We start from the raw sequence: 72089 nt of genomic DNA, 5'->3' as shown, positions 1-72089 counted from the left end.
ATATCTAATCCAGTACAGTGCCAACTGAAAGTAAAATACTGAATAGCTAATCTGTTTTGCTGAAACTAGGTTATCTGAACCTAGGACTAGGTTATCTGAACCTAGAGGCGACTATGGGAGCCCACCATTGGATATCTAATCCATATTAGCTGAAATAACTATTTTACTGGTTTAAATGCTTCTAATGCATTTATCTAAGCTGTTAAAATGCCTAAGTTGCATTTTAGCTGATCTAATCATTTTATCGAACACTTGGTGTGCCTAAACCCTCCTCTCCATTAGGGAATCGCTTCTAGGCACCCAACAGCGTCTATGATCCCCAACTGAAGGAGAACAGACGTATTCGGCCCATCTAAAAGCGCTAAACTAATCCCTAATTGGCGAAGAGAGCTAAATACACCCTAGGTATCGATAAAAATCTGCATACATCCTAACTAGAGCATAAAAATTCAAGCGGAAACTATTATACTGCAGGTGAGGGGTTTCTTACCTCAATCGTAAGGTTTTCTTACGATTCTATTCGCTAGGGGTTTCCGGAAAACTGTCCGCTCGACGAACCGCTTACGTGTTGGAGTCGTCGCCGGAAGATGATCCTATGGACCCTTGCCTTGGTGTGCCGTGCGTGAGGTAAAGGAAAAGAAGGGAGAGGCGGCGGTGAGGTTTTGGAAGAGAAAGTCGCGTGAGGTGAAGAGGTGCCGAACCAAAATAAACCAAACCCCACTTAAGTTTATTATTTATATTAAGTGGTTTAATGAACCCAACTCTAATATAAATATATTTGGTTCTCCTTCCTTTCAGCACGGCCCTGCTGGGTTCAACTGGTTACTAACCTTATCCCTTACACCATAGGTCTCGGGTTCGATTCCGGCCTAAGCTAGTTTGCGACCTATTTGTTTTTGCTACTTCCGCTACTCGGAAAATTCCGGAAAAATATCTAATAATTCCAGAAAAATCATAGAATAATTCTAAAATAAATTTGGGAATTTTTCGGGCTTTACAATCCCCATACCTTATAAAAGTTCGCCCCGAACTTAAAACAAGGTACCCTCATGCCGGCCTCTCCCAAGTCATTGTGATTTTGCCGTGACTTTAACTAATGGTACTTCCTTGTTCCGTAATTTCTTTACCGCGGTCTATTATCCGAATAGGCCGATCATAGCGAGATCATCACGACTGCACCAACCGGGGCTCAATCACCGGGTGGCGTCTGGAATATGCTTCTTACATGGAAACATGAAATACGCGACATCTCCGAGGTAGCTCTAGCTCATATGCTACCTTGCCCACTCTCTTCGTGATAAGGTATGGTCCCACATATCCGGGAGCTAGTTTGCCCTTCTTTCCAAACGCATGACTCCTTCATGGGAGCTACTCGAGGCTTGTCCCTGAAAACTCTAGGGTCATCAAGATAGCTCTTCCGACGGCTTGGTCTCTATCCTCCGCGAATCTGTCATGTGGTATCTACTACTAGATCTGCCTCAAGCTCTAGCTCCTGCTCACCACTCTCATACCAGCAGTTGGTGATCCGCACCTCCGCCCAGAGTGCCTCATAAGGTGCCATGCCGATAGTGGCTCGATAACTGCAAATTCCGCTAGACTCGGATATTTGCACCAACTTCCCATGAAATCTAGGGCACAAGCTCGGAGCATATCTTGAGTACATTCACTCGCTCCGTCGACCATCCGTCTGAGGATGGAAGGTCACAATTTTAGGTGCATAGTGATCGCACACACTTCCGTATGTGATGTAAATCGCCTCGTCGTCTCGATATAATGGTTCGTGGGACTCCATGCACCGACTATCTCCTTGAGATACAACCGAGCTAGTTGCTCCATGGAATAGGATATTCGGATAGCTAAGAAGTCCGATTTAGTCAACTGTCGACTATTACCCGATGGCGTCAAAACCATTCGTGGTTCGTAGTCCCACTATGAAATCCATGGAGATATCCTCCCACTTCCATTCGAATCAGATAGGGCCTCCTGTCGGCGATACGCCTTGACAAGGGATGCTAACTGGCGATGTCTCGCTCATCCGGCCACCAAAACGCTTTCTTGGTCTTGATACATTTGGTGGAGCACGGATGCATCGGGAGTCCGTGAGCCTCATCTAAAATCGCCTCCGTAGCTCCTCCCGATCTGGAACACATAGTCTGTCACCAAAATACAACACCCCACCGTTTGACACTCTGAATCTCCACTTTCGATTACGCTAGCCCTTGCTTGATTTTCTGAATTTCGTGGTCCTGATCCTGACTGAATATCACCAAGCAAGGTAGACTCTAAGGTCATAGTAGAGAGTCCCACGATGAGCTCGAGACCAAATCCACGATCTCCTTCTCGTAGGGCGGCGACAAGGCAAGAGACAATAAGGTAGCATCGATTTCGCTAAAGCATCTCGCTACCTTATTGGCCTTCCCGGATGGTAGAGGATGTCTATATCGTAGTCCTTGACCGCCATCTGCATATTCAGATATCATCCTTCGAGTGAAAAGTACTTGACTGATGATATACACTGCACCGAGCTCCATATAAGTAATGTCTCCAAATTTTGAGAGAGAAGACGACTCCGCAAGCTCAAGGTCATGAGTAGGGTAATTCTTCTCATAATCCTTGAGTTGTCTGGAGGCATAGGCAATCACCTTGCCGTTTTGCATCAATATTGCTCCTAGTCCCAACTTAGAGGCATCACTATAGATGTCAAAGTTCTTTGTGTCTAGAGCCAAAATAGAGCACCGGTCACTCCTTTTGCTCATCACAGTCCACCGGAATTTCCTCCGTAAGAGCCGGGGGAGGCTACCGGAGAAATCCTCTACAAACTTCCCTGTAATATCCTGCTAATCCCGTAAAGCTCCCGATTTCACCGGGCGTTCTACCGCGCCATTTATCGCTTCTATCTTGATCCACCATAATACCATCCTTTGAGATGATGTGCCCTAGAAAGGCTATCCAGCCAAAATTCACATTTCGTGAATTTGGCGTACAATTGTCAGGATGATCTGCGTGTTCTTCCTGAGTGCTCGAATAGATAAGAATGTCATCGATGAACACGATGACAAACTTGTCTAAGTATTCTGAATACTCTATTCATGAGGTCCATGAATGTAGCTACGCCAAAGGCATGACTACGAACTCATAATGTCCGTATCTAGTCCTGAAGGTCGTTTTAGGTATATCACCTTCCTTGACTTTAACCTGATATCCTGATCCGAGGTCGATTTTAGAGAACACCGTGGCTCCCTTTAGTGGTCAAATAGGTCATCTATCCCGGGAAGAGGGTACTGTTTTTAATTGTGACTGGTTCAAAGCACGGTAGTCTATGCATAAGCGCATGCTTCCATCCTTCTTCTTCACGAACAACGAGGTGCTCCCATGGTGAGTGACTAGGGATGAAACCCTTGTCAAGAAGCTCCTGTAATTGCTCCTGAAGTTCCTTTGCTTTGGAGATTGGATTTGTCCTGGAATGAGCTCTATCTCAAATTCAATCTCCACGTCGGTGCTAAGCCCGGTAGCTCTTCAAGGGTAGTCAAACGACTCGGACCTCTAGCTGGTCCGCCCCGACCGTGTCGACCACGCTAAGAATCCTGCATCCCGAATCCAAGAACCAACATATGAGAGAAACCTCTTGGCCTTTCTCCTTGGTTCCCGACGACGGCTTCGGGTTGAACGTGATTGCTTTCGATAGAGGCACCGATTTGACCAAAAATCCATTTCAAGATAACGTCATAGTCATCATTTCTAGCACTATCGATCACCAAAAGCTCCATCGCTATAATGACCGGTATCGCCAGCCAGGCCTATAATGTCTCCCGAGGGTAGCGTCGAAACCCACTATTAAGTACTGAGGTGTTGCTAGTTTCAAATGCCCCGATACATAAGAGTGGGTTGCCCCGATCGAATAAGACAGCATTATGAAAAATACCGATCCGACAACTGTCGAGGCATTTGCTACGTCCTTCAGTCGGGGAGAAAATCCATTCGTGGTAGCGGGGGCTTCTAATGCCTGACTCCGTTGGACCATCTAAGACAGATACATCCGTGTACCGGTTGAGCTCCATATCAGGCCGAGGAAGATCTGTTGTTGAACCGATGTGCCCCCGCGCACATTCACATAACCATTCACAACCTCACCCTGGCGAAAACTCACGGATGATGTTTCACAAGTAGCACACTTGATGTCCGAATGTTCCATTCTCCGCTTCTCCTTCTGCCTACTGCTGTTTCTCTTGAGCTATGAGCTTGTTGTTTCTCCGTGAGCCCTAGAGCCGTTATCACAAACCTCTCCTGTGGTGATGCGTATAGTGCTTGGATCGAGCACTACTCACCGCCTCCTTGATGGCTTGTGGCTATGAACCACCACGGCGGTTTGACACATGCATCTGTCAGTGCGATCTTGACGTCAAGCATCTTGCTCCTTCTCGAGTCGCGACTACTACGGCGACAGACGCGCCAACTGTTGAACTTCTTCACGGCCTCCCGAACGTTAGGGTTTCGAACGCGAAACTCGTGAACTCTCGTAGTGTCGGTTCGTGACTTGCATGTGAAAGAATTCTCAAGAATTCTTTCTCAAAGTCCCATGTCATCCGGGTTTATCGCCACGGTTTAATCCGCCCCACCACATCCGGGCCTCTCGTTAAGTAAGGAGGCACACTTCACCTTTTCGTTCTCGCCAATCTAGAAGCTCCATCGTGCTCTCCAGTGTTTTAAACCATGCCCGAGCATCCCATGGTTCGTTGCTGCCGGAGGCTTAATTCTCTGCCACCGGATAAGGTAAGCTTCTCTTACCTGCGCACCGCCGAGTTGGTACTACCTGATTACCGGAGTCGTGAGGTTCGATCGAGTGACTGGGAGTAGTCTGTTAGCCTTTAAGGAGGCTATCTCTGTCATCAAAGGCCCACACAATAGGTCGCCAGTGCGGGAGGCAGCAGGCGCACATCTCAGACGTCCTCCATTTTCTAAATAGCAAAGAACATATATATATAACTAGGCTATCATGTTATAGTTAATTACTGTAAACATGAATTAATTAACTACCAACATGCGAGCAAACATGAAAGCACATACAACTGATATGGAAGCTGAAAACAAAACTGAGTGAGAGATGTTCTTACTTGGAAGCTGCAGGTACAATGCTGATGTGTGTGTAGGAAGTATGGAACACTGCTCTGATACCACTCTGTAACGACCCACCTTCTACTACTAGGCTGTAAGGCGGATTGCTACAATTAATGCTAAACTATACTGTGCGGAAAGCTGGGCTAATTAAAATTTTACTCTACTATGACTAATGCAGCTGATAAGAAAGGTCTAAAGACCTTCTTCACTGGTGTACACATGCTGAAAAGGGAACTGGTCATCCCAACGGAGCTAGGGACTAGAAACTAAGCTCCCAACTAGCTGCTGACCGGTCCACGGATCGATCAGACTTGCTACGATTCTGTGCCTCGCTGGATCGGTCTGCAGACCGATACAGTAGTGTACTGTATTCGTCTGGATCGGTCGGCTGACCGATCCAGTGGCACTGCTCAGGCACTGATCGGTCTGGAGACCGATCAGTGTCTGATTTCGGCCGGGAACTTTGATTTCAGCACTCTGGTGTGCCAAAATACAATCCCACAACTACCTATTGCATAATAAACTATTCTCATAACAGGTAGTGACAATTCTAAACTGGTTCATGGCATTTCACTCACTAGAACACATTTTAACAACTTAACGTGCATGAAAACGACTATATCAAACTAATAAACTGAAAGTGCTGAAAGTAAATGCTAAAGAGTTCTAATGCATAAATAAAGCTCGTTAGATCCCTAGGATCTTTCATTCCAGTTCCGCACACACACACCATCTCCGCATTGCCCTCCAGCCCCCACTGCTAGTCCACTTTTCCTTTACCTTTATCTGCAGTATAAGAAAAGTAGTATCTGTAAGCTAACAAGCTTAGTAAGAAACCATCTACCTCACAAAAACATGCAACGATGCAATCATGGATTTAAATCATGCTATTTGAAAACATGCACTGAAAAGCTAAACCATGGCATCCTGAAATCTAATGGCATAACATATAAGCATGGCATATACACTGGAATCATGGCATAGCAAGTAATAACACTAAGCTAATCATAAGTTAAGCTAACTGGAACTAAAGCTGTAACTGAAACAAACTCCACTAGCATATCTGATTTTGAGTTTGAAACTAATACATAATAAGTGAAAATAATAAACATGTTTGTAGGGCCCGGCCATCCCTAACTAGACCCGGGTTTGCAAGTCCCGAATTTAGTAGGGTTAACTAGGTTATCTAAACCTAGGGACGACTGTGGGAGCCCAACCCAATGGATATCTAATAAAATACTGAATAGCTAATCTGTTTTGCTGAAACTAGGTTATCTGAACCTAGGACTAGGTTATCTGAACCTAGAGGCGACTATGGGAGCCCACCCATTGGATATCTAATCCATATTAGCTGAAATAACTATTTTACTGGTTTAAATGCTTCTAATGCATTTATCTAAGCTGTTAAAATGCCTAAGTTGCATTTTAGCTGATCTAATCATTTTATCGAACACTTGGTGTGCCTAAACCCTCCTCTCCATTAGGGAATCGCTTCTAGGCACCCAACAGCGTCTATGATCCCCAACTGAAGGAGAACAGACGTATTCGGCCCATCTAAAAGCGCTAAACTAATCCCTAATTGGCGAAGAGAGCTAAATACACCCTAGGTATCGATAAAAATCTGCATACATCCTAACTAGAGCATAAAAATTCAAGCGGAAACTATTATACTGCAGGTGAGGGGTTTCTTACCTTCTAATCGTAAGGTTCGCTCGACGAACCGCTTACGTCTTCGCGTTCCTCTCGCGGAGAAGAGCCCCTTTCGTGTTGGAGTCGTCGCCGGAAGATGATCCTATGGACCCTTGCCTTGGTGTGCCGTGCGTGAGGTAAAGGAAAAGAAGGGAGAGGCGGCGGTGAGGTTTTGGAAGAGAAAGTCGCGTGAGGTGAAGAGGTGCCGAACCAAAATAAACCAAACCCCACTTAAGTTTATTATTTATATTAAGTGGTTTAATGAACCCAACTCTAATATAAATATATTTGGTTCTCCTTCCTTTCAGCACGGCCCTGCTGGGTTCACTGGTTAGGTCTCGGGTTCGATTCCCGCCTAAGCTAGTTTGCGACCTATTTGTTTTTGCTACTTCCGCTACTCGGAAAATTCCGGAAAAATATCTAATAATTCCAGAAAAATCATAGAATAATTCTAAAATAAATTTGGGAATTTTTCGGGCTTTACAACATATTTATATTTATATAATAATAATAATAATAAAATATAAATCCATACTATTTTATCAAAAATAAAATTACTTAAAATTAAATGAACAATCAAACTTAATTTATACCATATAATTCAATTTAATTATATTTTAAATTTTAATTATTACCTTCACAAATATAATAATAAATAAATATTAAATTTTATTTGGTTTAATTAATTTAAATAGCATAATATATTAGATAATATCTATAAATAAGTTTTTTCTGAATAAAAACACAATCAAATAGAAACACAATCAACATCGCGATGGTCGGTGTTGGATCTGTCCATGAATTGTTTGATTTTAATGTGATTAAAGTAAGGGTGACTAGAGCATAGCTCAAGTGGTCAAAAATGATTCGCTCATCCTTAATATCTCTCTTAATTTTTTTTTATGTCAACACAGAAGAGGTAAATCATAGGTAACTACTAACCATTAGTGTAGATGACCAAGACACGAAGACATGCTCGGACGTGTCAAATTTCGACCCTAAAATCTTATATAGTAATACTTCATATCTCAACCATTAAATTATTCTGAGAGGACGATTAGAGCATGGCTCAAGGTGATAATAGATGACTATGCTCGCTAGCGGAGGCAGGGGTGCGAGGGGGTGCGGAAGCACCCCCTTGCTTCTAGAGAAAAAAAAATTAATTATGATTAAAAAATAAAATGTATAATTATAATTTTTTAAAACTATTGGACCTTTTTCACAAAAGTGCTATTAAAAACACCTTTCCTCCTTTCCTTTCTCAGTTTTGATCCTTTTCCTGCTGCCACAACTTTCGTTTTCTTTTTCAACTGCCGAACCTTTTTTTTTTAAGCCAATCCTTTCTTCTTTAAATCAAAAACCTTAATCACACTAAGAGATCTCATTGTTTCCTCCTCTCCGGTCTCCTCAAATCGTTGCCCTCATCTTTGTCACCTCTTCACTTCATCGACGCCTCACGCCAATGACGCCACTACTGTTCACGGTTCGCCTGTTCCGTCGATGCCGCTGCCAGCCTGCCACTATCGACGCCGCTGCCATTGTGCTCCGCCGGTGATTCTCCACAACAAGTAAAATCTTTTCAATTTTAGGTGAATCTTGTTCCTTATTTCATCTAATTTCTAATTTCATGATTTATACTTGGTAGTACATTAATTGTTATGTTGATTGCATAAATTAATAATTTTGAGAAATTGACATAGGTTATGGAGAAATTTTTAAAACGAAGTATTGAGTCTTCTAAGAATTCTATGGAAGAAAATAGTAAGAAAAAATATTCTCGTGTTGAATTCAACTCAGATGATGTTGTTAGTGACCCAGGGCTACGCAACCCAATTAATGAATTTGATGTTTCTATTAGAGATCAGATTCAAAGAGAATATTTGATTAGAGGACCTTGTCAATAAATGGTCATAGTTATCCCCAAAGACAATTTGGTAAAGAGCATAGAAGTTTCCAAGTTGCTTGGTTTAAAAATTTTTCATGGTTAGAGTACAACATATCAAAAGATGCAGCTTTTTGTTTTTGGTGTTATCTCTTTAAAAATTCTCATAGAGGATGTCGAGTTGGAGATGAGGCGTTTACTAATTCTGGGATGACTAATTGGAGAAAAGCAATGGAAGTATTTAATACGCATGTTGGTGGTGTAGCTAGTGCTCACAATGATGAAAGAACACAACTTGAGGCTTTTAAAAATCAACGACAAAGTGTGTCACATTTTCTACAAGCACAGGGGCGTGAATGGAGGTTGCATATCGCACTCGATTAATGGCAACTTTAGATGTTACACGCTTTCTTTTAAAACAAGGTTTTCCTTTCCGTGGATGATGTATGCCCAATGGATGAAGATAGGAGAGATCAGTTATTACTTCCGGAAGGCCCAATTACAAGACTACGGACAAAGCGTTTCAAGGAAGCACTAAATGGGCTAATCAAAAAACATTGGGAGGACTATGAGCAAGGAGAAACCAAGATAATCACAATTGCTAGTCGTGCATGGCCTAATCCACGTAATCGGGCATAACCATCCATGACTGACCGCGCTTAACGGAAGAACGCTAATAAGCATGCAAAGCATGGGAATTCGTTCATACATGAAGACTTAAGTATTTTAGATTGTTTAATGAAGCAATGCAACTTGGGACTCTAATTGTGCATGCATTTATTTTGCTTTGGGTTTCTAGATAGCTTGCATGAGGCATGCAACATTGGGACTCTAATTGTGCATGTACTTATCTTGTATTTTTCCTTGTTCACTCCCATTATATAAGGGAGGGACATTTTAGTATGAAGGAACTTAGTTTTTTTTTGTGAGATTGTGTGCTCTCTTAGTTCTTGAAAGAACTTGCTGAACTTATCGAGTCTACTCTCGTGGCGTTCAACCCATCGAAACTTATCACCCCTAGGTGTGGCGTTTCTTTCCTTTGTAGGCTTAGTTCGTGCCAATTCTTGGTTACAGGTCAAGGCTCACACTCTTGTCGTTTAGTTCTTGAGGTTCTATCCACCTTTGATTCGAGTTCCATCACATTTATTGGTGGGGTTCGTATCATCTGGTATCAGAGCTTCGGTTCAAAGGCAAGTGCAAATCTATCTTTACTTGTTGTTCAACCAAAAGCAAAAAAAAATCGTGGAAAAAAAAGAAAAAAAAAAGAGCGCAACGAAAAGACAAAAAAAAAGAAGAAGAAGAAGAAAGCGCAAAAAAAAAACTGCTTGTGTGAATCAAAGTAAATTGTCTTCAACAATTCTTTTCTTGTTTTCCTTATTCTCAAACTTCTACTCTTTCATTTTCTCTTAAAATTTTGCCATCATAAGGGAGGGACATCTTTGTATGAAGGAACTTAGTTTTTTTGGTGAGATTGTGTGCTCTCTTAGTTCTTGAAAGAACTTGCTGAACTTATCGAGTCTACTCTCATGGCGTTCAACCCATCGAAACTTATCACCCCTAGGTGTGGCGTTTCTTTCCTTCGTAGGCTTGGTTCGTGCCAATTCTTGGTTACGGGTCAAGGCTCACACTCTTGTCGTTTAGTTCTTGGGGTTCTATCCACATTTGTTTCGGGTTTCATCACATTTATTGGTGGGGTTCGTATCAGTGGACATGACGAGTCATTGAATTCCTCAAATAAAGGTAACTTTCTTGAATTGATTGAGTGGTATACCCAAAGAAATGATGAGGTTGCCAAGACCATGAATGAAAATGCCCCTGGAAATAATCAAATGAAGTCTCCAACAGTTCAAAAGGATTTAACACGGGCTTGTGCTGCTGAAGTCACAAATGTTATTCATAATGATATAAAAGACAATATATTTTCTCTTATGGTTGATGAGTGTCGAGATATTTCAGTCAAAGAACAAATGGGAGTTGTTTTAAGATACGTGAACAAACATGGATGCGTTATTGAAAGATTTCTTGCTATTGTACATGTGTCTAACACTTCTGCTATTTCTTTGAAGAAGATTATTGATGAATTGTTTGCAAAACATAAGTTGTCATTATCAAGATTGAGGGGTCAAGGATACGATGAAGCTTCAAATATGCGAGGTGAGTCTAATGGATTGAAGGCTCTTATATTGAAGGAAAATTCATCTGCACGGTATGTCCATTGTTTTGCTCACCAACTTCAACTAGTTGTTGTTGCAGTTGCTAAAAGCAATCGAATTATGAGTGATTTCTTCCAATATGTTACTATGATTGTGAATATTACTGGTGCTTCATGCAAAAGAAAAGATAAGTTTAGACAACTTGAACATGATAGACTTATAGAATGTTTGGAGAAAGGAGATATTGTTAGTGGGAAAGGAAAAAATCAGGAAATCAGTTTAAAACAACCAGGGGATACTCGTTGGGGTTCACATTACATGACTATTATTTGTTTGATGTCTACATGGACTTCTGTTTTACAAGTGCTTGAAAATGTGTATGATGATGGTACTAATGATGATAATAGTGATATCCCCACCAGTTTGATTGATAAGATGGAGAGTTATGAATTTGTGTTTGTGATGCATTTGATGAAATCTTTATTGGGAATCATAAATGAATTGTCACTTGCCTTACAACAAAAGGATCAAAACATTGTACTAGCTGTCAGTTTGATCAAGACAATGAAAGTTCGATCATAAAAATTGAGAGAGGAAGGATGGGAGAATTTTTTGGGCGTCGTCAACAAATTTTGTAATAACCATATGATCCCAGTACCGAATATGGAAGAAAATATGAGAATTCATGGTCGCAACAGACGTAATGGACAAATGATTACTAATTTTCATCACTATCGTGTTGAAATTTTTTGTCAGGTATTATTTTTAAATATTTTTTTGAATTTTAATTTTCTAATAATGTTTTTTATTCATTTTTTTATTGTTACAATATTAGGTTCTTGATATGATGGTTCAAGAGATGAGTAATCGGTTTTCAGAATCAAGTAAGAAGGTACTTACTTGCATTGCTTGCTTAAATCTAAAGGACTCTTTTTCTCAATTTGATATTGGTAAGCTACTCCACCTTGCTAAACTTTATCCGGAGGACTTTTCATTGATTGATCGTGCAATACTTGAGGACCAAATTGAGACTTACATTCAAAATGTACGAGGTGATTTTTCTATGATTGAATATTTGGGAAGTCTTGCTAAAAAGATGGTTGAAACGGGTAAGAATACAATTTTTCCATTGGTATATCGTTTGATCGAGTTAGCATTAGTTTTACCAATTGCAACTACTTCTGTTGAAAGAGTTTTTTCTACGATGAAAATTATCAAGACTGATTTGCGTAATAGGATGGGGGATGAGTGGATGAATGACAGTTTGGTAAAATACATCGAGAAGGATATTTTTGCCACAATTGAAAATGAACAAATTTTACAATATTTTCAACAGATGAACACTCGTAGGATCCAGTTGTCTCCTCTTGTTTGTATGTCTAGATCTGATGCTGGTAGCTCAACTATTAAAAAATAATTACTTTATTGGTATGCACATATTTTTATATCTGTATTTAGTACTGTTATCTTTTAACATATTTATTTGATAGCAAGAAATTTTTTTTAGTCTTTTCTTTGAACACCATTCTAAATTTTTGTCTGGATCCACCACTGACTACGCTTGTCCTAGCATCCCTGCTAATCCCATCTTGAGAGGACAATTAGAGCATAGCTCAAGTGGCAAGAGACTATTTGCTCACCCCCAGCGTCTCCGTCAACCCATCCCTAAGTGAACACGGAGGAGATAGACGATTTGCTCACCTCTAGCATCCCTGTCAACCTATCTCTAGGCCAATAACCTATCTTTAGGCCAATACGAAGAAGATCAACTAATTTTTTTATGACGATGTTCAGATCTATCCATGATTTTTCTTTTACACAGATTATCTTGTGCTTGTAATGTTCCTTTATCCCAAGGAAATATTTTCAAGTATACCAAAAACAATTGATAACTATCAAATTTTACTATGGATCATTCAAAATTAGAGAATATGATTAATAAAAAAGTTAGAGTTCTTAATCTGGACGAACCAATATCTATCATCATACGAAAAACAATATATATATATATATATATATATATATATATATATATTAAAGGACTATTATTCTACGAGTTGTAGGAATAATTTTTTTTTTTAATTCATGCTCTTATCAAGGAGGTCGAAGAAAGAGTGAGCTAGTACTACTTAATTGTAAAATGTGATAGGAAGAATACGTGTAAATGGTATAAAATAAATATTTTCTGTCGAGTAATTAAGTAATATGATTTATTGTTGAGTGTCACTCCTACACTCAAGAATCCCATTAATAATGAAATCCCCTTATAAAAAATTAATTTAGAAAAGTATAATTTCTAACATTGTCGATCAAGATATTTATAGAAAATTCTCTGCTCGTAGTGTTGTCAATCCTAAGATGTGAGATTAAAAAAAAAAAATCACTAATAAGAAAAATTCTCAATAATACGTCGTTGCTAAGTTCAAACTCTAAATTTCTAATTAATTAATGAAAAAAATTCTCAATAATATATCGCAGTTTAGTCTCAAACTCTAGATCCTTGATTAATTAATGAATTTTTTTTAATAATATATAGTAGTTGAGTCTCAAACTTTAGATATCTAATTGATTGATTGATTGATTGATTGATTGATGTATCTATTAAAATTAATAATAAATCTTGAAGTTTCTTTCGAAGTATAAAGAAAAAAGGCATCAATGTAATTTAATTTTTAGTTTCATTCTATTAATTAATAGTTAGTTAATAGAGGTCTTTGTATTCTTTAGGGATGACAATGGGTCGGATTCGGGTCGGATTTTATATCCTCCGTCCTCATACTCATCGGGTATAAGATCTCCGATGGGTATACCCATACCCATTAAATGATCGGATATCTTCTATAGTTATAATTTTTCTTCTTTCTATCCAACTATTATCATTCAACAAAAATATATTAAAATTAACAACCTATTAAAAAATATATATATAATTAAAAAAATAGATTAAACATCTATATAGTCTTCTCCTAATATCAACAAAATAGTAAGTTGATTTTAGAAAAAGAAAATTTTCTTTAATATATGTATATATATTATTTAATCGGGTATTCGGGTCGGGTATTGATAGTCCTTCCATACCCTTCTCCATTCGAGTCGGATGTCAAATTTCCCATCAGATTCGGATGAAATTATCATCCCTAGTATACTTACTAGAATAGAAAGATAAATAAATCAATAAATTAATTAAGAAATGAATTGCACGTATGCTATAATAGAATTTCATATAAAATCAGTGAACGCAATTAGTGTAATGTGTAAATAAGAAGCGGGATCCACGTATGAATTAATTAAGAATTGGACCAGAGGACAACTTACCAAAATGCAAAGCCACATTCATTACACAAAAGTTTATTAGTAGATTTGAATAGACACAACCTATTTGATAGGATTCATATAAATCAATCAATTAGTATAGTGATTCATCCTTTAAATTGTACGTTACGAATCAGAGGATCTACTCTATATTCATTAACGTGGACAGTTCATTAATTAATATTCGATGACAACATTAAAATTTATTTTTCAAATATTAAAAATAATGAGCCTCAATTTTACTAGGATTTAAGGCATATGACCTATTATAACCTATGCCTTCAGTCGGTCTTGTATTTCCGTGACTACCCATTTATTTAAATTACTCAAGTCGACTAGAATAACATCTAGTTGATTATAATCATTTTCAATAAATTAACTATATATTAATAACAATCACCGAGTCTTATTCCACTAGGTGGGTCAACTATATATATACTTTTACATCAGGACTCTATGTTTAACTATATTATCATTTATACTTAAATAAATTTTATCTTATTTTATTGTTGCTAACCAAATCTTTTTTTATCTTCTTTTTCCTCGTTTGATATGCGTGTTTGTCATAGTTTCACATTACTTAACTGAAACATTTATTGGTCGTCTAAGTACATGCTCGTATTATCTTAAACGCGTCTCTCAGAGTTTTCCTTTAATAGATGCAATTCTGACTTTCTCTCAAATACTTTCATTTCTTATTCTGTCCATTCTCCTATGTTCACACATCCACCTTAACATCCTCATCTCTGTAAATCTCATCTTCTGCTTACGTGCTCGAGTCATAGCCCAACATTCAGCTCTATATAACATAGTAGGTTTAACTGCGATTTTGTAGATTTTTTTTTAAGTTTTAGAGGTACTTTATGGTCACATAAAACACCCGACATTCTCCTCCATTTCAACCATCGTAGTTGTATTCTGTGCAAGACATCTCTCTTAATCCCTCCATCATTTTAAAAAATGATCATAAATATCTAAAGCTCTCGGTTCCTGGCAACTTATCTTCTTCTATCTTAACAATTGTCTCATTATATCTAATATTATTAAACTTAAATTCTATATATTCTATCTTTATTTTACTAAGCCTAAAATATTTTCCTTCTAGTGTTTTCTACCAAGATTCTAGTTTAGTATCACATGTTTTATCTACCAAAATAATATCATTTGGAAATAACATGTACCATAGTACTGTGTTTTGAATATGTGCAGTGAGTTCGTCCATAATTAGTGTAAAAATATAGGGACTTTGATTTGATCTTTGATGTAATCCTATTTCTATTGTAAATGCTTCAATTACTCCGCTTGAAGTCTTTACTCTAGTCGTTATATCCCTGTACATATCCTTAATTAGTTCAATATATGTTATGCTAACACTTCTCTTTTATAGAATTCTCCATATAATTTCTCTTGGACTTTATCATAAACTTTTTCTAAATCAATGAATATTATATGTAATTTTTTTTCTCCTGATATTTTTTAATTAATTATCTAAGAAGATGTATAGTTTCTATTGTCGGCCTTCAGGAATGAATCCAAATTGATTTTTGGTCACTACGGTCTCCTTCCTTATTTTTTTTTCTATAGCTTTTTCCCAAAGTTTTATAGTTTAATGCCCCTATAGTTTTCACAATTTTGTGTGTCTTCCTTGTTCTTATATAAGTGAACTAGAGTACTTATTCTCGATTTGATCAGGTATTTTTTTTCATTTTCAATATCATGTTAAATAATTTTGTAAGCTATTTAATATCTTGTTTCCCTAGGCACTTCCATTCCTTTATCGAAATATCATCTGGTCTAATGACTTTTCCATTATACATCCCATTTAAAACTTGTTCTACTTCTGAAATTTGAATTTGATGATAAAAATTTAAATATCTCTACTCATTTGACCTACTTAAATCACTTAAGTTAAGTTGGTCACCCAAACCTTCATTAAAAAGTTAATGAAAATACCTCTTCTATCACTTTTTTATTTCTCCATTGTTTAATAGCACCCTATAACATTCATTTTTAATACATTTTATTTGGATACAATTTCTTATCTTTCTTTTTCTCACTTTAGCTATTATATAAATGTCTCTTTCCCCTTATTTTGCATCCAATTTTTGATATAATCATTCAAAAGTTTCATTCTTTGTTTCATTCACTGCTTTTTTAGCTTTTTTTTCTTGGCTATTGTATATTTTTTAGGTTTTAGTCATTTTTACAAATATATAATTTCTAATAAGCTATTCGTTTTTTCCTTCACTTTCTCTTGTACTTTTTCATTCCACTACTAAGATTTCTTATTTAGTAGTGCATGTTTCTTTGACTCACCGAGTACACTTTTAACTACTATTTTTAACTTTGATATCGTCTTATCCTATATTGTATTAGAATCATCATATATTTTACTTAATACTTGTACTCCTATCTTCTCTTAAATATATTTTGTTTCTCATCCTTTAACTTTTATCACTTATAAGAGTCGTATATATTTTCTTTCTCTTATACTTTTTCATTCCACTACTAAGATTTCTTACTTAGTTGTGCATGTCTCTTTGACTCACCGAGTACACTTTTAACTACTATTTTCAACTTTGATATCGTCTTATCTCATATTGTATTAGAATCATCATATATTTTAGTTAATACTTGTACTCCTATCTTCTTCTTAAATATATTTTGTTTCCCATCCTTTAACTTCTACCACTTAATTATAAGAGTCGTATAACTTTTACCACCATCTGGTACACATGAACTTGAATCTTACGGAACAGTCAATCAACATCGAGAGTAGTGCCTTAAAAACGACACTTGTTTCTAGCTTCCCACACATAATATATTACGCTAGAGATACCTAAATGTCGGGCCTTCATCTTGCGGTTTCCACCCTTATAATGCTTCCCAAATATCTACTGTAACTCATCAAAAGATTGGAAATTATGATGGATTTCTAGCCATTGTTTTACCTTGTTCTAAAGGGCATAAGCAACTGGACATACAAAGAATAAATAATGGTTTGATTCTTCTTATTGCCGACATAAGATACACTCCTTATTTGGCTCATACACCATTCTATTCGTGGTTCTCAACTTACCATGGGCAAGCATCCATAGTATGAATCGATGCATTGACATGATTTCCAACCTCCACACCATTGAATTCCATGGAATTTTCGGCCCCCTTGGCATGAAAAATTTGTAAGGATTTGTAACTCCCTTTCCCCCTCCAACAAACCAATCCATCATTCTCATATTTGCTCCCCTAACTCCATTTGATGCCACCAATATCTTTCTACATATCTCCAAGAGCCTCTTAATCAAAGGTGAGTCCGAATCCTTCTTTTGCCATGCCCAAAAATCTGCACCCTTTATATAATGTTGATGCATTCACAAAAGCATTAGGGAAACCTAAAACCAACGAGACCGGCTATAAGAAAATCCCAATCAACCATATCAAAGGTCTTCTTCAAGTCTAACTTGATCATACATCTAGGTGAGATTCTTTTGCGAGCATACTTCTAAAGCAATTCTTGAGTTAAATATATATTATCACCAATAGAACACCCTTGAATGAATGCCACTTGAGTCGGATCTAATAAGAAATCCAAAACATGTGATAGCCGGCTAGCAAGTATTTTTGATATAACTTTGTAGAAGACATTACAACAAGATATCGGGCTATAGTCCGAAACACCAATAGTATGATCTCTTTTTGGCACTAATGAGATCAAGGAATGATTCCATTACTTGAGTAGCTTGCCATGTTGAAAAAGTTCCACACACTATTACAATAAAATTAGTACCAACAATATCCCATGAAAAAGTAAAAAATTTCAAACCATATCCATCCGATCCTAGAGCTTTTATATCTCATGTAGGACGACTTTAATTTCTTTGACGTCAACCAACTTACATAAATTCTCCCATTGTTAACTTCCACCCCTCAAGAGTACTGTTGTCCCATGCATTGCACACCTCTTTCTGGCCAAGTAAACTATGAAAATAATCAACAAATTCCTCTACTACTTCACCTATGCTTGTGGTTTGTTCCCCACTCCTTTTCTTGAGCGTAATAATTGCATTTCTTTTGTTATTTCTTTTCACCACATCATGGAAAAATTTTGTCCATTTATCCGCGCTTCTCAAGATAATGTTCTTTGCTCTTTGTTGATAAAAATGTCTTTCTGCTTGTATTAGTAGAATAGCTTTCTTCCTTATGTGACTATACTCCAAGGGGGTTCGACCACCATCAAGAATGCCTATTTGTATCTCCTATAGCTCTACTTTTGCCTTCTTTGCTTTCTCTGAAATGTGTCTAAAGTGCTTCTTATTTAGCTCCCTCAAACATTTCTTCAATCGGAATAACTTCATCCTTAAGATAAATTGCACATTACGTATTACCGGGGTTGCCCATGATACAACCTTCAAGTAGTCTCCATGCAATGCCCACATGTTGATGAATTTGAATGGTCTATTTGGAGGCCGGTCCTTGGCTAGTGTGTGAACAATGGTGCATGAATGATTCGAGAGACATCTCGGTGCCATAAACTCCATATACACATCAAAATCTACCATCAACCAAAAGGAGTTAACCAAAGTTCTATCTAGCTTGCAAGATACATTACCATTAGACCATGTAAATCGGTATCCAATGGACCAGAGATCCACCAAACCACAAGCTTGTATAAAAATCTGCAAGTAACTCATTTCATGATTTGTGACCAGAGACCCCCCTTGCTTTTCATCATTAGATAATAAAGAATTAAAGTCGCCCATGATCATCCATGCATCAGTGATAGTATCTCCCAAATCAATGAGCGCCTCCTATAATGGTCTTCTTGTAACAATTGAGTGAAGCCTGTATACAAAAGTCACTAAGAAACCCCTGCTAGAAATATGACATCGGACATGAAAAGGCATATACTGATCGATGGCCATAATAATATCCATATCAATCTCCTGCAAGTCCCAAAGAAGTAGTCTGTGACCATGGTTAGAAAAGCCAAAACTATGTGCATGCCCATACTTGAAAACCTTCTTTACAATATTGGATCTAGAGAATTCTCATTAAGCTTTGTCTCCATTAATGCCAAAACTTGGATATCTTTTTGTTGAAGGAGGTGTTGCACTCCATGTTTTAGGGCCATGTGAAAGCCCCTAATATTCCAAGCGACAACCTTCATTGACCACCTCGGCGGGCTGCTCGCGCCCGAAGTTGTCACCCACTCCTTGGCACCATTGTGTCACCACTTGTAGTCCCACTTACACTCGGAGACGTGGCTGATGGTTATGATGTTGTTGACGCCTTAGATGTGGTATTGATTGTTTCACTTGGTGCCATGGTGCTTTGTTCAGTCGAAGAGGATGAAGAAGACGAACTTCCCAAGCTGCAATGTGCAGAAAGTGCATCATACGGTGTTGCCCCTCCTCTATAGTCCGTGTTGCTTCCACACCAACAAATTGAACTCCAGCTTGGTCAACATCTTGGACTCCATATTGGTCAACATTTTTGTCTCCAACGGGATCAATTATGTCTTCAACATCTTGGTCAACATCTTGGTTTGCAACGTGATCAACTACGTCTTCAACATCTTGGTCTCCAACGTGATCACCAACGTCTTCAACATTTTGGACTCCAACATTGTGGTCAACATCATCTTGGAGTCTAACTTGATCAACAACACCTTGGACTCTAGCGCCTTGAACTTCAACAGGCAATAGGAGGTTCAATAGACATCGGAGTATGATTTGCCATAACGATCTCCAAGTTGCTACGCTCAACCGATGCTTCCAAATTCTGTCTTTGCTGAACTAGCCGCCATTTCTGCCTCGAACGAGTTCTATTGCGACCTTGGCCTCCATTGTCGGTGCTCATTAGCACCATTTTGCACATTATCTCCTGATCGATTTGCTTGCTGCCCCGCTGGGGCATCACTTCAACGACAAGTGTCCGAACGATGGCCCAATCTTTTACACACTTCATAGAAATCCGTTAAGCTTTCATAGATGATACGGAGGTCAACTTGAACTTCAATAAGCAAAGTGATGGGGACTGTTGGTTGCTACTTGGAATATCGTATCGGTTCTCCTGTATAAAAATTTTGTACAAGTCTTGAACTATTCCTAACAATCTATTGTGTTCTTTAGAAATTAAATTTGGAATCGCAAACGGAACTTAACATTATTGATTCCAAATTCAACTTATCTGTTCTTAGTGGTCTATACTTGGATCGCAAACGATACTTAACATTATTGATCCAAATCAACCCATGTTACAAATTCAATTAAATATTAATTTCAGAGATCAGCTTCCAGGTTAAACATGGCGAGGTACTAGGCCTTCTTGGGTATGAGAGCATCCATCACTTCCTAGACAAAGCCTTTCAACGAAATTCAATATTTAATCTCCTTATAGTAACCCTAGGTTTAACCAAAAAGAACAATCGAATTACAAGTTTGAAAAACAAAAGAAACACAAAATCAAAAACATAAATTCGATTACCTAGATTCATTAGCCTCTTGTGTTTGATATTTCAAGATCTAAATAAAAGGATGAACTAGTTATGATGCAGAAACTAATAACTAGCTAGTTATACCTTTTATAGCTTATTGACCTCACAATCTTCTGTCGTATTCCTCTTCTTATCTCAGACGTCATGTGGGCGACGATCTACCGAGACGAGAATCCACCCAAGCTTCCTTCTTCTCCAAGCAAGTTTCGGCCACCACAAGAACTCCAAGAGAAGATGAGGTTCGACCACCACCACCAAGCTCCAAGGGATGCTAGAAACAAAGTCTCCTTTCTCTCCTTTTTCTCCAAGCAAGATCCGACCACCACAAGAACTCTAAGAGAAGATGAGGTTCGGCCACAAGAAGAAAAAGAGAGGGGAAGGAAGAGGGTCGACCACACTAAGGAAGAAAAGAGAGAGGAATAGATGATAGGTTATTATTATTGTCAGGTGAGGCACCTCTACCCTCTCTTTTATATTCCTTGGTTTTGGCAAATAAGGATAGTTTTAATAAAAACTTCCTTATTTTCCTTTCCATTGAAAAGGAAAATTAAAAATCCTTTTCTCTATTTGGTCGGCCACCTCAACATCCTCCAAGCAAGGAAAGTTTTAAACAAAAATTAAAACTTCCTAATTTGTTTCCATAAATTTTTAAAATAAAAATTTCTCTTAAAAATTCCCTTTATAGGTCATAAAAGGAAACTTTTATAAATTAAAATATCTCTATTAAAACATGTGGATGATTTACAAAAAGTAAAGTTTTCTCTAAAATTAAAATCTTCCTTTCAATCTACAAATAAGGAAAGATATTAAATCTTTTCTTAATCTTTTGTAGAAACTATAAAAGGAAAGATTTAAATTTTAAAACTCTCTTTTAAAATCATGAGGATGGTTACAAAAAAGGAAAGTTTTATCAAAAATTAAAATCTTCCTTTTAACTACAAATAAGGAAAGATATCAAACTTTTCTCTTAATTTTTTGTAGAAAACTATAAAAGGAAAGATTTAAATTTTAAACTTTCTTTTAAAACCATGGCTTCCACATAAGAAAGATTTTAAAAAATAAAATCCTTTTAATTTATTTTGGTCGGCCACCTAAGCTTGGGTTCAAGATAGGGCCGACCACCAACTCACCTTGGTTTGGCCGACCCTAGCTTGGGCTCCAAGTTAGGCTTGCCCAGCCACCTTAAGGTGGGTAAGAAGGTGGGTATGGGTGGGTATAAGACTTTATAAATAAGAGGCTACGATAGAGACCGAGAGGAGGAATTGGTTTTGGTCTCCCGATGAACTTGAGCTTCCCGTGTTCACCTCGAACACCTAACTCGAGTTCATCAATAATAACTCATACCACTAAAGCGTTATTATTAAACTATCGCATCAATCTCATATTACTATATGTGCTCCTTCTTATCATGAGTGTGTTAATCTTCCTATGTTTAAGATATAGAATATCCACTAATTAAATGAGTTACTGACAACTCACTTAATTAATATCTAGCTCCAAGAGTAGTACCACCCAACTTTATCGTCATGGCGGACTAAGTCCACCTGTAGAGTTTACATGACAATCCTTATGAGCTCCTCTTGGGGACATTATCAACCTAGATTACTAGGACACAGTTTCATTCTATAATCAACAACACACCATATAAATAATATCATTTCCCAACTTATCAGGCTTATTGATTTATCAAACTAAATCACACCCTTTGATAAATTAAAGAAATGAATATTAAATATATATGCTTGTTATTATATCATGATTAAGAACACACACTTTCATAATAACAAAGGTCTTGTTCTTTTATGCAGTCAGTATAAAAAGAACTTACCTTAAATGGTCCTGCTTAATACACTCAGAGTGTACTAGTGTAATTTTATAGTCAAGATAAACTAATACCAAATTACACTATGACTATTCCAATGGTTTGTTCCTATCTATCTTAGTCGTGAGCTACTGTTTATAATTTATAAGGAATTGATAACATGATCTTTTGTGTGTGACACCACACACCATGTTATCTACAACATAAATTAATTGAACAACTACACTTAGCATATAAATATAGACATTTGACCAATGTGATTCTTATTTCTAAATAAATGTTTATACAAAAAACTAGCCTTTTAGTATACATTCCAACACCTCATACACCCTCTCTCCAAAGATCAGAATTTCCACCAAGAGTCTAGCATACTCCAAACGGTCCGTTGTACGTGTCAAGTTATCGGTGTACAACAGTTTTCCAACCTCCGATCCAATCATGATTAGCACCTTTTGCATCCAACAATCCAGTGGTAGCTCATGGATTTGAATCTAAGTAGGAACAAAACGACAGTCTTCATTAAAGAGAAAACACCTTGCTATGATCTTCAAAAAAATAGGAATACCAAAGATAAAATATGGTCCTCCCTACATAACCTTTTCATGATGTGTCAAAGCGATAGAGCACCCACCCATTCATGTGCAAGAAATATGTGTGATTAATCTTCCAGCGAGCACCAATAATTCTTACGCCATCTATCCCAAGGTGTTGGCCCATGAAACAATCAAGCAGATAGAACCCCATCGCATCCTCAACGCTATCTATGTCATTGTAGTCAAAAGTAAGTCTTTTCTCCCTTAGCTTCATATCTAATTAAGCTTCCTTTGATTGAATTGAATCATTATGAACAATAGCTCCAACAACAGAAACTTTGACCAAGTGTTTAGCGTACTCTAACCTCTCCCTTGTTGGTGTCAAGCTATCGATGTACAACGAATTCCCAACCTCTGAGCCAATCGCACTCCTTGAGCCTGTCCTAGGGGAGGAAACTCAGGCATCCCATGTGGCAAGTTAGCCACATCAACTGCATGATCCACCTCAACTTGATGTTCCATATTAATGTGATCTTGTTGAGCCACTTGTTCCACCGCACCTACCATATAGGACCCATGATGTGCCATGTCATCAGCCACGACATCTGCTACACCAACCACCTAAGAGGGCACGCCAACATCCAGAGCCACGTCATCACCTCTTTCTATACCCCACTCTACGGTGAAGCCAACTGTCAAGTTAACGGTCGAAATTTCCATGTTGGCAAACCTTGATTCTTCAAATGAGACCTTTGCATGATTTTTGCTCAAGGGAGAATATTTGAAGTCTTTTTTCCTTTTACCCATGGACAAGTGTCCACGTGCAATCTCAATCACAAGTCAAAGATTGCAACCAAGCCTTCCAAATGTCCAAATATGCAACAAATCACAAACCCTTCCAATTATTCACCACAGTTCACTGTTTAAAAATGGAAGAGCAACATGCATACAACCACCAAATGGGAATCAACGTCCAAGCAACCAAGTGGTCTACACTAAGTGCAAGATCAATTTCAAAATGCCACCTAAGACTTCTAAATCAAAAGAACTCCAATTAATCCACATCGAGACTAAATCAGAATGACACCAAAGATTTCCAATTAAGGAGAAATCCAATTAAAGCCAATATTCGTTGAAATTATTGTCCATTAATGTTGAATAATTAGCCCAAGAGATTCCTTCTTTGGAACATGCCGGTCAGAAAATGCACAGATTTTGAAAACACCGGCAAAATTTTGGCGATGTGTGAAGCAATATGAATTTGACCAATCACAGCCTTCCTTCGGGCACCAAGACAGAGGAGGGGAAAGGGGAGAGGAAGAAAACCAAAAGAAAACCAAAGTAGAAGAGGAGGGGATAGGAACAGGTTTATCGAGAAGATGGACGATAACATCGGTGAGAAGGCAACCCTATATCGAAGAAGAACCCTTCGATATAGTAGTAGGATATCCTCTTCGCACCCTCCAACTCCACCCGAGAACCTCCAGAGAGATGTCATCCACCACAAGTGGACGACCGCCACCAAGAGAAGACTAAATCGAGGAGTCCTTCTAAAGTCGTCAGAGAAAGAGCCTAGATATCACTCACCTTACCGTGTGGAAGATGATCAGAAATCCTAGAGATAAATTAGAGTTTCTCTCTCTAGGAAATGGACACCCATGACTGATTGACTATTGAGATTGTTCCAACATCAATTCAATTCTTATGTTAAATGGCTCAAACTTCAAATCATGGCAAGAGAATTTGCTTATAGTTCTTGAAGTCATGGATCTCGATCTTGCGATAGGGTTGGCGATTGATAAGAGTACCTCTGATGATAAGAGGGAGTTTGAAAAGTGGGAGAGGTCGAATAACATGTGTCTCATGATTATGAAGAAAGCCATTCCAGAATCATTTAGGGGCATAATGTCTAGTGACATTACTACAACAAAAGATTTCCTTAAAGATATTGAAAAGAGGTTTGCCAAGAATGAAAAGTTTGAAATTGGTACACTCTAATGAGGTATAGGGGTAAAGGCAATATATGAGGGTACATTATGGAAATGTCTCATCTTGATTCTAAATTGAAAGCACTTAAGCTTGAACTCTCTGAGGACATGGTAGTGCATCTGATTTTGATATCTCTTCCACCACGGTTTAATCAATTTAAAGTGAGCTATAACTGTCAAAAAGAGACTTGGTCTTTGAATGAGCTCATCTCGCACTATGTTTAGGAAGAGGAAAGGTTGAAGCAAGAGAAGACAGAAAGTGCTCATTTGGCCTCTACCTCAAAGACGAAGAATAAAGGAAAGAAAAGAAAGGATAAGGAGGCTGCAGATACACAACCTTGAAAGAAATAGCAGAAGGATCCTAGTGATTCTCAAAGTTCAGTCTGTTTCTTTTGTGGTGGTGAAGGGCATATGAAGAAGCAATGCAGTAATTATCACTCATGGCAAGCTAGGAAAAATATGCTTCTAAATATGGTTTATTCTGAGGTTAATTTGACTTCATTGCCAAGACACATGTGATGGATAGATTTTGGTGCAATAACTCACATCAATGTGTCTATGCAGGGTTGCTTGGATTGCCAAAAACCAAATGATGTTGAAAGATTCATCTACGTTGGTGATGGCAACAAAGTTCAAGTTGAAGCAATTGGAAAATTTAGATTATTGTTAAAGACTGGAATTTATTTGAATCTTGTTGAAATATTAATTGTACTATCTTTTAGGTGGAATTTGATTTCTATTTCTGCTTTGGACAAATTTGGTTTTTCTTATTCATTTGCAAATGGAATATTCAGTTAGTTTCATGATTCAAATTTGGTTGGTTTTGGTTCTTTATCAGGACATGATAATCTATATTCTTTGGATATTATTGCTTCATTTAATGAATCCCCTGCGTACTAATATAGGTACTAAAATAAAATTAACTTGTGAGAATTCAATTGTGTTATGGCATAAAAGATTGGGGCATATCTCCGAAAGGAGAATACAATGACTTGTGTCAGGTGAAATTTTTGAGCCTTTAGATTTCACAATTTTAATATTTGTGTTAATTGTATAAAAAGAAAACAACCCAACAAAAGGAGATTTAAAGCTAATAGGACTTCAGACGTCTTAGAACTGATTCATACTGATATTTATAGCTCATTCCCTTCGGCTTCTTGGAATGGCCAAGAGTATTTTATAACATTCATAGATGATTTGCAAGATATGACTTCATTTATCTTATTCATGAAAATGCATAGTCATTGGATGTGTTCAAAAATTAGAAAGTTGAAGTTGAAAATCAACTTGGCTTAAAGATTAAAACTGTTAGATCTGACCGTGGTGGTAAATGCTATGGTAGATTTGAAGGTTTAGGTGAATAACATCCAAGATCTTTTGCTAGATTCCTAGAGGAATACGGTATCGTTCCACATTACACTATGTTGGGTTCACCTACTATGAATGGTGTTGCTGAAAGACGAAACATAATGCTTAAAAACATGGTGAGAAATATGATTAGTTATTCTACCTTACTAGAATCACTCTGGGGAGAAGCATTAAAGATTGCAGCATATACCCTTAATAGGGTCTCGACTAAAGCAACTACCAAAACCCCTTATGAACTTTGGATAGGAAAAAAACCTAGTCTTAAACATTTGCACATTTGGGGATGTTTAGCTAAGGCAAGGCCTTACAAGTCTAATGAAAAAAAATTGGACTCAAGGACGGTTAGTTGTTATTTTATCGGGTACTCTAAAGATCTAGGAGGTACAAGTTTTATGATCCCACAACTAAGTCGATTGTTAAGTTGGAAAATGCCTAGTTTTTTGAGGATGCTGAGTTTGCAGGGGGAGATAAAGTTAGAGATATTGTCTTTGTAGAGGAATATGCAAATACTCCCATAGGTGTTTTGGGCATTGATCAAGATTTCATTCCGGACATTGACCAAGACTCAATACGACAAGACAATGACAATGTAGGATATCCTCCTATTCAAGACAATATTCCAGATGAACAAACTCAAGCACCTCTAGAACCTATGCCATTAAGAAGATCCACTAGAGAGAGAAGAAATGCAGTGCCAGATGATTACATTGTATTTCTTCAAGAACATGAGGTAGACACCGGAATAATGGAGGATGATCCTATCAACTTCCATCAAGCCATGGAAAGTTCTAACTCTCAAAAGTGGATTGATGCCATGAATGAGGAGATATAGTCTATGAAGGACAATGATTTTTGGGATCTTGTCTCATTGCCTAAAGGTGCGAAGCCCATTGGTTGCAAATGGATATTTAAAACCAAGAGACATTTGAAAGACAATATGGAAAGATATAAGATTCATCTTGTTGCAGAAGGCTTTACAATGGAAAAAGACATTGATTATAAAGAGACTTTCTCTCCAGTTTCTTCGAAAGATTCTTTTAGGATTATAATGGCATTAATGGCACATTTTGACCTTGAGTTACATCAGATGGATATTAAGGCAATATTTCTCAATGGTGACATTGATGAAATGATTTATATGGTGCAACTAGAAAATTGTGTCTGGAGACCTAAATAATATGGTTTGCAAACTCAAGAAATCCATCCATGGACTCCAATAGGCATCTCGACAATGGTATTTTAAGTTTCGTCAAGTGATCATCTAGTCTAGTTTTGAGATGAATTTGGTTGATGATTGTGTATACCATAAGTTTATTGGGAGCAAGCATATTTTTCTAGTTTTATATGTTGTTGATATCCTACTCGCTAGCGACGATATAAATCTGTTGCATAAACCAAGAGATTCTAACTAAGAATTTAGAGTTGAAAGATCTGGGTGATACATCTTTTGTACTAGGTATCCAGATACATTGGATCACTCTTGATGTATCTTGGACTATCACAGAAAGGCTATATCGAGAATGTTCTCATGCGATATGGGATGCAAGATTGTAAACCAGGTGATACCCCTTGGGCTAAAGGAGACAAATTTAGTCTCAATCAGTGTCCTAAGAATGATTTTGAGGAAAAAGAAATGCAAAAGATTCCCTATGCATCTGCAGTGGGAAGTCTGATGTATGCTCCGGTCTGTACATGTCTGGATATTGCATACGTGACAGGGATGTTGGGTAAATATCTAAGTAATCCAGGATTAGAGTATTGGAAAGCAGTCAAAAGAGTTTTAAGGTACTTACAGAGAACAAAAGATTACATGCTCATGTATTGGAGGTTGGATCAACTTGAGATCATTGGATATATTAACTTTGATTTTGTTGATGTCAAGATAGTATGAAATCTACTTCTGGCTATATCTATCTCTTTGCTGGAGGTGACATTTCTTGGAAGAGTGCTAAACAGTCTCTTATAGCCTCTTCTACAATGACAACAGAGTTTATAGCATGTTACGAGGTATCCAATCACAGGATATGGCTATGGAATTTTGTCACGGAACTGTGCATTATTGATGGTATTGAAAGACCACTAAAGTTACATTGTGGCAATAAGTCAGTGGTTTTATATTCCAATAACAACAGGAGCTCGATGAAGTCCAAGCATATTGACATCAAATTTTGGTTATTAAAGAAAGAATTTAGAGTGGGCAGTTGTCTATTGAGCACATTGGTACAGACTCCATGGTTGTGGATCCGCTTACAAAGGGACTATCACTCAAAATGTTTCATGAGCACACTGCTCATATGGGTGTTGTGTCAATTGAGGACATTTAGTTTTAGTGGGAGTTTGTTATTTTAGTGCTTTATCTATTGTAGATATTTTCAGTTATGTTATTTTTTGTAGAAATAAAATTTTAGTTTATTCACACTCTTAAGCGGGACCAATTGGAAATAAACATGTTATGATTACATTGTATGAAATTTCCATGCCACACATCCATATCATAATCCATGACATTCAGTTGTTTTGACATATGTGACCATTGATGGGATGAGTTACCATAAGTGTAACGAAGGCTGCTTTGATGCTATGTTGATATGATTGATGGACCAAATTGGTTATAGATACATTCAGGAATGATGGCATTTTTTAGTTTGATCTCATAAAGGTTATTTTCAAAAAATATAATTATGAGATTATACATATAGCTCAAGTGGGAGATTGTTAGATCAATTAAAGTTATATGGGGTTACATGTGAATAATTATGTATTGTGGGTTGTCTATTAAGTTAAGTCCAAATTAAAGTGATCAACTAAAGTATTCAGTTATTGGGTTTTAATGTATCTGGTAGGATGTGGACCTTTGATGTGTTGAGACTAAAGTATAATTTTTGTTTTTGTGATGGGCTAAAATAGAAATGTTGGAGATAATTAACAGAATTATCTATATATATTGTGGTTATGGTCCCTGGATCTCGTGTTTTACATTCCAGTATCTCTAAATCCCATTATTAGAATAGAACCAGAGAGAAAAATAAAAGGGCTCTCAAGGGAAGAATGCATAGATCTGGAAGATCAACCAACCATTCTCTAAGGATTAAAGATTATGGCTTCAGGTACACTTCCGCTATAGTTTATAGTTTTATTCTTGATGATTTGACATGATGATTCTGGGTTTATTTTATATGATTATGTTCAAACAAATATTAGATATGAGACCTTGAATTCCCATTCCTTTGGTGTATTTATTAGACCTTTGATGTAGAAAACTTGCTGATGAAGTTTTTTGCACTATTTGATTGATATATAGAACAAATTTTGCAAATTCTATTGACAATTCCTTTATGTTTTCTTGTTCCTTTATTTTTATTGATGGCATCTCTTATTTTAGAGAACTTCTAAGATATCTGATATTAATTTTCTTGACAAGTTTCATTTACTGATAACCTACACCAATTGCTTGACAGGGTTGGCCCTACAAAATTTTTAAAAGGAGATGACAACGAAAATGTTGGCTGTCAACCTCACAAAGCTTTTAATATGGACTCTTATTCTGTCGATACACTTGCCAAAGCCTTTCTTGATGATGAAGCTGAAGAAGAAGATGATAGTGACCATGATTTAATGAGGTTTCAGGAGAATGAAGAAGATGAAATTGATGATAATGAAGAGCTAACTGATATGAGTGCAACTTGTTTTGAAGAAGCACCAATTGATTGTGAAAGGCGCAATCAGCTTCATCAGAAGTGGCTTGAGCAACAAGATACAGCTGCAACAGATAATGTGCTTCAGAGATTAAGATTCAATAATAAACAGAAAGAACCAACTTTGCTTCATGAAGAAGAGGCAAGTTTGGAAATAAGTGAAGAGTCCGATGATGAAGAACCTTCAGATCTACCTCCAACTAATACCATTCATAAAAGCACAAAAATGGCAAAACAAATGATGGCAAAAATGTTTACTCAAGATGATGATTATTTACCATCAGATGATGAAGAGATAGAGCAAAGTTTTATTCGTCAGCGTCTATTTGAATGGAATGTAATTTCTCTAAGAAGTTCTTATATCTTAAGTTGCACCATCTGATAGCAGTTATGCTTGATACTCATTGAGATAGCTTATCTTTTGAAGAAGCTTTTATAAAATTTTAACTGAATAGTCTCATAACTTGGGGATAATTACCAAGAGACTTAATTTGTCTAGTACATTGGTATTATTTTCTTCTAAGCTCCTATGAATCATATCTGAATTTGTTTCCACATTCACTTTTAGTGACCTGGCATTTATTAACTCCAAAATGGGTATGCCCACACCTTTTTTTTCTGTAAGTTTATTATGCACATGGTTTCTGTGAGCCAAAGTGTTGGTGTGAAAGAGTTGGATGTCCAACATAGATATGGAGAGCTGGATGAAGAGTCTTGAGTAACATATCTGGGCAACCATGTTTTTTTCTCCCCTTTACAACAAGTTAATTCTTTGTAAGATTCAAGTTATATCCTATTGTCTTATTCTTTTGAGGGAAAGAATTCATATTTACCGCTTTCTTTCATGTTTATGGGTGCATATGTATTACATGGTTGTCTCAACAGATGACATGAAACTTCTGTTCTTCTCAGATATAATCTTGATCAAGCTACTCATATCTTGCCAACATATGGCACAAGACAATTAATACATAGTTGAATGTTCTTTACTTTATTTTTTATTAACTTTGTTATTATTTTTTTAGTAGAGTTATTATTAGAAAATCATTCACTGATAAGAAAAACTTCAAACATGAACAGAAGGAACCTGCAGTTGATTCTCTCATAGATGATGAGCATTCCAGAGAGATTCTTGGTCTTATCAAGAACATGAATGCTGTTCCTGAAACAAAAAAGAGAGCAAAACCAACATGTAAACATAGAAATTATGCCTTTTGGCTTTACTAATTTTATTCTTTTTTATTGGTTCTATTCATGCTTGTAGCTAACTTTGGTTTGCTTACGAAGGAAAGCAACAACAGTTCTTCCAAGGTGCGATTATTTGCAATAGATCTTGAGCTTTTGATATTCATATTTATGATTGTCATGATGTTTTGGTAAACTTGAGGCAAACTAAGCTTCATACACAAATGATGTTAAGTTTGCTAGCACCAATAGTTGGCTTCCTATCAGTTCAAAAGTATGAGATGTTAATTTTAAGAAATTCTAGTGACAATTTGTTTTAAGTTTTTCTAAAAGGTTGAAGGTATGATTATCTTTCATGCCTATATCATTAGCATAATGTGAATCTAAACTTATGATAACTGTTAGCCGTTAGGAATGGTCATGACAGCCTGACTACAAGTTGAACTAGCTTGAGAGAAGGGGTGAATAGTTGCAACTAGGAAATAAAAAATTTCTCTTTTGCAAGACAAGGATAATTAAAATGTTAGTTGGTGCTCGTGTGTGTTATTGTTTGTGTAAAGTATGTATGTAGAGAAAATGAGAATAAACACAAACAAAAGTAATGCTAACACATTCAATTTAATTTGATTCAAAGATTTCGCTCCTACTTTGTCTATGACTTGTTAGGTGAGTCACTCCCAAATGATTCTACCAAAATTGCCTCTTTACAAATCTCTTACACTTCCTACCTTAGAATGTTCAAAATGGTCACTTCTTTCTCAATGCAATAAATGAAATAACTAAGTACAAGAGAGTATACTAAGGAGCATGAGACAATGACTTCAACCTTGCCCAAGGCTTTAGAGACCTTTTAGCAATGCAAACACTTTAATATAGACTTTTGGGAACTTGTTGAGCAACCTCTTCTAGCTCAAAGCTCTCTAAGAGTTTTTGTAGAGTTGGTTCTAATGACTCTATTTTGCCTACCTCTAGTCAATTAGACTAGCCTCTAGTTGATTGTTCATGTTTCTAGTGGATCGGGATTCAATTTAGTCAACTGGAATCTGAACATAAACATTCTATTTTCTCATCCCTTACATTCAGTTTTAGTTGACTCCTGAGTCAATTAAAGACTCTAGTTGACTCTTAAATTGACTAAAGACTTTAGGAAGCTGAATCCGCTTGAAGATTTTGACTTCACTTGACTTGCACCCTCATAAGCCTATATAAAGCTTGAGATCGAGATTAGCCGCACACAATATTTGAAGACCTAATGCCTCTCGAAGTCTTCACTCAATCGACTAGGTAGTATCCTCGAAGTTGCTACTCAAAGTCTTAAATCCAAGATTATATTTCACTCGTAACCTCTCTTCCTCATGACCTCTTTCCATTGTCCTTGAGTTCACATTGTGTTAGGGCCTTAACCCATCGGATGCACCAAGACTCTAAGCTTGCTCCGATCCAACATGCCATCTGTTGTTGTTCACATATGGAGTCCACCTTCTATTAGGCTGCCCTAGAGTACACATTGCTAGGAATTCTAGTCCCTCGAATGCTCTATGCAATCTTCCTCTGATCATCTATGACACCTTGTTACATGCCAAATAGTTTTGTTTCTCTCTCTTCCACTTGCGTCTTCAACTTTGATTGAACCAATTTGTATAATTATAATATTTATTGATCGACTTCAAACAAATTCAGACTATCTTAACCTATTTCCCCCAAAACATAACTTATAATGCTGCAATTTTTGTAATCTAAAAGAATTTTGTTTTACACACTAGGCATCCTACTTAACACACCATACTAACAAACTAAGAGAAAAAACGAGTGTTCATACTGTACTTCTTTCCTTTTCATTGTCTATATCTTTTGGTCATGTGTATAGGATTGTATAACTATGTTCAAGTTATATCCTATCAGATCTAAGATTAATTTTGCTGGTGACCCATAAATGCTAATTCTTGTTGATTTGCTAAATCTACAAGCTCAATTTCCTTTGCAATATGTTAATTTTATATCAGTGGTTTTTATCATGCAGTCGTCTTTTCTTGATTGGCCTACAGAATCTTCAATGCAATGTTCACATGAGCAAAGTTCATCAATTGCCCGAGCATTCATTTTTTGTCGTGATGACAGTAATAGTCAGAGTAGTCTTCTAGCCTCTGAAAATTTTCAAGAAGAGGTGTGTTTCTCTTATTTTTCTGTTCATAGGAAAACAATATATAGTTGTAGTTTTTGCAAATATTGGAAAGTGATACATGATTCATTTTGTGATCTACATATGTAGATTATCTGGATGGCTAAATTCTTTATGAACTCAAATTTACATAGATGCAAGGGGTTGAATTTTCTTTAACTATTTGCTTGTGAGGTTTTTTGTGTTGTTAAGTTGCCTTGAGTTTTGTCATAACCTGGTAGGCTCCACGCTTGAATGTAATGGTCAGGCTGGCATGTTAAAATGCAGATGAACAATCTTGGTACATTTTACGATCATCCTTAATTTCTTTGGTTTGAGTCCTTTTTATATCCCTGTAAAATTTTGGTGTATTTCATTGGAACACAAGAAAGGTATCAACAAAGGTTTGTAATCATGGTTAGTACAACTTTGAAGCTCAATATAGGAAGAACTCAAAAGGAGGAAGAACTCAAACAAATGATGAATGATGCGGATATATGGGGATGGCTCGGACGTAATTAGGAAGGGGAAAAAAGGGCAGTTTGGTCACTTAACAAGAATAGGGTTGTGTTTTAAAGCTGGGCACGGTTCACCACAGAGGAGGGGGAGGGGGTTCGTGTTTTTGAGCCCGCCACCACCGCACTTCTTCTTCCCCCCCCCTCACCAGCGCCGACACCGGCCGCCGGCGGCCGCCATTTCCCTTCTCCTCCTTGCGATGACGCCGACGGATAGACCGGCCACTCCTCTCCTCCTTCACCAGTCGCCGCCCGCCGGAACAGAGGCGCTGCCTCTCCTCTAGCCAGAGCCTCCGCCAAAGTTGGCTTCCCCTTGCCCGAACACCACTGTGGAGGTGTACACAGAGGGGTGAGGCGGCCGATCCATGTGGTGGTAACATGGATGAGGTGGCAGTCGCCGAAGGTGAAGGTGTTCCTCTCTGTAGTGGCGGGCACGGCGCCCTCGTCTTCCTTCGCTTCATCATCCACGACCACGACAACCTGTTTGTTGCCGGCGAGGCCATTCACGCTCTAAGGATCTCTGTCTTTATTTTATAAGCTCATCGAAGAGAGGACCTACGCCGGACTTTCAGTGAAGTCGCATGATCTAACAACCTTATTCTTGGTTGCTGTAGCTTCGTGATGGAATATGATATACGCATAGTGCCGGACATTATGACTCTCGTTACTACTATTGGGTCATTTACATGATCAGGAGCCAGCTACTCATACGATGGACGTTTACATATCTCTTGTGGTCACGACTATTAGATCAGCCCCGCGATCAGCTCACCCATCCATCCGAGGGCGCCCCCCTGGGCCAGGGTAAGTTCTCGTATTCAGTATCTGTTCATTTTATCACTATACTATTATGCGGTTACTTAAATGTCTGTGGGATTCGCCTCGAGCACCGAGGTACCAGAGACCGGGGGAACCCGGTCACTGGATACAGGAACTGCACGATCCGTCAACGATCATCGGGTCATGGGGATGCGGTCAGCCTTCCGGACCGAGTTCGTTCGCTTCCAGATCAAATTGGCGCCGTGACCAGGAGCGTGAAGATGGACGTGAAGAGGATTCTGCTATCCTCATGACCTAGGTCGGTCTTCCATTATCTTAGTTATGTGATTTGTAGTAGTTCTTCAATCAAGGCCCCGAGCCGGGAGGTTTATATCGGCCCTGGCGCTCGCCGGGACGGGTGGGAGGTTTATATCCGCCACGGAGGTCGAGGCTTTATATCTCGAGTCCCCGTGGAGATTCCGTGCAGGCCACGGGCTCGGTAGAAGAGGTTTATATCCCCCGAGGTTTATATCAGCCACGGGCTCGGAAAAGGCCCCCGCCCGGCCGAGGTTTATATCGCCGGGAGGTTTATATCGAGCCGCAAGTCAAGGAGCCGATCGTGATCAAACAGGCCAGGAGGATTATATAGCCTCGAGCCCAATAGCGATGGCTACGATCGGCTACGCGAGGTCTCGAGCCCGAACCCTCGTGTGCGGTAGGGAGGATTATACAGAGCCAGAACCCGGCTCGATGGGGGCGATGATGGCGACCCCGGAGGCGGAGGATTATATTCAGCGATCATCAGGTTTCGGACCACATCATATGTCTATATCCCCGTTGGTTGGCGGCCTTCAGTCACGGACGATTCATGATCATCTATCTCCCCCGTCGCGGCCAGGTATCTATCCGATCGATCGACATCATTCCGGTCGCACGCGCGGTATCGTCCGCCCGGCAGTTATCCGACCGATCGACATCATTCCGGTCGCACGGGCGGTATCGTCCGCCCGGCGTTTATCCGATCGATCGACATCATTCCGGACGCACGCGCGGTATCGTCCGCCCGGCATTTATCCGACCGATCGCCGTCATTTCGATCGCTCGCACGACAGCGTCCGTCTAGCATCTATCCATCCGATCGACTGCACTTCGATCATCCGGTCGGTATCTTCATGGTCGCGTACTAGGCATCACTCGTCCGCTCGGTTTACCTGTTGTCCAGCGTGTTGTTCGGTCTGCTATGCTTGCACTCGTCATGCGCTTGTTGTTTTGTCGCTTATTTGATGTTCTGTCGTTCGCTCGGCCTCTGGCCGATTATCGACTTGATCCGCTCGGTATCGTTACCATCTCCTACGACCATTATTATAACGACCGCTCGAGGGACATTATATTATCGGTTCAGCGATTTGGCTTTGACATCGAGAGTGATTCAACTCTTTGCGATTGACTGTCCAGTCAGTCGGACTAACGCCTCCTTCGACTAGACTTGAAGGGGAGGCTTGTGATGCGGATATATGGGGATGGCTCGGACGTAATTAGGAAGGGGAAAAAAGGGCAGTTTGGTCACTTAATAAGAATAGGGTTGTGTTTTAAAGCTGGGCACGGTTCACCACAAAGGAGGGGGAGGGGGTTCGTGTTTTTGAGCCCGCCGCCACCGCCCGCCGGAACAGAGGCGCTACCTCTCCTCTAGCCAGAGCCTCCGCCAAAGTTGGCTTCCCCTTGCCCGAACACCACTGTGGAGGTGTACACAGAGGGGTGAGGCGGCCGATCCATGTGGTGGTAACATGGATGAGGTGGCAGTCGCCGAAGGTGAAGGTGTTCCTCTCTGTAGTGGCGGGCACGGCGCCCTCGTCTTCCTTCGCTTCATCATCCACGACCACGACAACCTGTTTGTTGCCGGCGAGGCCATTCACGCTCTAAGGATCTCTGTCTTTATTTTATAAGCTCATCGAAGAGAGGACCTACGCCGGACTTTCAGTGAAGTCGCATGATCTAACAACCTTATTCTTGGTTGCTACAGAGTCTACTGTAGCTTCGTGATGGAATATGATATACGCATAGTGCCGGACATTATGACTCTCGTTACTACTATTGGGTCATTTACATGATCAGGAGCCAGCTACTCATACGATGGACGTTTACATATCTCTTGTGGTCACGACTATTATATCAGCCCCGCGATCAGCTCACCCATCTATCCGAGGGCGCCCCATGGGCCAGGGTAAGTTCTCGTATTCAGTATCTGTTCATTTTATCACTATACTATTATGCGGTTACTTAAATGTCTGTGAGATTCGCCTCGAGCACCGAGGTACCAGAGACCGGGGGAACCCGGTCGCTGGATACAGGTACAGTTGACCGGAGGAGGACTTCTCTTCCAGACACGTCATACCGGCAGGTTCGTTTTCTCAGCTTCCAGACAGGATCAATGAAGTTTACAGTATTTGGCAGTACAAAATACTCATGTTTTTAGAAATTCAATGAGTTGCAAATTTTTACCTATGTCATAGAGCTGGAAGAACTAAAGGAGGTGTTTAATTATTTTTAAGGTATGTTTGGTTCAAGTTATCATGCATAACCTTGGCTATATAATTACTAGGTAATCACATCATCAAGGTTATGGGGAATAAAACATAATCTAATGCTATTTGGTTCAACCTTTGGAATACTTACTTTGGAAAAAAAAAATTAGAATTTTTGTTAACCCCGGAATCACGTAAAATCTCATACTTTCAAAGTAATCACATTCTGGATTATATTTCCATTTGCTTACGTGACATACATGCTACATTACTTGAGAATCACTTATTACTTAAACCAAAGAGGATTAAATAATATAACCTTAGGTTGATAATCAAGATTATTAACAATAACTTTCAACCAAACATGCCCTATTGTTAAAGTTTACAAATGAAAATTGGATGAAAATGTAGAAAGTGATATTCCTAGCTATGTTTGGTTTGCAAATGAAGTTATGATTTGAAATGATAGTCGTTAAATGACTACAAATCCAGGTATATTATTTGAAGTACATGAGACGATCATCTATACAAGATTTGATATTGAGCATATTTATATTTTTATCTATATTTTTAAAATTAACTTAGCAGAAAAGAAATCACTCATGTTCGAATCACTTATTATTAAGTAAAAAAAGGTTTATATATTTTTTTCATTAGTTATTTTATATCTTTCTTTATTGTGTTTGTTATTTTTTATAATTAATTCAGTAAGATAATCATGATAATACCACACATTGAAAGTTTTTTAATTCAATAATTTGTGGCAAAATTATGCATGTTAATATAGTTTTCAAAAAAGTTTTTTTTTAAATATATTTTTATATTGATTTCGATTATAGAAATAAAATATTGACATTAGACAACATCTCTTTCATCAATTTTGTTTTCTTTTTATCAATGTTTTAATTTGTGTTGTATGTTATTCCCTAGTAGCTAACGTGACTTACAATCGGTGGATGCTGCTGTACTATTTCTAGCTCTTTAGAAGATTGCAAATTGATTAGTGGCCAAATACTTGCAATTTGGATATGTGTTTTTTTATAGGCAAGCAAACAATCCCTTAATGTGACCCAACTTGAGCCTGATTAGTAGTTTTGTTGAAAGCAACTTAACCCAAGTTTGGAGGTTTGGATTGAATTTGGGCATTGGTTAAGTACAATTGTGCACCACTTCTTTGAGTCACAGTTATAGACTATCCATTAAGTTACAATTTACCACTGTTCAATGATAGGCAATTTACTTTGTCTTGCTATTGTCTTAGTATTTCTTGAAAGTTGAATTATGTATTCTCATGGTAGCCAGTCCACTTTGCAATTCAAAGAATTGTTGCTAAATTTTTAACTTTTGACCTTGTCATTTCTTAAATTAAGATATCTCAAAATTAATGAAGCATGAACAAAATGCATAGTTTTTCTGAAAGGAATTGTTTGCAGTTGAATGGATGTTTCTGAATATCCCTTTGCTCATGGATAGGGTGAAACTATATGATGCCAGGGAAAGCAATGGAATTGATGCAGATGATTACTTACTGATTGATATCTGGTTTACAAATCTTGCATTGGGCTCTAAACTCTCATCCTCATCCTCATCCTCATCCTCATCCTATCGAGATTCATAGAATGGTTGGTTGACTCACCATTAGACTCTCACCTTATATCATTTCTCTTGTAGTGTAGCTATATACTTCTAGGCCTTCTGGCCTTGTATTCTTGTGTCTCCATTAAAAACCAAGAACTAGATCAACGTTTTGAACTTTAACATCTATGTGTTGAATAAGTGTGAATGGAGAAGAGGTGGAAGAGAAGAAGCTCCATTGTGAATGGAACTTTAGTCTCACATTGGAAGTTTCAAGGCAAGTTTGTTGGTTTATATTGATTCACATGCATTGAGGATGTGAACAAATACATGGGGAGAGGCTCTCTCTCATGCGTGGGTGTGCAGGGGGGATGCAAATCCAGGGCCCGGATTGCATTGAACCAATTTGACTCGTGCGCGAGCGCGACCTCCGCACACGAATGTCGGACCGGTTGGGGCAAAAATTTACCCAAGCAGAACAATCAGTTCGCCGTGACCACCGATGCATTGAACCAAGTTGACTCGTGCGCGAGCGCGACCTGCGCATACGAATGTCGGACCGGTTGGGGCAAAAATTTACCCAAACAGAACAATCAGTTTGCCCTGACCACCGGTGCTTGGTGGAGTTCACGGTTAGACCGTTGTATCCTAGGAAACAGACCATCCAAATAAGCCTCGAAGCATAGCCGGAGGTGGGGGCGAATCTGTTTCAAGGAAACTGCTACTTGCAAGCCTCGGTCAGCTTGCCCTGTCGGGATTTTGCTCGACCTTACTGCTCTGCAGACCTGGTCTTCTATTCTGCAGATCTGCTCTGAATAGACCTGGTCTTCCTTTTTCTCAAGACCTGTTCTACTGCTCGACTGACCGATCTGCTTTGCCGATCTGCCCTCTGCTCGGCCGATCTGCCCGCTCGGCAACACAGACTAGTGGCTCAGCCGATATTCTTGCTCGGCAATTCTTCGGATCAGAGCAGAAACCAACCCTTGCTGACAGCCTGAGATTATCCGCTCAGGTCATCTCTACTATAAGTTGAATTTAAATCAGTGCTATTTGAATTCAGCTAATACCCCTAAAATCTCCGACAGATTGTTTGGGTCTAACAATCTTGAAACAGAATTGTTTCTGTTGAGATGGGCACGGAACAAAATATTGAGGTGCAACAGACTCAACAAGTGCAGGCCCCCTCCGCCCCGATTGGAACTGTGTCAATCAGTCATGGGGAAAAGCCAGAGAAGTTCAGCGGACTGAACTTCAAGAGGTGGCAGCAGAAGATGCTCTTCTACCTGACCACGCTCAACCTAACTCGGTTCTTGACTGAGGACCCTCCCAAGCGAGCTGAGGATGCTGATGCGCAGACCATCAGTACAGTGGAGGCATGGACTCATTCTGAGTTCCTTTGCCGAAACTACATCCTCAACTGCCTTGCCGACTCGCTATACGCTGTGTATAGCATGAAGAGAACGGCTAAGGAGCTGTTGGAGTCCCTGGACAAGAAATACAAGACGGAGGATGTAGGGGCAAAGAAGTTCATCGTGGGTCGATTCCTGGACTACAAGATGGTTGAGAATCCAGGAGCTTCAGGTGATCTTGCACGAGATCCACTCAGAAGGGATGGTTCTGAGTGAAACCTTCCAGGTGGCTGCTATCATTGAGATGCTGCCTCCCGGCTGGAAGGACTTCAAGAACTACATGAAACACAAGCAGAAGGAGATGAATGTAGAGGAACTCATTGTTCGACTTCGCATCGAAGAAGACAACAAGAGTTTAGAGAGGAAACTGTTCTCTCAGGCTACTGTGAAAGCCAACGTGGTCTAGCACGGTCAAAGCTCGAAACGGAAGAACTCCAAGTCTTCCAAGATGGGGCCCAGAGGAGGCATCAGCAAGAAGAAGTTCTGTGGGAAGTGCTTCAACTGTGACAAAGTAGGTAACAAATCTTCGGAGTGCAGAATCAACCCGAACGAGGGACCAGAAATGGACGACCTCTGCGTTGTGGTCTCGAGTTAAACCTAATCGGTTCAAACCCGCGGCAATAGTGGATCGATACTGGAGCCACCAGACATGTCTGCTGCAATAAGGAGCTGCTCCACAACTTTGAAGAAGTCACTGGAGACAAGCTGTTCATGGGGAACTTAGCAACCTCGGGCATCATGGGCCAAGGAAAGGTAGTGCTGAAGATGACCTCGGGAAAGGATCTCACTCTGAACAATGTGTTGTATGTTCCGGAGATTCGAAAGAATCTAGTATCCGGATCATTGTTAAGTAAGCATGGCTTTCGCATTGTCTTTGAGTCGGACAGAGTTGTACTGTCCAAGAATGGAGTGTTTGTAGGAAGGGGCTATGTATCTGATGGGTTGTTTAAGCTTAATGTAATGGCGATTAGGCCTAAGATAAATAAAACTGAAAGCTCTTCCACTTATATGCTTGAGTCTTCGTATTTGTGGCATGATTGACTAGGACATGTTAACTACGATGTATTGCGTAGATTAATTAATATGCAAAGCATACCTACATTCCACCTTGACCCAAAACACAAGTGTGAGATTTGTGTTGAAGCAAAAATGACAAGGTCATCCTTTCAACATATTGAAAGAAGTAATGAACCACTTGACCTAATCCACACTGATGCGTGCGACCTAAAAGGTACGCCAACACGTGGTGGGAATAAATACACCTTTAAGATATCTAATTAGATATCAGACAAACAATATCTAATTTTTTTTTCTTTAAAACGACCTCCCTTTGCTTGATTGGTGGTTGCACCAAATCAGAGCGGTACCTGCTCTGATACCACTTGTTGGATCGTGAAACGTCGATAGAGGGGGGGGTGAATATCGATTCGAAAAACAACGTTGAAAAAGAGTTAAGCGCAGCGGAATTAAAAAAATAGACACAGTAATTTTACTTCGTTCGGAGCCTGTGACGACTCCTATTCGAAGGCCCGTACTCCGTGAGTACTTTCGTTGGGCAATTTAATAGCAGTTCGAAATGATAATCTCTGCCTCCGCCCCATCTTTTATATGAAGCTCGGGGCGCCCTGGTGAGACGTGGCAAGTCCAACCAGCGAGCTCCAAGTGGCGACGCGTGGTCAGGATAATTTTTGCCTCCAGGGCGCCCGGGTGCCTCCCGGGCGCCCGGACCTCCGGGCGCCCGGATCCCCTCCGGGCGCTCGGACCACCTTTTTCTAGCGAACAGCTTTCCTGCAAAACAAGGATAGTCCGAGACAAATAGATCCTGCAAAATAAAGTGTTATCACAGTTTATGAGTTTAGTATAAGAAGTATGACTTAGATTCCGTCTTTCCGAGACCGGAATCTAGTCACAATCTCGACTTAGATATCCGAAATGGATCTAAGCCGGATCGACGCCTAATGTTCCCTTCCCGGGAACGCGTCCTCGCAGTCACTCCCCTCCAGTGACTTACCTCACTTACCTGCCAGACGACCGGTCAGACTTCTCGCCAGCTATCCAGTCAGCCCGTCGACCTAGCTGGACTTCTCGCCAAGCGTCCGGTCAGCCCGTCGACCCGCTTGGACTTCGTCTGCACACTCGGTCAAAGTGTTAGATCACAACAAACTAACTTAACCTGATTTGTCATTCATCAAAACCTGGGTTAAATCGTTAGTGCTAACCGCACCAACATAGACAACTACTCTCAACTGGAGTTATCACTGTTGACTGTGTGAAGTCAAAGGATAACCTAGCGGATTCGTTAATCAAGGGGTTAAATCGAGAGTTAGTAGCAAGCTCATCACAGGGAATGGACTTGATGTCGTTGTCAGCGATCAGTGCAGAGGACACCCAACCTATACTGACTGGAGATCCCAAGAACTAGGTTCAAAGGGACAACTAATCTGCACTGACTAGACACACTGTGGGGGGTAGCCCATTGAAACAGTGACTAGAGCAGGATAAGCTAATGAGCTTTTAATGATCAAAAAGAGTAGATGGTAACTCTTGAGGGATCACCTATGTGAGAAAGAAGTGGGGTCACTTCGAAAAGAATTGGAGGCACAATTCTTAGAGCTTCTCACAGAACCAGGCGTGTTCATGGCCAAGAACGAACACACTCATGAGAACTGAGTTGTATCAGGGAGAGTCTTGGGTGAGATTTGTCACTGCTTACACAGACGACAGTATAGTTCAAGGACATCGTGTCTACTGTCAGCCAGTAAGTAACCAGATCTTCATAAGGGAAGGTTCAAAGGGTAAACCCTACTTATTCTATACTTGACTCAACTGTTGAATGCTATCACATACCCTATCTCCATTCATGTGGGGGATTGTTGAATAAGTGTGAATGGAGAAGAGGTGGAAGAGAAGAAGCTCCATTGTGAATGGGACTTTAGTCCCACATTGGAAGTTTCAAGGCAAGTTTGTTGGTTTATATTGATTCACATGCATTGAGGATGTGAACAAATGCATGGGGAGAGGCTCTCTCTCACGCGTGGGTGCGCAGGGGGGGTGCAAATCTAGGGCCCGAATTGCATTGAACCAAGTTGACTCGTGTGCGAGCGAGACCTGCGCACACGAATGCCGGACCGGTTGGGGCAAAAATTTGCCCAAGCAGAACAACCAACATTTTGCCACATATATCTTTATGCTACTTGTGTAACGGATGCATTAAAGAAAAATTAATGCATAATCAAAACGACCAAGTGAAAATCTAGCGTTGAGTAATGATCATTAATGGTGTCCTTTGGTTTTGAGCTCCTATATAAGGAGGCTGCGACCTCAGGGAAAAGGTTACGCAGATAACACAGCGAAAGCAAGCAGAAGCTCTCCTCCTCATTCCCATTCTCTGTCGTGCAACTCCTGCTCGACAGATTGCCCGCGGTAGCTTTCGGGTATCACTCAGTTCGCCGTGACCACCGGTACTTGGTGGAACCTGTTCTGCTGCTCGACAGACCCAGCCGACCGACCGACCCGACCGACCGACCGAGCCGCCGACCCGGCCGACCGACCGACCCAACGACCCGGCCGACGTACTGACCCGCCAACCGCGTCGACCGACCGACCCGGCCGACCGACCGAACCGTCCGACCGACCCACCCGTCTGACCGACCGACCCGCCGACCCGACCGACCCGCCGACCCGGCATACTGACCGACCCGCTGACCCGACCTGCCGATCCGAACTCATCTCGACCGATCTGCTTTGTCGATCTGCCCTCTGCTCGGCCGATCCGCCCGCTCGGCAACACAGACTAGTGGCTCAGCCGATATTCTTGCACGGCTATTCTTCGGCTCGGAGCAGAAACCAACCCCTGCTGGCAGCCTGAGATTATCCGCTCAGGTCATCTCTACTGTAAGTTGAATTTAAATCAGTGTTATTTGAATTCAGCTAATACCCTTAAAATCTCCGGCATATTGTTTGGGTCTAACAATCTTGAAACAGAATCGTTGCTATTGAGATGGCAACGGAACAAAATGTTGAGGTGCACCAGACTCAATAAGTGCAGGCCCCCTCCGTCCCGATTGGAACTGTGTCAATCAGTCATGGGGAAAAGCCAGAGAAGTTCAGTGGACTGAACTTCAAGAGGTGGCAGCAGAAGATGCTCTTCTACCTGACCATGCTCAACCTGACTCGGTTCTTGACTGAGGACCCTCCCAAGCGAGCTGAGGATGCTGATGCGCAGACCATCAGTACAGTGGAGGCATGGACTCATTCTGAGTTACTTTGCCGAAACTACATCCTCAACTGCCTTGCCGACTCGCTGTACGCTGTGTATAGCATGAAGAGAACGGCTAAGGAGCTGTGGGAGTCCCTAGACAAGAAATACAAGACGGAGGATGCAGGGGCAAAGAAGTTCATCGTGGGCCGATTGCTGGACTACAAGATGGTTGACTCCAAGACTGTGATCAGCCAAGTCCAGGAGCTTCAGGTGATCTTGCACGAGATCCACTCAGAAGGGATGGTTCTCAGTGAAACCTTCAAGGTGGCTGCTATCATTGAGAAGCTGCCTCCCGGCTGGAAGGACTTCAAGAACTACCTGAAGCACAAGCGGAAGGAGATGAATGTAGAGGAACTCATTGTTCGACTTCGCATCGAAGAAGACAACAAGAGTTCAGAGAGGAAACTGTTCTCTCAGGCTACTGTGAAAGCCAACGTGATCGAGCACGGTCAAAGCTCGAAACAGAAGAACCCCAAGTCTTCCAAGATGGGACCCAGAGGAGGCATCAGCAAGAAGAAGTTCTCTGAGAATCTTCGGAGTGCGGAAAGCCGAAGAAGAAGCAAGAGGCCAACCTGAACGAGGGACCAGAAATGGACGACCTCTGCGCTGTGGTCTCAGAACTGAATCTGGTCGGTTCAAACCCGCGGCGATGGTGGATCGATACTGGAGCCACCATACATGTCTGCTGCAATAAGGAGCTGCTCCACAACTTTGAAGAAGTCACTAGAGACAAGCTGTTCATGGGGAACTTAGCAACCTCGGACATCATGGGCTAAGGAAGGTGGTGCTGAAGATGACCTCGGGCAAGGATCTCACTCTGAATAATGTGCTGTTTGTTCCGAAGATTCGAAAGAATCTAGTATCCGGATCACTGTTAAGTAAGCATGACTTTCCCATTGTCTTTGAGTCGGACAGAGTTGTACTGTCCAAGAATGGAGTGTTTGTAGGAAGGGGCTATGTATCTGATGGGTTGTTTAAGCTCAATGTAATGGCGATTAGGCCTAAGATAAATAAAACTGAAAGCTCTTCCACTTATATGCTTGAGTCTTCGTATTTGCGGCATGATAGACTAGGACATGTTAACTACGATGTATTGCGTAGATTAATTAATATGCCAAGCATACGTACATTCCACCTTGACCCAAAACACAAGTGTGAGATTGGTGTTGAAGCGAAAATGACAAGGTCATCCTTTCAACATAGTGAAAAAAGTAATGAACCACTTAACCTAATCCACACTAATGTGTGCGATCTAAAAGGTACGCTAACACGTGGTGGGAATAAATATTTCATCACTTTTGTAGATGATAACACAAAATACTGTTATGTGTATCTTCTCAAAAGTAAGGATAAGGCAATAGAGAAATTTGCTCTATATAAGAATGAGGTTGAAAACCAGCTTAATAGAAAGATTAAGGTGGTTCGAAGTGACCGAGGCGGTGAATATGTGTCACCGTTCGCTGAGTTGTGTGCTGAGCATGGGATCAGACACGAAACAACAGCTCCATATACTCCGCAGCAAAACGGAGTTGCTGAGCGAAAAAATCAAACTCTTTAGAGTCCATGTGGGGGAAACTGTGTTAACAGCTAATTATCTTTTAAATAAGGTGCCCCGGAAGAAAATAGATAAGAGCCCTTATGAGTTGTGGAATGGAAGACAACCATCCTACAAATATTTACGAATGTGGGGGTGTCTTGCCAAAGTGTTGGTACCTGATCCGAAAAGAATTAAGATAGGACCAAAGACTGTTGATTGCATATTTATTGGATATACACATAACAGCAGTGCTTATCAATTTTGTGTGTATGAGTCACACGTACCGGAGATACACAGGAACTCGATAATCGAATCGAGAAATGCCTCTTTTTTCGAGCATGTGTTTCCGTATAAGACTCGTGAGGATGCTAGCTCCTCAAAACGGCAACGAAACACAAGAAGAAGATGATGATGAGGAACCCGTGGAGGTTGAGCCTAGACGGAGCAAAAGAGCTCGGGTAGAAAAATCCTATGGATCGGATTTTATCACTTTCATGTTGGAGAGTGAGCCCCGAAGTTACTCAGAGGCTGGACCTCACTGGAAAGAGGCAATTGCATCTGAGATAGAATCTATCTTGCAAAATCACACTTGGGAACTTGTGGATCTTCCTCCGAAAATTAAACCACTAGGTTGCAAGTCGATCTTCAAGAAGAAAATGAAATCAGATGGCACAATCGATAAATACAAGGCCAGATTGGTAATTAAAGGATACCGACAATGAGAAGGTCTTGACTACTTCGATACATACTCTCCGGTATCGAGAATAACTTCCATTAGAGTATTGTTGGCTATTGCCGCTCTATGGAATCTCGAAGTACATCAAATGGATGTAAAGACAACCTTTCTAAACAGGGATTTAGAAGAGGAAATCTATATGAACCAACCTGAGGGGTTTTCTGTGCCAGGATAGAAAAACAAGGTCTATAGATTGGTGAAGTCATTATATGGCTTAAAACAAGCACCAAAGCAGTGGCATGAGAAATTCGATAATGAAATGAAGGAATGTGGATTCAAGATCAATGAATGTGATAAATGTGTCTACATGAGAGCCACAAAGAGTGACTATGTCATCTTGTGCCTCTATGTAGATGACATACTTATCATTGGAAGCAATGATAAGATAATCAAATCCACTAAAGATATGTTGAACTCAAGATTTGACATGAAAGACATGGGCCTAGCTGATGTGATTCTAGGAATCAAAATTCTTAGAACGACAAAAGGACTTGTTCTTAGTCAGTCCCATTACGTGAACAAGATTCTTGAGAAATTCACCAAGGGTGATACTGCGTTGGCATGAACGCCGATAGATACGAGTCAACATCTATCGAAAAATCGAGGTGAAAGTATCTCGTAGATAGAGTACTCTCGAGTAATTGGAAGTTTGATGTACTTGATGAGTTGTACTCGACCAGACTTGGTCTACGCAGTAAGCAAACTGAGTAGATACACGAGTAATCCCGGTGTTGAGCACTGGAAAGGGATAACAAGAGTACTGAGGTACTTGAGTTATACTCGTGAATATGGACTGCACTACACGAGATATCCTGCTGTGATCGAAGGATACAGCGATGCAAGTTGGATATATGACTAAAAAAACTCTAAGTCTATGAGTGGATATGTCTTCACTCTAGCAGGTGCAACCATTTCCTGGAAATCTTCTAAGCAAACCGTAATAACCAGATCCACGATGGAATCTGAGTTTGTAGCTCTTGACAAGTGCGGTGAAGAGGCTGAATGGCTACGACAATTCTTAGAAGATATTCCTCGATGGCCGAAACCTGTGCCGACGATTTGCATACATTGCGATAGTCAATCAGCAATCGGTCGAGCACAGAGCCATCTGTATAATGGTAAGTCTAAACATATACATCGAAGAGATAATACCATTAGACAACTACTCTCAACTGGAGTTATCACTATTGATTGTGTGAAGTCAAAGGATAACTTAGCGGATTCGTTAACAAAGGGGTTAAATCGAGAGTTAGTAGCAAGCTCATCACAGGGAATGGGCTTGATGTCGTTGTCAGCGATCAATGAAGAGGACACCCAACCTATGCTGACTGGAGATCCCAAGAACTAGGTTCAAAGGGACAACTAATCTGCACTGACTAGACACACTGTGGGGGGTAGCCCATTGAAATAGTGACTAGAGCAGGATAAGCTAATGAGCTTTTAATGATCAAAAAGAGTAGATGGTAACTCTTGAGGGATCACCTATGTGAGAAAGAAGTGGGGCCGCTTCGAAGAGAATTGGAGGCACAATTCTTAGAACTTCTCACAGAACCAGGCGTGTTCATGGCCAAAAACGAACACACTCATGAGAATTGAGTTGTATCAGGGAGAGTCTTGGGTGAGATTTGTCACTGCTTACACAGACGGCAGTATAGTTCAAGGACATCGTGTCTACTATCAGCCAGTAAGCAACCAGATCTTCACAAGGGAAGGTTCAAAGGGTAAACCCTACTTATCCTATACTTGACTCAACTGCTGAATGCTATCACATACCCTATCTCCATTCATGTGGGGGATTATTGAATAAGTATGAATGGAGAAGAGGTGGAAGAGAAGAAGCTCCATTGTGAATGGGACTTTAGTCCCACATTGGAAGTTTCAAGGCAAGTTTGTTGGTTTATATTGATTCACATGCATTGAGGATGTGAACAAATGCATGGGGAGAGGCTCTCTCTCACACGTGGGTGCGTAGGGGGGGTGCAAATACGCACACGAATGCTGGATCGGTCGGGGCAAAAATTTGCCCAAGTAGAACAACCAACATTTTGCCACATATATCTTTTTGCTGCTTGTGTAACGGATGCATTAAAGAAAAATTAATGCATAATCAAAATGACCAAGTGAAAATCTGGCGTTGAGCAATGATCATTAATGGTGTCCTTTGATCTTGAGCTCCTATATAAGGAGGTTGCGACCTCAGGCCAAAGGTTACGCAGATAACACAGCGAAAGCAAGCAGAAGCTCTCCTCCTCATTCCCCTTCTCTGTCTTGCAACTCAGTTCGCCGTGACCATCGGTACTTGGTGGAGTTCATGGTTATATCCTGGGAAACAGACCATCCAAATAAGCCTCGAAGCACAGCCGGAAGTGGGGGGCGAATCTGTTTTAAGGAAACTGCTACTTGTAGGCCTCGGTCAGCTTGCCTGGTCGGGATTTTGCCCGACCTTACTGTTCTGGCAAGGCCTGTTGCTCTGTCGAAACTGCTCTGCGGACCTGGTCTTCTGTTCTGTAGATCTGCTCTGAACAGACCTGGTCATTCTACTCTAAACAGACCTGGTCTTCCTTTTTGTCAAGACCTGTTCTGCTGCTCGACAGACCCAGCCGACCGACCGACCCGACCGACCGCCCGACTCGTCGACCCAGCCGACCGACCGACCCACCGACCTGGCCGACCGACCGACCCACCAACCGCGCCGACTGACCAACCCGACAGACCGACTAGTGGCTCATATTCTTGCCGCTATTCTTGAGAAACCACTGGCACTGAGATTATCCGCCAGTCATCTCTAAGTTGAATTTAAATCGGTGTTATTTGAATTCACTAATACCCTTAAAATCTCCATATTGTTTGGGTCTAACAATCTTGAGAATCGTATTGAGATGGCAACGGAACAAAATGTTGAGGTGCACGACTCAATAAGTGCAGCCCCTCCGTCCCGATTGAACTGTGTCAATCATGGGAAGCTGAAGTTCAAAGGATCGAACTAAGAGGTGGCCAGAAGATGCTCTTCCGACCACTCTTTTCGTGTTGGTTGCTACTCGAAAAACCTAGAGGTTCCAACGAAAAATTTTGTACAAAGGTCTGAACCTTTTCCTAGCTACCATGTGTTCTTTTAAATTAAATTTTGGATCGTCTGCGGAACTTAACACGTTTGATCCAAAACTTAATCTATTTGTTCTTTTAGGTTTTGACTTGGGTCTCCTGCGGAACTTAACACGTTCGACCCAAATCACCTTAAGTTATTAATTCCATTAAATATTAATTTCCATAATTGGTTCCCAGTACTGACGTGGCGAGGCACACGACCTTCTTGGATATGGGAGCAACCACCACCGACTAGAAAAAACCTTTTATAGAAAGCTAATATTTAATTTCCTAAAATAACTTTAGGTCAATCGAAAAGAACAATCAAATCACAAGGAAAAAAAAACAAAGAAACACTATATCGAAAACAAATTCGAAACACTAGAATCGTATGCCTCTTGTATTTAGTATTATTTCCAAAAATAACTAGTATGATGCGGAAAGAAAAATTACTAGTTATACCTTTTAGAAAGACCTCTTCTACCGTATTCTCTTCTAACCTCGGACGTTGTGTGGGCAACGATCTTCCGAGATGAGAACCACCAAGCACCTTCTTCTTCCTTACAAGTTTCGGCCATCAAAACTTCTCCTAGGATGAAGAGGTTCGGCCACCACCACCATGCTCCAAGGGATGCTAGAAAAGAGGCTTCTCCTTCTTCTCCTTCTTAGATCCGCCACCAAAGCTATCTCCACCATGAGAAGGTTTCGCCACACAAAGGAGAGGAGAGGAAAGAAAGGGTCGGCCACACCCTAGGAGAAAGGAGAAAAATAGAATAGAGTCGTTCACCTTGAAGCCTCCTCTACCCCTCTTTTATAATCCTTGGTCTTGGCAAATAAGGAAAATTTAATAAAAACTTCCTTAATTTTTTGCCATTGAAAAGGAAAATTTATTTAATTAAAATAATTTCTCTTTTCAAATTATAATGGTCGGCCACTCTTCTCCCAAAACAAGGAGAGTTTTAATTAAAACAAAATTAAAACTTCCTAATTTGTTTCTAGAAATTTATAAAAATTTCTCCAATAATTTTAATCCTTCATGATTGGTTAATAAAAAGAAATTTTATAAATTAAAATCTTTCTTTTAAACATGTGGATAATTTCCAAAAGAAAAGTTATCTCTAAAAATTAAAATCTCCTTTCAATCTACAAATAAGGAAAGATATTAAATCTTTTCTTAATCTTTGTAGAAACTAAAAGAGAATTTTTAATTTTTAAACTTTCTTTAAATCATGAATATAATTAAAAGGAAAGTTTTTACCAAAATTAAAATCAACCTTTAATCTACAAATAAGGAAAGAGATTTTAACTCTTCTCTTAATCTTTTGTAGAATCTTATAAAAGGAAGGATTTAAATTTTAAACTCTCTTTAAATTATATTATCCACATAAGAAAAATTTTAAAATTTAAAATTCCTTTTATTTAATAGGACCGGCCACATGAATTCACCCATGAACATACCCATGGGCCCTAGCTTGGTCTCCAAGCTAGCTTGGTCAGCCCTATAGGATGGGTAAGAAGGTGGGTATAGGTGGGTATAGTACTCTATAATTAAGAGGCTACGATAGAGACCGAGAGGAGGAATTGGTTTTGGTCTCCGGATAAAATTAAGCATCCGCCCCTAACACACAACTTAATTTTATCAATAATAATTCATTCCACTAGAGAACTATTATTGAACTCGCACCAATCCCAAATTACATTTTGGGCTCCTTCTTATTATGAGTGTGTTAGTCTCCCATTGTTTAAGATAACAATGCCCACTAATTAAGTAAGTTACTGACAACTCACTTAATTAATATCTAGCTCCAAGAGTAGTACCACTCATCGTCATGTCGGACTAAGTCCACCTGCAGGGTTTAACATGACAATCCTTATGAGCTCCTCTTGGGGACATTCTCAACCTAGATTACTAGGACACAGTTTCCTTCTATAATCAACAACACACACTATAAGTGATATCATTTCCCAACTTATCGAGCTTATTGATTCATTGAACTAACTCTCACCCATTGATAAATTAAAGAAATAAATATCAAATATATGTGCTTGTTATTATATTAGGATTAAGAGCACACACTTCCATAATAACCGAGGTCTTTGTTTCTTTATAAAGTCAGTATAAAAGAAACGACCTCAAATGGTCCTACTCAATACACTCTAAGTGTACTAGTGTAATTATATAGTTAAGATAAACTAACACCTAATTACACTACGACCTTCCAATGGTTTGTTCCTTTCGTGAGCCACTGTTTATAATTTATAAGGAACCGATAACATGATCTTCTGTGTGTGACACCACACACCATGTTATCTACAATATAAATTAATTGAGCAACTACATTTATCATAAATGTAGACATTTGACCAATGTGATTCTTATTTCTAGATAAATGTTCATACCAAAAGCTAGGCTTTTAGTATACACTCTAACAGGACCCTCCCAAGTGAGCTGAGGATGCTGATGCGCAGACCATCAGTACAGTGGAGGCATGGACTCATTCTGAGTTCCTTTGCCGAAACTACATCCTCAACTACCTTGCCGACTCGCTGTACGCTGTGTATAGCATGAAGAGAACGGCTAAGGAGTTGTGGGAGTCCCTATACAAGAAATACAAGACGGAGGATGCAAGGGCAAAGAAGTTCATCGTGGGTCGATTCCTGGACTACAAGATGGTTGACTCCATGACTGTGATCAGCCAAGTCCAGGAGCTTCAAGTGATCTTGCACGAGATCCACTCAGAAGGGATGGTTCTGAGTGAAACCTTCCAGGTGGCTGCTATCATTGAGAAGCTGTCTCCCGGCTAGAAGGACTTCAAGAACTACCTGAAGCACAAGCGGAAGGAGATGAATGTAGAGGAACTCATTGTTCGACTTCGCATCGAAGAAGGCAACAAGAGTTCAGAGAGGAAACTGTTCTCTCAGGCTACTGTGAAAGCCAACGTGATCGAGCACGGTCAAAGCTCGAAACAGAAGAACCCCAAGTCTTCCAAGATGGGACCCAGAGGAGGCATCAGCAAGAAGAAGTTCTGTGGGAAGTGCTTCAACTGTGACAAAGTATGTCACAAATCTTCGGAGTGCGGAAAGCCGAAGAAGAAGCAAGAGGCCAACCTGAACGAGGGACCAGAAATGGACGACCTCTGCGCTGTGGTCTCAGAACTGAATCTGGTCGGTTCAAACCCGCGACAATGGTAGATCGATACTGGAGCCACCAGACATGTCTGCTGCAATAAGGAGCTGCTCCTCAACTTTGAAGAAGTCACTAGAGACAAGTTGTTCATGGGGAACTTAGCAACCTCGGACATCATGGGCTAAGGAAGGTGGTGCTGAAGATGACCTCGGGCAAGGATCTCACTCTGAATAATGTGTTGTATGTTCCGGAGATTCGAAAGAATCTAGTATCCGGATCACTGTTAAGTACGCATGGCTTTCGCATTGTCTTTGACTCGGACAGAATTGTACTGTCCAAGAATGGAGTGTTTGTAGGAAGGGGCTATGTATCTGATGGGTTGTTTAAGCTCAATGTAATGGCGATTAGGCCTAAGATAAATAAAACTGAAAACTCTTCCACTTATATGCTTGAGTCTTCGTATTTGTGGCATGATAGACTAGGACATGTTAACTACGATGTATTGCGTAGATTAATTAATATGCCAAGCATACCTACATTCTACCTTGACCCAAAACACAAGTGTGAGATTTGTGTTGAAGCGAAAATGACAAGGTCATCCTTTCAACATATTGAAAGAAGTAATGAACCACTTGACCTAATCCACACTGATGTGTGCGACCTAAAAGGTACGCCAACACGTGGTGGGAATAAATATTTCATCACTTTTGTAGATGATAACACAAAATACTGTTATGTGTATCTTCTCAAAAGTAAGGATAAGGCAATAGAGAAATTTGCTCTATATAAGAATGAGGTTGAAAACCAGCTTAATAGAAAGATTAAGGTGGTTCGAAGTGACCGAGGCGGTGAATATGTGTCACCGTTCGCTGAGTTGTGTGCTGAGCATGGGATCAGACACGAAACAACAGCTCCATATACTCCTCAGCAAAATGGAGTTGCTGAGCGAAAGAATCGAACTCTTAAGGAGATGATGAATTCTCTTCTATTAAGCTCTGGATTTCCAGAGTCCATGTGAGGGGAAACAGTGTTAACAGCTAATTATCTTTTAAATAAGGTGCCCCGGAAGAAAATAGATAAGAGCCCTTATGAGTTGTGGAATGGAAGACAACCGTCCTACAAATATTTACGAATGTGGGGGTGTCTTGCCAAAGTGTTGGTACCTGATCCGAAAAGAATTAAGATAGGACCAAAGACTTTTGATTGCATATTTATTGGATATACACATAACAGCAGTGCTTATCAATTTTGTGTGTATGAGTCACACGTACCGGAGATACACAGGAACTCGATAATCGAATCGAGAAATGCCTCTTTTTTCGAGCATGTGTTTCCGTATAAGACTCGTGAGGATGCTAGCTCCTCAAAACGGGCAACCGAAACACAAGGCGAAGAAGAAGATGATGATGACGAGGAACCCGTGGAGGTTGAGCCTAGACGGAGCAAAAGAGCTCGGGTAGAAAAATCCTATGGATCGGATTTTATCACTTTCATGTTGGAGAGTGAGCCCCGAAGTTACTCAGAAGCTGTAGGCTCTTCTGATGGACCTCGCTGGAAAGAGGCAATTGCATCTGAGATAGAATCTATCTTGCAAAATCACACTTGGGAACTTGTGGATCTTCCTCCGGAAATTAAACCACTAGGTTGCAAGTCGATCTTCAAGAAGAAAATGAAATCAGATGGCACAATCGATAAATACAAGGCCAGATTGGTAATTAAAGGATACCGACAATGAGAAGGCCTTGACTACTTCGATACATACTCTCCGGTATCGAGAATAACTTCCATTAGAGTATTGTTGGCTATTGCCGCTCTATGGAATCTCGAAGTACATCAAATGGATGTAAAGACAACCTTTCTAAACAGGGATTTAGAAGAGGAAATCTATATGGACCAACCTGAGGGATTTTCTGTGCTAGGATAGAAAAATAAGGTCTATAGATTGGTGAAGTCATTATATGGCTTGAAACAAGCACCAAAGCAGTGACATGAGAAATTCGATAATGAAATGAAGGAATGTGGATTCAAGATCAATGAATGTGATAAATGTGTCTACATGAGAGCCACAAAGAGTGACTATGTCATCTTGTGCCTCTATGTAGATGACATACTTATCATTGGGAGCAATGATAAGATAATCAAATCCACTAAAGATATGTTGAACTCAAGATTTGACATGAAAGACATGAGCCTAGCTGATGTGATTCTAGGAATCAAAATTCTTAGAACGACAGAAGGACTTGTTCTTAGTCAGTCTCATTTCGTGGACAAGATTCTGGAGAAATTCACCAAGGGTGATACTGCGTTGGCACGAACGCCGATAGATACGAGTCAACATCTATCGAAAAATCGAGGTGAAAGTATCTCGCAGATAGAGTACTCTCGAGTAATTGGAAGTTTGATGTACTTGATGAGTTGTACTCGACCAGACTTGGCCTACGCAGTAAGTAAACTGAGTAGATACACGAGTAATCCCGGTGTTGAGCACTGGAAAGGGATAACAAGAGTACTGAGGTACTTGAGTTATACTCGTGAATATGGACTGCACTACACGAGATATCCTGCTGTGATCGAAGGATACAGCGATGCAAGTTGGATATATGACATAAAAAACTCTAAGTCTACGAGTGGATATGTCTTCACTCTAGCAGGTGCAACCATTTCCTGGAAATCTTCTAAGCAAACCGTAATAACCAGATCCACGATGGAATCTGAGTTTGTAGCTCTTGACAAGTGCGGTGAAGAGGCTGAATGGCTACGACAATTCTTAGAAGATATTCCTCGATGGCCGAAACCTGTGCCGACGATTTGCATACATTGCGATAGTCAATCAGCAATCGGTCGAGCACAGAGCCATCTGTATAATGGTAAGTCTAAACATATACATCGAAGAGATAATACCATTAGACAACTACTCTCAACTGGAGTTATCACTATTGATTGTGTGAAGTCAAAGGATAACTTAGCGGATTCGTTAACAAAGGGGTTAAATCGAGAGTTAGTAGCAAGCTCATCACAGGGAATGGGCTTGATGTCGTTGTCAGCGATCAATGCAGAGGACACCCAACCTATGCTGACTGGAGATCCCAAGAACTAGGTTCAAAGGGACAACTAATCTGCACTGACTAGACACACTGTGGGGGGTAGCACATTGAAATAGTGACTAGAGCAGGATAAGCTAATGAGCTTTTAATGATCAAAAAGAGTAGATGGTAACTCTTGAGGGATCACCTATGTGAGAAAGAAGTGGGGCCGCTTCGAAGAGAATTGGAGGCACAATTCTTAGAACTTCTCACAGAACCAGGCGTGTTCATGGCCAAAAATGAACACACTCATGAGAATTGAGTTGTATCAGGGAGAGTCTTGGGTGAGATTTGTCACTGCTTACATAGACGGCAATATAGTTCAAGGACATCGTGTCTACTATCAGCCAGTAAGCAACCAGATCTTCACAAGGGAAGGTTCAAACGGTAAACCCTACTTATCTTATACTTGACTCAACTGCTGAATACTATCACATACCCTATCTCCATTCATGTGGGGGATTATTGAATAAGTATGAATGGAGAAGAGGTGGAAGAGAAGAAGCTCCATTGTGAATGGGACTTTAGTCCCACATTGGAAGTTTCAAGGCAAGTTTGTTGGTTTATATTGATTCACATGCATTGAGGATGTGAATAAATGCATGGGGAGAGGCTCTCTCTTACGCGTGGGTGCGTAGGCAGGTGCAAATCCAGGGCCCAGATTGCATTGAACCAAGTTTACTCGTGCGCGAGCGCGACCTGCGCACACGAATGCCGGACCAGTCGGGGCAAAAATTTGCCCAAGCAGAACAACCAACATTTTGCCACATATATCTTTTTGCTGCTTGTGTAACGGATGCATTAAAGAAAAATTAATGCATAATCAAAACGGCCAAGTGAAAATCTGGCATTGAGTAATGATCATTAATGGTGTCCTTTGATCTTGAGCTCCTATATAAGGAGGTTGCGACCTCAGGCCAAAGGTTACGCAGATAACACAGTGAAAGCAAGCAGAAGCTCTCCTCCTCATTCCCCTTCTCTGTCTTGCAACTCCTGCTCGACAGATTGCCCGCGGTAGCTTTCGGGTATCACTCAGTTCGCCGTGACCACCGGTGCTTGGTGGAGTTCATGGTTAGACCGTTATATCCTGGGATACAAACCATCCAAATAAGCCTCGAAGCACAGCCGGAGGTGGGGGGCGAATCTGTTTCAAGGAAACTGCTACTTGCAGGCCTCGGTTAGCTTGCCCGGTCGGAATTTTGCCCGACCTTACTGTTCTGGCAAGACCTGTTGCTCTGTCAAGACTGCTCTGTAGACCTGGTCTTCTGTTCTGCAGATCTGCTCTGAACAAACTTGGTCATTCTACTCTAAACAGACCTGGTCTTCCTTTTTGTCAAAACCTGTTCTGCTGCTCGACAGACCCAGCCGACTGACCGACCCGGCTGACCGACCGACCCGCCGACTCGCCCGACCGATCGACCTGCCGACCCGGCCGACCGACCGACCTGCCGACCGACCGACCCGGCCGACCGACCGACTCGGCCGACCAACCGACCCGTCTGACCTACCGACCCGTCTGACCGACCGACCGACCGACCGACCTACCCGCCGACCCGGCTGACCGACCGACCCGCCGACCCGGTCGACCGACCGACCCGACCTGCCGATCCGAACTCATCTCGGTCGATCTGCTTTGCCGATCTGCTTTCTGCTCGGCCAATCCGCCCGCTCGATAACACAGACTAGTGGCTCAGTCGATATTTTTGCTCGGTAATTCTTCAGTTCGGAGCAGAAATCAGCCCCTGCTGGCAGTCTGAGATTATCCGTTCAGATCATCTCTACTGTAAGTTGAATTTAAATTAGTGCTATTTGAATTCAGCTAATACCCCTAAAATCTCCGACATATTGTTTGAGTCTAACAATATGTTCGCTAGTTCTAATATTGCAACACAATTTTGTTAGTCTTATATATTCCAATGGCTGGTTAAACGAATGCAAATCATGCAACAAAGTATCGTTTCTTTTGCGGGTTTATCTTTCTTTTTTTTTTTCAACTGGACAAAATTAGTGGTGTAAAATTATGTTATGGCATTAATCTGCAATATGTAAACTAACATTCTGGTCTGTGTTTCACTCTGCAGGATAATCTGGAGAGTAAGAATAAGAAACCTTCTGCAAAATTCAGTGGCCCTCAAAGGAAATCAAATGCCTCTACGGAAAAGACTGAATCTAACACAAACTCAGGTTCTTCATTGTTTGAAATCCTGCGACAGTCATCTATGCACTTCGACAAACAACTGGAGAGGAAATTAAAAAGTAAATCTAATTTATACTGTAATAGTTAAGACTTTAAAATAAGATTACTATAATGTGATATTAAGATTACGGATTAAAATTATGAAAGTAGTCTCTGGTATAATATAAAATAAGATTACGTTTTAATATAATCTGCCCTGTTTTTCGAGATGTCATACTGATAAAAAATTCGTCCTTTTATTATAATAATTATGACCATAGCACAACAATATTGAAATAAATATTAAAATAAAAATATTTTTAATAAAAAAAAAGATTGTAGGTAGTTTTTTTATATATATTTTTAAAAATGGCACCAGTTTTTGACAATAATGAAACTTAAAGGCGTTTTAAAAAAAAAATTTGCTGAAAACTACATTGGAATAATTTAAAATTTTTTCACTTTACCTCCATGTTCGGCTTGGAGGACGTGGCAATCATGTGGACACATGACAACTCTGGGTGAGGATCATTTGGAAATAATTTATATATTTTATAACTTAAATTTTATTAATTGATCTTCATGGATTACTGTCCACTTGGCAAAAAGGCTTCTTGAGAAGATATTTCCTAGATGACCATGCTAGAGAAAAGCTAAATTCTTACTATTTTTTTAAGCATTAAATTCTTACTATTTTTGTATAATCCAGAGTGCGATTCAGCTAATCTAAAAGTAGACGGTCTGACTCTTCTTGTTGGAGGATACAGATTGAGGATGATCCTCAATTGAATGCAACATCAATGGCATATAAGCAAGATGACTTTCTATACTAGGTTGGATGACGAATTATACAATATGTATAGCTCGACGAAGATGGACAAGACTATAGACATGTTAGACGAGAAGTATAAAGCAGAGCACATCACATTGAAGAAATTCTTAGTCAAGAAGTTCTTGGACCAAAAGATATGCCCACCAATTGAAGAAGATATGCTAATCAACAAAGTGTCTAACAATTTACTCTCCATAGTGCATTCAAAGTCAACTTGGTGGATACCCCGGAAGAGTGTTGGTTCGCACTGGAGCCACTCAACAAATTTGCAAAGATAAGGAAATGATCTTCTTGTATACTTCGAACTTGGTACAATGAGGTCTTTATGGGAAACTCTTCGACATCCGATATCATAAGCATTGATAGAGATTATTGAAGATGATCTTGAACAAAAAAAGCTAATGCTCATTGATATTCTGCATGTTTCTTATATTCAAAAGAACCAGTATCTAGATTATTGTTAGTCAAGAGCTATACCAATAGACAAGGTTATTTAAAGATGTAGGTCATTTTACAGTAAAAAACTAATTTGAGGAATAAAGTTTATACTCTATTTAATTGAGTTATTTGAATTATGACATGACCAAGACAGATACAATCTATAAAAATTAGCAAGATTAAGATAATGGCTAAGTGTTGAGTTCGACTCAAGATACAAATGTAAGACTTGTATCGAAGTTACACAAGCCAAGTTGTCCCTTCAATGAAAAGGATAGAGTAAAAACAACTCTTTTCGGCATCTCCTAAAACTTGATCTTGTTGAATTGGATGATTTTGATTGGTTTTCTTTCATTATTACTTTAGGCACATTTAATAAAGACATCTCCATGAATGGAAGAACAAACTAACATGAGACATTCTCATTTCAGAAACAGCAGTTTGACCTGGAACACACGACAATTGCACCTTAACCAATTAACTCATGAACATGCAACAATTCCTTCCAAAAAAATGACATGAAACACCACGAACTTGGATAAACTAACTGACGACTGTTCCAGATAAGGAAACTTATGAACATGCAACACTTCTAAAAGAAACTATCATGCACCTGTTGTATCATGCTACTACACTTATTCTCACAAAAAACACATGCAATACCACAAATCCCAAACAGACAACAGTATATAATGCTCAAAGTCGAAGGGAGAGATCAAGATCATGATCAGGAAATTTTTGTTGACCTATGACAACATGATTAGTTTGACCAATGTTGGAGATGAAATCTCTAGTAACTGGTCTGCCTGCACTGCAATTATTACCTCCTTCATTAACATTCAATCTTTCTGTTTTTGATCCACCTGGTGGTTCCAGTGGCACCAGAACAAAGCATTCAGATGGTTCTGGTTTCCGATTCGGTGCTACCTTTGCCTGTTGCCTCTCAGTCTTGTGTGCATTCTGGTGCCCACCAAGCCCTTGAGGCGTGCTCAGCATCTTGTTGCAGTACTTGCAGGAATAGAGTTTGCGTGGATGCTGCCAAGGATCCATCACAAGCATTGCTGCGGCTTGGACTTGAGGATCCATCACAAGCCGTACCCTAGATTGATCTCGACGATCCATCACTGCTAGTGCAGTAGAATGTATTAATAGCAGACAAGATATAATGACGATGTGAGCGATATATATAGGAAAAAAGTTTGCACTAAATCTTTCGAGATGTAGTTTTCCGTGTACTTTTTGGTGCCTTAGATATGCTTTCATATTTGGTGGTTTTTTATATCTAGCTAGGGATATAAATTGATATGGAAATTAATGAGATATATATGTGATTGAATGCAATAGTGAATCCAAAAGCAAATCTAACTAGATTGGCAAGGGGTGATGCAAGTGGTTTTATATGTGCCTTCCGAGTGTTGCATCACACCTTTACCCTATTATCAGTATCTAACATGAGATTTCCTTATAGTGACGAAAATATTCTTAATCTTCCATCTGATTTACTCCATTCCTCCTATTTGATTTGGTTTGGTTTCTTTTAGATATATCTCCGATTATTCCGCAATCTACCATAGATATGGTTATCACTAATATAGAAGAGGTACCATATATTATCATTATAAACATATCAAATGCAATATCATTACTCCAACACAAATTTGCCATCAAAAAGGGAGGGGGATGGGAATGGGAATGCACGACATTTCCTACCTCTTGTACTTGCCATACTTAATCAGTTTTTGCTGTTCATCAGACATACTTGCCATCCTTCAAATCATCAGACATAGCTTACCATCCTCCAAATCATTAATTTCATTTGTCATTCTCGACATGTATGGCCTACTATTCTTTCTTGCTCATTGTTGACATCAAGCCTCCCTTCCTTAACTGTCACAGTTCACTCTCACTATGTTTCTCTTCCTCAACCTGTAGCATCGGTCAAAATTAATCACATGCATCATCAAATGATTCCTTTAGCATTGGTTGGAATCAATCGCACACATTATTGGTTGATTCCTTTAGTAGCTATCACTTCATTTTATAATACACACAAATCATGTGGCCATACTAGTCATCTAATTTAACATTATGTGAAAATTGAAAATCGATAGACTAGATATCTCATAATCTCAAAGTTTATGTAAAGCACTTATCTCATACCATCTTACTTGATGCAAATTAAAGACACTTTGAACATCTCTGAAGGTACTTTTATATTTTGTCCTTGAGTGTTGCAGCGCACCTTTAATTACCAAACATAATCCCCATATAGTTGAAGGGGAGCCTTAGCACAATGGTAAAGTTGCTGCACCTAGAGGTCACGGGTACTGACTGCCTTTTTTAATCTCCATATAGTTGCATCCAACCTAGCTCATCACATGAAATTCAAAAATATCCATACTAATCCACAAGCCCTATTTAGGTAGGTTCAACGCTGTGCTAGTAGGGAGGTTATATTTAGGCAACCACACGACATAGTAAGTACACATTAACCTTAAGAATCACATGTTCGATCAAGTCCAAGGAACACTCTTAAGCTTGCCTAGAACACATCTATTGAATGTTGCTTATCCAAAGGCACCTCTCTCCCCTCCAATTAATTTGCAATCTCTAAATTCTAACTTTTCTTGCCATTTCATATACTTCATTAATTTCTTAGTCTTTGGTAGCGACTAATGTAGCAATTAGACATGACTCCTTAAACTCCATCCATGATGTCAATTCTATGCAAATCCCCAAAAGAATCAATCTTCCTTGACAATGTTTAGGAATAATGATTGGTGTTTTCCCAATAATTGCCTAAAATATAACACCATCATGTTGATATTAGAGGAATGGCCTTGCAAACATGGAACTTACATCTCATGACAACAAAAGTAAAGAAACAAATGTGTTGATAACCCAACTAATTAAACTAAGATGAAGTCCCCTATCAATCTCCATGATCCCCAAGTAGTATCTTTATCCCATTCCATCCAATGGGTGACTACAAAATTATTCTCTATTGAATCATCCCTATGATCCTTAAGAAAGTCACCAACGAGGACTACCAACCTCAGCTTCCATGGTACTTAGGCTTCATTTACATGACAAGAGACATCAAATATTATATTTGCCTACCCTCTCTTGTTAAGTGTAGACATATTGCACAGGGATACTGCAAGAGTGTCCTAGACCTAGGATAGAAGGAATGCATGAAAGAGGTTGGCATGGTACTTAGGCATAGATATTGCATGTTATCTTGAACGTCAGTGTCAGTGTCAGCCCCATTTCTCCCTCATCTCATTGTTGCTTTGTCTCACTATCTCACTTAGTATTGTAGCCCTCTTCCTTTCATCATCTGAGCAAAGAAACAATTGCCGACATTGGTTCGCCTGAAGCAATAGTTGCTGCCAATTGTTTGCCCAAAGAAACAATCACCATCATTTGTCGGTGCGAAATTTTTTTATCGCTGTTCCTTCACGTGAAGAAACTATCACTGCCATTCATTCGCGCAAAGAAATAGTCATTATAGTTCATCCACATTAAGAAAGATTCATCCTCCCTCACCAACATTAGTCCGGCAAATATTATCCATGAGAACAAGACATCAACGCTAGTCGCCTTCGACTTCGGATCATTTTATTGATACACACCACCATTGCATGCATCAATCAGTCAGAATGAGAACAAAGAATAGAGTTTTGATCGCGAAATTAGTTTTTCTGCTTGCCACGTGCTGATTTTAGTGGAAAGGAGTGATTTTAATTTTTCTATAATATTCACCCTTTTAAAGGAATAAAGAAAAATAGTCATTTTTTCCTCTTCTTCCAATACCATTCTCTCTCTCTCTCTCTCTCTCTTCAATTTTAGGAAACAAACCCTAATTTTTTCAATCAATTTTTTTTCATCAACCTTAGACAATACACACTAAGCCTAAGCCTTGCAAGTGCAGAATCTTGCAAAGACTCACATCCAAACTCAACCCTAAGCCTAAGCCTTGCAAGTGTAGAAATCTTGCATGAAGACCCGCAACGAAACTCCCAGTAGGCAGTAGCAGTCCCTTGACTCCTGCATTTCATCAATCGTTTGTTTCCTTCGTAGTTAAATCTTACTGTCCTTGCATTATCTTGGCCGCAATTTGTAAAAACCTAAATTTTAAGGAGCAATATATATTATATATAATATAATCTATATATTATATAGTACAATCCTATCCATCGGTCCGGTTTGATTTGTCCGGTCCGACCCCTATCAAATCCCCCCCAAACCGTTTTCTCAAACCACTCCCGACCACATCTATTCGGGATTTGCCTGCTCCGCGAGAACGAGAAAATGCAACCATTTTGCTCGGTTTTCACTTGCAGCAGCACCTCCTGCTGCTTTTTCCGCTCAAAAGTAAGAAAATTAATGCTCAAATTCTTGCAGCATCAATTATAATCTCAATTAGGAATTGTTATATTGACAGATGGAGGAGACTCCACTCTGCCAAAGGCAAGAGAGGCAGAAGAAACTGCCGCCGGGAGGAGGAAGAAGTAGTGGCGATGATGGCGGAGGAGGAGCAGTTGAGGGGCTGGTGGCTGCCGCTGTAACGCTGGTCTTATCCACTTCCTGCCTCGCTTCTGCTCCGGGTGAGAGCCAGTTTAATTGTCGTTGTCTTGCAAATAATAGAAAGCATAAAAAGCTACATTTCTATAAAACAAGGCTAGCAGTTTAATGGTTGAATTGGTTAAACCGATAATAGTTTATAAAATATGATTTACAAGTACCAACTATTTATGTAAATTTAACAAAACTAAGATAAACTAGTAAAAAAAAATTGAACCTAAAACCTAGAAGTTCAATAAAAATTATCCGGGCCAGTAAGTGTTCCTCATAATTTTGGTTTACTAATGGAGTTTTTGTCAAATAGGAAAACCGAAGAGAGAACCGATAAGGTTAGCAATTTAATGGTTGAATTGGTTCTACGATAATGTTCAATAAAAATAAGAAATATTTGAACATAAGACCAAGCAATTATATAATAAAAAAAAAGTCCCAACCACTAGATCTGCTTCTACTGTTTTTGGCTTAATATATGGAGTTTACGCCAAATTGAATTGTTCTCGGATTCCAAGTTGGACCAGTTGATCAACCCAGTAAACACTTGAAAAATTTAGTGTTTCAGCTTATTTGTTGCAGTAGCCTATAGCCTGTCCATGTCGAATGGAGCAGCTTTGTTTCAGAAAGCCTGTATTGGCTGCCATGATATGGGAGGCAATATTTTGCAGCCTGTAAGTCCATGAATTCTACCCTTTTCATCAGATCAGTTTATATCTAGTGATTTCATCAAATACCTCGTTTCCAGGGTGCGACTCTCTTCTTAAAAGATCTACAAAGGTAGTATCTGAGCCAACAAACGTTGTGCAAATCTAAGGAGGATTAACTCGATCTGTGTTTTCTTGGCAGGAATGGTTTTGACACGGAGGAATCATTATACAACATAACATACTATGGAAAGGGAAGAATGCCAGTGAGTAGTCAAATACCTTTGTGTCATTTGCAGCTTGAGAGTGGCGCAGAGATGATTACATTTCTTTCAGGGATTTGGAGAGCAGTGCACGCCGAGAGGGCAATGCACATTTGGACCAAGGTTGCAGGAGGATGAGATTAAACTCTTGGCAGAGTTTGTCAAATTGCAAGCCGATGGAGGATGGCCAAAGTTGGAGATCTTTGGAGATTGAATTCCTCATGGAACATGTTCAGATTGTCATCTCTTGTTGAAATACATGCTGTACATAAGGTTGAAGAGCTTTCATCAGTGTTGAATTGTAATGATTGTGCAATTCAGAATAACAGCAAAAGACTAGATCAGTAAACTTCCTGTTTCGAGATACTCCCAAATAAAGGATGAAAAACTAAAGTTCAGCATCTATTTAGACTTTGAATGAGAGAGGTGCAAAAAGAACCATAATCAGATATTTCAATATGTGATGATCATGACAGTTAGTTTAATACATCACAGTTAGTTTAATACATCAGAACCAGAACTTCTGTAAGATTCAAATCAAATCAGTAATCAAAATAAAATGGCAAGAATTCTCATCAGGAAATTCAAGCCATTAGATCTACCTAGGGAGATCCATGTGATGCAAAATCAGCAAGAGAAACGATCTAATAGGAAGTATATAATTGCAGACCAAAATCTAACAGAAGCGTCCATTTTTTCCTTGCCAATTTCATCAGCAATGATCACAATCAGGTATCATCAATACTAAAAGTATATAACCTTTCATAGTAATAACACGCTGAAAGCTAATAATTGTATCCAAAGGAGGTGTTGATAAAACTTAAAAGTACAGGAACATTGCTATGATTTCATACAAACAAGCCCCTTTAGAAGAGAAACTTCAGGCTAATGAATGAATCTATAGCTCAGAAATGGTATGGGCCACAACATTATTCTGGCATACCAACATAAATGCCAGTGTTTTACAATGTGGCCAATGAAATTCCATCTAACCTATAAAACCATCCCTTTTCCTTTTTTTAAAAACAAAATTATATCCGCAATTCTTTATTATCTCGGGAATAGGCCATAGCACTTTGTTACCAACAACATTAAAGAGTCACTTATCTCTAAATCCTGTATAAAGCTTGTCTCTTAAATAAATGACTTTCTTGCAACAGCAGCCAAGCGCAGTAAATTGATTCACCAAAGATGATGTCACTCAGAAGGTACCAATTTCGCCTAAAGCAGCTGCTTTTTTATTCTGATAATGCCCCCTTGATTTTTGTTTTCAGCACCCTGATCATGCACGTTAGCACATTTTAGAGACAGCAAAGGTGGCATCAGTTTTGAAGGTTGGGCTGTCCCAGTGAAATCACAACAGACCGTGACAATGAAGGGAATATTGATTGAGAAGCCGTTCCACGAGACTGTTAGGCTTAGGAACCAGCGCAAATGTTAAGCCATTCCAGAAATGGAATGTGGTTGATTCATTCACAATCTTGTTCAAAAGAGCATCTTCTTCAACTCTTTCAAATTCACCAGAAGGCTCTGCAAAATACCTGTGTAGTATCCAATTGGATTGTCAAGTGAATCTTCCATAATGATGGAACCTTAATTGAAAATGATGACAGAATCATAAATGAGGTGTCCAGCAGTATAACAGAAATTCGCTAATAACAGTCCTTGCTAAACAGAGAAGAAACTTATCCCATAAGACAAATTGGGCATTGTGCTCATGTTGTGTTATAACGAGCAAAAACTACAAAAAAAAGTCACTTTAAATGCAAATTAAGAATTAAATGATAATTTAATTAGGAAATCAAATTCCACAGACTTGCATGAATGAAAATTATAAATTTTGGACAGAAAATATCAGGCTTGATCTTCAGTTTTGACACAGTTATCGTCTACAATAGCCAAGCTGATTTTTGTTTGGTTCAAATGAAGGTAGTGGATGAATAGTTTGTGATCTGACTGAAATAGTTCTTGTCAATTAGAAACAAAAAAAACAATCTTAAAAAAATTGAGCACCTTGTGATATTTGTCGAACTGATAGGATGAAAGATAAATTGAGGTTCCATCTGCATATCAAACTTATCAGTCTTGTCAGAGACCCTGTTTATTACTCGTGTCATAAGCTCAGCCCCATTCCACCTTAAAAGGTTGTCATGATATGTTGCAACTAGTTCTTTAAGGCACTCCAGCATCAATGAACTGCAGAGATATATGCAGGTGTGTGAGAGAATCAACTAATAATCCTATAAATCAGCAAATGTAAAGCAAACAACATAAAATAAAACAAAACTGTTTGCAAATCCTGATCATGTCATCTTGTTAATCCTCATTTTTTGTAATTTCCGAACATGCCTGGGTACCTGTTCTTCTCAAATGCCATGACTGCACCATTGAAGACTGTACTGCCAGATGTGTTAGACTCGATTGATACCAGGTTCTTAAGCAGGTGCAGAGGCTTTAGAACTACAATATCTGAATCAAGGTATATGCCACCGTACCTACAATTTTAGAGGTACAAACTTATAGTGTGACATAAGGAGGAAATATATAGCTTTGGTAGTCATAAAATTTATGGTAATATAGTAGTTAAGTACCAGACTGCCAGTAACTATGTTTTCTATATTGTTACAAGGTTTGTTGGTCAATTATTGGAATAAGGTTACTTCTAAATCGTAGATTCTAGTAAATTATCGACACAAGAAATGAGAAATAGTTACTTGGAAATCTTGCAATTGATAAACAATGTGCAAATGATAAACAAGTCTGCTACATGAATCTTATCTCTATTAAATTATGCAAGATCACATCACAAGCGTTATTGGATCTCTCAAAATAATATGCAACTGAAAAAAAATAAAACAAAAAAAGAATAAAATAAAAGAGAATTTCGTACATAGTACATGATGGATGTAGTAATTATGCTTACTAATCATTGCTTATAATATTGTATGCATATATAAAATAGACAAAAGAAAAAAGTCAATAATAAACAAAAATATAATTTAAAATTCATGGGTATGCTGCCGCTTCAATTTTTAACTTTAACTTGCATTTCTTTTTTGCAGAAGAAGGGTGTATTCATAAAACAACTCTTACACGAGCAATAAGATTAAAAACTTACTTGAATAGAACAGCAAGACGCACTAACTCACTATAATGAACAGAATAATACTTCGTCTTCCTCCAATCAAAGAATGCAGATGAAAAAACTCGTGCTTCAGTGTCCTCTAGAAGTTCCTCAAGATTTGGCATTGCAACAGCAACTCTATACCTGTGGCAAGTACACGATGTAGTCAATAAAAGGCACTTGGATGCATATTCACATGAAAACAAGCATTTCTTCAGTACACATCCTTGACAATAAGTAAAATAAAATCATGAATCAACGAAGCACCTAAGTATGAAACTGTTATTTTTGAATTTTATTTTACTGTCCTCTTTTGAAATCAGTATTGGATATTCATAGGAAGAAAAATGAAGTCTCGATGATGGCATCTAACCAGACCAATAGATATATGAACTATAAATACACAATGAGGTGTAGATGGAGATCAAATATAACTGTACAAGATCCAAGAAGCATGTATGGAGAAAAAGTTAGAAGTTTTAGTAAGCTAATCAGCCGAAAGTATCAGAAAGGATGTTCAGTTAACTAGTATGTGGGGAAAAAAATCTGACTTGCGTGAAATCAAGCAGGAGCGTTTCTAGAAGGAGGAAGAATGTGAGCAAGACATGGAAGTAATGCTGGACACAGCTCGTCGAGCAAAACCTTTAAAGGAAACTACTTTTTAGATAAGGAATGCAATACCCCTCCTTGACTAGGTCCCTGAAGAAGCCCAGCTCCATTGTCTCAGAGAACACAACAACGCAAGCGTCCCAATGATGGTGAAGAAGACTCTCAAGGCCCAGGCGATGCCGGGGACCATAAGTCCATTGTGGACTGTTCCACACCATGAATACTGTTATGCCGCATTGTCCACTGCCCAGAAATTGTTCCATAAACTCCGAAAATGTTAGATGGGGATCCAAACCAGGAAAATAGCCCCATCGCCGATCATGAGTGTGCATTCGACCCTCTTGGGTATGCTTCTGCAGGTGCCCATTTGAGATCTCCTCTTGCTTCTCCACTACTAGTGTTCTTCTCCTCTCGGACCTTTTAGCATCATCGCCCTTGCGCAAAGTTAGTGGCGTTCTCTCCATCTCCCTCAACAGCGTCCTTTGAATCAACCGATCGCCTTGAGTGAGGGTCGTTAGTCCGGGGCCGTCTGGATCCTGAAGCAAAGGATGGTTCCTGGGGTTCAAGAGTTCGAGATTAGATCGGAGCATCCGCTCCCGTCGGAGGAAATTCCCCTTCCCCTCCAACCAACGGGCCCACCCATCCCGCAGAGGTGACTCGCCGGAGCCCGTTTTTAGCAGTAGAGCGTCCTCGACCTTCCGGATGGAGTCGAGCTTGATCCGCATGTCCTCATCCACCGGCTGATCATCCGACGCGAACGAGATCTTGCTCCTAAAGGGGCAGGCACCGTAAGACGAGGGAAAGCGTTTGCGCTGCCAGTCCTGATCCGCCGGGCCAAATCGCCTGCGGGCGACGCCGAGGCCATGGTCCCAGAACAGGCCTGATCTGGGAATATCCTGGACTGAAGTCTCGTCGGTATCTTGCTCATCGGAGTCCTCCTCCTCCACCTGGGCGCTTCCACCACGTTCCACTTCCTCCTCGACGACGTCAAGCTCATCAATCCTGTCCTCTCCTGGGTCGGTCTCATTGAGCGGATCGATGTCGTCGTCTTCGAAGAGGGCAGTGTCATGATCAGGAACTGGGTCAACATGGGTGCGTCGGGGAAGGACGGAAGGGAGGCCGAGGCGGAGGGGAAAAGAAGGGGAGGAGGAGAGGCGACTATGGAGTACAGAGAGAGAGAAGAGAATAAGAATGAGTGCTGAGGCGGCAGCGCAGAGCTGGAGGCCGTAGCCTGGCCGCCGCCGCGCGTGGCGGAGCATCACGGTGGTTGTAGCGGCCGCAACTGACGCGCAGTGGTGGTGTTGGGGCGGCCGACGTGCCAATCTGCAACAATTGTAGCTAGGAAGGTAAATAAATAAATAAATAAATAATTTCGACTAATAAATAAAAATGGAACCAACAAAAGCCAAAAAAAAAAAAAAACAAAGGCAATTTACGTGTCATTTTACTTAACTTTATACAGTGCTTAGGTTAAAAAAAAAATTATATTTTTATATGATAAACATCAAATTACTTAATTATCTCTCATATTTTTTTTAATACAAACCGTTTAAAAATAAATATAATTATTCTTAAATTTAATATATTAAATTAGAATCTAATATATTTTTATATGATTTATTTTAGATAGAAAATATATTTGATTCTCTTAAAATGATTTTAATTAGATGAAAAATATATTAAATTTTTTTTAAATAATGTTGAATTTTGATAGAATTATGTTAAATCGAAAAAAATAATGTTCAATTGAATAAAAAATATATTTAATTATATTTTTAAATGATAAATTTTGAAGAAATTATATTTATTTTTAAATTTTTTTATACATAAAATATATAAAGGGTAATTTGATAATAATATTTGAGTAAAACTTTATACAAAGGAAGTAGAAATAAAATTTGTTGGATATAAAAATTATATGTAGAGTTGAAGTTGTGATTAAATTTTTTTCTCCAATTTATTAAAAAAAACAAGTACCGTTTAACTAAAGCTTCGCCCAACAGAAAATAAAATAAGAAAAGGCGCACCATATTTATAAATTGCCATTAACCTTGTCGATATATATTAAGCGTTTCTTTTTTTAAAAAAAAAATCCTTTGATGTCAATATTGGCACCAACCAAATGTTTTTGAAGATTTTTTTTTAAAGATGATTAATCATTGTCAAATTAATATTGACATCAACCAAATCTATTAGAAATAAAAACAAATAGATATAATATATGATAAATCTAATTAATCTTATTAATTAATTTTGGGGCGATTGATACGATTCTATGAAAATTTTCTATAGCCCATCACGATAAATTGGGAAGCGTACATGGTAAGGAGTTCAAAAGCTCAACATCTTTTGGTTGTGCACCCCATTTAGAAGAAAAATTCTCGCAAATATACTATATCTAGGAATTGAACCGCGGGTACTTGGGTGACAATCTGGATGTCCTATCGTGACACCATAGCCTGGGGACAAAAAAAAATATAACATCCCATGAAGGAGATGCATTAGTAAAACATTGAAAATAAATCATAAATAGATATATCGTCCCCACAGGTGCAATGCAATGGTAAAACACTTAGAACAAATAAGAGAATCAAAGTTTAAATCGTAGTAGAGATGAATATTTTGATGATCGATCTTTAAGTGTGAATAAGTTGTGCTTAGATTTATTCAATAGGTAAACTAGAGAAGAAGATTATCTACCTTTATAATTAATTAGGTGAAACTTGTAACGACCCAATTTTTCCTATTTCAAGTTCTAAAAATCCTTATTAATACTTAGAAATGTTATAGAAATATTCTAGAGATTTTTAGAGTATTTTTACGTAATTTTTGGAGGTCATTTGGTATTTTTACTAAACCTTAGATTAAGCAGGGATTCGCTTAACCAACAGACCAGTCGTACTTTTCTTAATTAAACCTATATCGAAATATAGTTAAGTTATAATGAAAACCCAAAGTTAGAACCTAAATATTAAAGGATGAGTTAATAGCGTTTGGGGATTTTATTTTACCCGAACCCAAATCTCTCTTCCTCTCCTCTTTCTCTCGACGGACACACCTCCGGCGACCGGCAAGGGTGTTCTGAGAGAGATCCCTTCACGCGGTGGTGATCCCCTCGTCGAGGAAGGTCTGTGGGTGCAAGGGAGGTTGAAGATCCAAGCTAACCGAAACCCTAGAGCTTTCCCTTCGGTTGTAAGTCCAAGAAAGGATTGTAAGTTGCTACTCACCTGCAGTAGGATAGCTCCGAAGTTTATTCCGTATTCCTCTCCTTGTTTCCGAAGCATTGCTTGAAATCTTGAAGCTTGCGTGTAGGTGAATTGATATGGTAGTCGGCTCACAGCATCCCTCAAGGGTTTGCAATTCTTTTGTTGCTATTCTTTTGTCAAGCTGGAACAGCCCTTATACTTAGCATAAAATT

General features: G+C 39.5%; 4 protein-coding genes across 5 annotated transcripts; 2 read left to right on the top strand and 2 right to left on the bottom strand.

Moving 5' to 3' along the window:
• Positions 1–10485: 10485 nt before the first annotated feature.
• LOC122031457 (zinc finger MYM-type protein 1-like) lies at positions 10486–12256 on the top strand. The gene is made up of 2 exons (XM_042590573.1): positions 10486–11409; positions 11675–12256. Exons 1-2 carry the CDS (start codon positions 10486–10488, stop codon positions 12254–12256), a joined length of 1506 nt encoding a protein of 501 aa, XP_042446507.1.
• A 47588-nt stretch (positions 12257–59844) lies between these two features.
• LOC122030905 (uncharacterized protein At4g19900-like) lies at positions 59845–70005 on the bottom strand. Its single transcript, XM_042589950.1, has 6 exons — positions 68744–70005; positions 68057–68206; positions 67296–67433; positions 66952–67134; positions 64958–66479; positions 59845–60574 (listed from the first exon to the last, which is right to left on the bottom strand). The coding sequence occupies exons 1-5, from the start codon at positions 69928–69930 to the stop codon at positions 66293–66295; spliced, it is 1845 nt and encodes a 614-aa protein (XP_042445884.1). The 5' UTR covers positions 69931–70005; the 3' UTR covers positions 59845–60574; positions 64958–66292.
• LOC122031455 lies at positions 60147–60572 on the bottom strand. Its single transcript, XM_042590572.1, has one exon. It carries the CDS (start codon positions 60570–60572, stop codon positions 60147–60149), a length of 426 nt encoding a protein of 141 aa, XP_042446506.1.
• Positions 63656–65304, top strand: LOC122030906 (cytochrome c6, chloroplastic-like). 2 transcript variants are annotated; one of them, XM_042589952.1, is made up of 6 exons: positions 63656–63827; positions 63898–64060; positions 64614–64702; positions 64777–64808; positions 64878–64941; positions 65012–65304. In XM_042589952.1, exons 1-6 carry the CDS (start codon positions 63765–63767, stop codon positions 65150–65152), a joined length of 552 nt encoding a protein of 183 aa, XP_042445886.1. In that variant the 5' UTR covers positions 63656–63764; the 3' UTR covers positions 65153–65304. The 2 variants fall into 2 exon arrangements, with proteins under 2 accessions (XP_042445886.1, XP_042445885.1); XM_042589951.1 differs by having other exon boundaries at positions 63657–63827; positions 64611–64702.
• Positions 70006–72089: the final 2084 nt, after the last annotated feature.

The sequence above is a fragment of the Zingiber officinale genome, chromosome 11A, assembly GCF_018446385.1.
Source record: "Zingiber officinale cultivar Zhangliang chromosome 11A, Zo_v1.1, whole genome shotgun sequence".
NCBI classification, from domain to species: Eukaryota; Viridiplantae; Streptophyta; class Magnoliopsida; order Zingiberales; family Zingiberaceae; genus Zingiber; species Zingiber officinale.
The sequence above is the reverse complement of the archived record's forward strand: the minus strand, read 5'-3'. Positions and strand labels throughout refer to the sequence as shown.

What these genes read in the sequence shown, in the direction of transcription:
- LOC122031455 (XM_042590572.1), bottom strand. Translation starts at nt 60,572, where the DNA reads ATGGATCGTCGAGATCAATCTAGGGTACGGCTTGTGATGGATCCTCAA.
- LOC122030905 (XM_042589950.1), bottom strand. Translation starts at nt 69,930, where the DNA reads ATGCTCCGCCACGCGCGGCGGCGGCCAGGCTACGGCCTCCAGCTCTGC. An exon ending in AGGGACCTAGTCAAGGAGGG is followed by an intron (nt 68,207 to 68,743) that starts GTATTGCATTCC and finishes TACTTGCCACAG; the next exon opens with GTATAGAGTTGCTGTTGCAA. An exon ending in AGTTCGACAAATATCACAAG is followed by an intron (nt 66,480 to 66,951) that starts GTGCTCAATTTT and finishes GATACTACACAG; the next exon opens with GTATTTTGCAGAGCCTTCTG.
- LOC122030906 (XM_042589951.1), top strand. Translation starts at nt 63,765, where the DNA reads ATGCAACCATTTTGCTCGGTTTTCACTTGCAGCAGCACCTCCTGCTGC. An exon ending in GCTGCTTTTTCCGCTCAAAA is followed by an intron (nt 63,828 to 63,897) that starts GTAAGAAAATTA and finishes TTATATTGACAG; the next exon opens with ATGGAGGAGACTCCACTCTG. An exon ending in CTGCCTCGCTTCTGCTCCGG is followed by an intron (nt 64,061 to 64,610) that starts GTGAGAGCCAGT and finishes TATTTGTTGCAG; the next exon opens with TAGCCTATAGCCTGTCCATG.
- LOC122031457 (XM_042590573.1), top strand. Translation starts at nt 10,486, where the DNA reads ATGAATGAAAATGCCCCTGGAAATAATCAAATGAAGTCTCCAACAGTT. An exon ending in GTTTGATCAAGACAATGAAA is followed by an intron (nt 11,410 to 11,674) that starts GTTCGATCATAA and finishes TTACAATATTAG; the next exon opens with GTTCTTGATATGATGGTTCA.